General features: G+C 48.6%; 3 protein-coding genes across 3 annotated transcripts in view; 1 reads left to right on the forward strand and 2 right to left on the reverse strand.

The window, feature by feature from the left end:
* Positions 1 to 3,558: 3,558 nt before the first annotated feature.
* Pml (PML nuclear body scaffold) lies at positions 3,559 to 35,644 on the reverse strand. The gene is made up of 9 exons (XM_048423554.3): positions 35,408 to 35,644; positions 33,200 to 33,660; positions 20,797 to 21,377; positions 19,693 to 19,763; positions 16,664 to 16,801; positions 15,989 to 16,250; positions 15,529 to 15,581; positions 7,221 to 7,371; positions 3,559 to 6,253 (listed from the first exon to the last, which is right to left on the reverse strand). The coding sequence occupies exons 1-9, from the start codon at positions 35,534 to 35,536 to the stop codon at positions 5,466 to 5,468; spliced, it is 2,634 nt and encodes an 877-aa protein (XP_048279511.1). The 5' UTR covers positions 35,537 to 35,644; the 3' UTR covers positions 3,559 to 5,465.
* Positions 35,645 to 39,131: 3,487 nt separating this feature from the next.
* Stoml1 (stomatin like 1) lies at positions 39,132 to 50,261 on the forward strand. The gene is made up of 7 exons (XM_048423557.3): positions 39,132 to 39,329; positions 40,638 to 40,744; positions 42,323 to 42,472; positions 42,706 to 42,909; positions 46,005 to 46,200; positions 46,543 to 46,761; positions 47,235 to 50,261. The coding sequence occupies exons 1-7, from the start codon at positions 39,197 to 39,199 to the stop codon at positions 47,426 to 47,428; spliced, it is 1,203 nt and encodes a 400-aa protein (XP_048279514.3). The 5' UTR covers positions 39,132 to 39,196; the 3' UTR covers positions 47,429 to 50,261.
* Positions 50,262 to 68,164: 17,903 nt separating this feature from the next.
* Loxl1 (lysyl oxidase like 1) overlaps positions 68,165 to 70,742 on the reverse strand; it is a 23,097-nt gene continuing 20,519 nt past the window's right edge. The window contains exons 6-7 of the mRNA XM_048423807.3: positions 69,702 to 69,817; positions 68,165 to 68,480 (exon numbers count right to left, since the gene is read on the reverse strand). Of these exons, the coding sequence (XP_048279764.1) occupies positions 68,474 to 68,480; positions 69,702 to 69,817 (123 nt within the window). The 3' untranslated portion in view covers positions 68,165 to 68,473. The remainder of the gene's footprint in view (positions 68,481 to 69,701; positions 69,818 to 70,742) is intronic.

Below are 70,742 nucleotides of genomic sequence, written 5' to 3' on the forward strand. Positions count from 1 at the left end.
CACACCTTCTTTCCCTTCTCTCCGGATGTTCCCACCCCCACAGAAGGCTCAGCACCCCACGACCACTTCTCACTTCCGCTGTAACTGGGAAGGGGGTCTTTCCAGAAACTGCACATCCCTGACAAGGGTGAACAGCTAGCTGCCCCCTGTAGGCCCAGCCGCTATGAAAGGAAACACTCCTGTCAGAGGCCACAAATCTGCAAGGTCCTGGAGAAGGCACAGCACATCGTGCATGGAAGCTTCAGCTGGAATGGGAAATAGGACACAAATCATCCTAGAAGATTCCTTAGGGGGCGGTAATGAAGCAAAGAGAGGATGAGAGACACTGCCCTAAATTTTAAAAAATTAGAATTAGGATAGACTTGAGCAGTGGGACCAGAAGTTTGAGGGAGATGGTAGCTTCAGAGGCCCGGCATTTCCTGTCACCTGAGACTGGACAGCCAGAAGCCACTGAAGGAGACAGGAAACCTACTCCCAAGCTCAGGCCAGGTGCAGTGGGGAAGGTGTGTGTGTGTGTGTGTGTGTGTGTGTGTGTGTGTGTATGTGGTTACAAATGATACTAGACGTGGACTCCCTGTAGGAATCAATTCTACTTCTACCACAGGCAGGAGAGCTGACCTTGAACAAGACATGGCCTTGCTGTTCATTGGAAGGATGAAGGCAAAGGTGTAATGAAATAATATGGCAGGGAGGTGGTGAAGCTGTGCGTGCCACTGGCTAAGGCGCATCCGGCACACAGTCTCCCTCCCAGTGTGAGAGCTGGGAGTACTGCTCTCCTGGACGTCCTGGGCTCCTGTCCAGTGAGATCTGCACGTGCCTCAGTCCCTCCCATGATGAGTGGGCTTGGCCCCACTGGGGTTCAGTGAGATGCAATAGAGGCCCATCTAATCGCTTCTAAAAGACCATCCCAGAAAGGGATCCAGCATGCACTGGGGTGCCATGTTGACTCAGAAGCTTCAAGAACTTCTCGGTTGCTAAAGTCACAAGGACCTGGAGACTAAAGAGTGATCTACTTGGCTTCTAACTGGACTTCCAACCTTCCATCCAAGTGTGACCCTGAGTCTGTTCTAAGCTCCCACTTTACCGTCTATTCTCAGCTTGACTGTAGGTCAAGCTCCCCACCCCCCACCCCCAGACAGCTAGCTTAACACATGCCCCCTAACCCTGCTCGGTTCTCCACGCTCCCCTAGCCTTCATCCTAATTTCACAGATTACCCAACAGTTCCCCAAACTGAGATCATATGCTTCCACATTCACAGGCTTGCTGTGCCTGTGTCCCTGCTGGGCTTGTAGTTGCTTAATATTGATGATAAGTAGACCTTTAAAGAATTCCATGACAGTGCCATTCTGAGAGACAGTACCTCAGAAATATATGTTCTGAAATATGTGTTCATCAAATAAATATAAAAAGCTCAACATTGGAAAATTGTTCTCCATGGGTCAGGTGCCTAAAGCTGTCTTCTGGAGTCCCAGAAGAATACACAGCACTCTACCAACGGTCGGCATAATTTAAGCTTAGGATACCAACCTCTCGGGAGTGCTGTGCACACTGGTCTCCAAACAGCAACCCCTGGGCAGACATGTGGGCTGTGGCGCCCTCTGCTGACAGAATTTGGGAGTAATGTGAGCTTGGTTTCTCTTCTCCCTGGGCTTGTTCAGTGTCCTGACTTAATGTTTAGGGCATCACAGCTAGGAACCATACACAAACTAGCTGTGCCATTTTCTTAACGCAGAATAAGGGTACAATGTGAGACAGAGACCCTGAATTCAGAGAAGTTGGACAAACCTGATGTGCGGTGGGCGGGGTGTCTCAGAAGATCTGGGGGTTCTGCTGAGATGTTAGGCTTTGAAGGCGGGATGGTGGGGTCCAGGGTGGCAGAACAGCAGCACCTGGGTAGCATATGGGTGTTGTGCAGACTGGAGAAACATGGCTGGGGCTGGGCTAAGCAGACTTTCAAGGAACATTCACAAGAACTTGAACGAGCTAGCTTTTGGTTCCCCAAAGAGGGGCGGGACAGAGATAAACCAAGTGGCTCCAGGAAACCTGTTCTCTATTTCAGGTCCTTCTCCCATTGGGTGTGTTAGGAACACGGAGCCAACTACTGCTCAGGGGCTACAAGGTGGCACCTGACTCTTTGGCTCCTACAGACCTAGACCACTCTCCCCCAACACAGTGTGTATTAATATTACTATTTTGCTAAGATTTGCTGTTGGTTTTCTTATAAAATGGTAGCTTTTATCTTACGTGTTAGTGAAATAAGACCTTAAGATCAGAAAACTGATTTTCTCATTGATTCTAGCAAAGATCTCATAAAGTAAAAATGATGTGGGAAGTCCTGTATGTGTGTTGGTTTTATGGGTTAGTGAATAAAGAAACTGCTTTGGCCTGTGATAGGGCAGAATCACAGAGCTAGGTAAGAAAACTAAACTGAATGCTGGAAGAAAGAAGGTGGAGTTAGGAAGACACCATGTAGCCGCCAGAGGAGAAAGATGCAAGCCACCAGCTAAACTTTGCTGGTAGGCCACGAGCCTCATGGTAAAATATAAAATAATGGAAATGGGTTAATTTAAGACATAAGAGCTAGCTAAAAATATGCTTAAATTATGGGCCAAGCAGTGTTTTAATTAATACATATTTCTGTGTGATTATTTCGAGAATCTGGGCAGCTGGGAAACGAGCAAGCAGCCTCCATCAACATAAAAATACAACACATATCATCTCATTTACAAAGGAGCTGCCTGGGAACCAGCGAGTTAACAGTGCCAGATCAGGGCCACAAGCTCCCAGGAACTGAATTCCAGTGTCCTAACTTGTAGTCCAATAAGGTCTTGGTTGTTGTTGGTAGTGGTGGTAGGGTAAATCTTGACAGAATTTTAAAATGTAGTATACACAGTATATTTAAACTGTGATAATTTTTGGTCAAAGGGTCAAACAGAGCTCCAGGAATGAAACTTAGGCACCTGGGACAGGAAGTGGGTATAATAATGATGCTGGTGAACAAGGTATCACCTGGCTCTTCACCCAGCCAAGGAGCACTAGAATGCTGTGCACTGAAGCCTTGAACGTTGTAAGTTAAGTTCCACCCAGGATATCAAAGACACTGCACGAACACACTGTCAACGTCCTGCACTGCCCCTCAATTTCAGTTTATAGGATTTTATTGCCCGCTCTAGAAACTTGAAAGCAGGAGAGGCCCCAGAAGCAAAGGGCCTGCAGGTCCTGGTCTCTGGCCCCCACCTCACCTTAGGAGGGAATACTCAAAGTTGGTGCCTCTCCCCTTTGGGAATGACCCTGTGTAAAGTCTGCTTGGGTTTTCCTACTTGAAATAGAGGATTCATAACCTTAATGCCTTTATCTCTGAACAAGGGCATGCTCAGCTCTGCCAGACTCAGAAAGATTTCCCCGAGTCAAGTTGGGGAATTACCTGCTCACCCATGCCTGGGAGAGCCTCTTGTCCCCATGGAAGAGCAGGCTTGATGGATCTAGGAAAGGAAGGCTGGGTGCAGTTTGTGATTGGAACATTAGGCTTTTGAGATGCATATATTTGCCAGGCAATATGTGGTGATGCATACCTTTAATCGCAGAATTGTGGGGCAGGAGCAGGTAGAGCTCTGAGTTCGAGGCCAGCCTGGTCTACAGAGTGAGTTCCAGAAAAGCAAGGGCCACACTGAGAAACCCTGCCTCCGAAAACCAAGGGGGGAAAAAGATTCACATATTAGTAACGGCTGCAATGGCAGATAGGACAAGGTGTTACCTTCTTCCCTATGTTCTAAATCCATGATCAGCCGCAAGTGAAGACAGCCGTCCTGGTGCAGCTGGGACTCAGTGGGCCCTTTTAGTTCAGGAATAGGTTGAGGGTGAGGTATAAGGCATGGCCCCAGCGCCACCTCGCCTCTACATCCAGGCTAGAGGCTCAGCCTCTCTTCCTCTCCCATTCTCAGCCCCACCTAGAACCAGCACTCTAGTGGATTGCCGTCAGAGTTCAGCCTCACCTGGTATGGATGAGCTTTTACAGAATTCCTTAAAACACTGGGACACCCATAGGATGGGTCAGAGGTGTGGGGATGCAGGCATCACCCACATGAAAGTGGAGACTCCCGGCCAGTCAAGACTGGACCTCTGGGCTATCTGGGAAATACCCTAGGAGCAGGAAGCAGGGAATGGGTCCAGGGTGAGGAGGCAGACAACGCTAGCAGCAGTTCAATTAACCATAGGGAAAGGCTGACCTTCAAGATGACCATAAGGTTGGGGACCAAAGGCTTGGCATGAGAGTTGGATCCAAGGGTGAGGATGCTTCTTATCTGCGGCCCCAGCAAGCTGCTGCCCATGCCTGAGAGCCCAGGATGACAGAGCTGGCTGGGGATTCTGAGATAATAACACGGGTCAGCCAGCCCATTTCACAGAACACTGGAGCGGAGCTCTGACCTTTTCCTAACCATAGTCAATGTACACAGCCAGGGACTCTCTCTACTTCCCTTTGAGGGGAGGTGGCCTGTGACAGCAGTGACCCTCAGAATTGAGCATATAGTGCCACCCGGAGAACCTGCTAATGCTGCAGGCTCTACTCCAGAGAATCTGATTCTGGGGACCTTGAGTAAGGCCCATAGATTCACCTTCCTCTAGATGTAAGTGCCCCACTGGGTGTCCCTTGGAAGAACTGAATGCAAGGAGGGGCTACACGGCCTGATGAACACAGAATAAATCGTCTGTAGAAACAGGGATATGGATGGATGGGGCAACAGCTTCTAGTTCTCTCTGCTGCTAGAAGACCCCTTTGGAATGAAAGTGTTAAAAATAAATAAAAGTGAACACAGTTGGGCCTTTGGCCAGTGGGAGCTGGGAGAACCCAAATTCAAGAAGGGCAGTTTGGTTTGAAAGGCACTTTGGGTGCCCATAGGGCTGGCTGCTGGTATAGTGGCAAGCAATGCTTAGAGCAGGGGTTCTCAAGCCGTGGGTCGCGACCACGGGAAAACACGTCTTTTCGATGGTCTTAGAAACGGAGACACCGCTCAGTAGCAAAACTGCGGTTACTACTGGGTGTTTTCCAGTAGTTGCAACCCACAGGTTGAGAACTTCTTTCTTAAGGTGTTATTCGTGGGGACTTATCAGGAGATCACTTGGGACATTGAGCATCAGGGAAGAGCTGCAAGGCCACCTATGGCCGTGGTAGGTGAGGTGACTGGGGCCATATGAGGGCCAACCAGAGAGCCCAGAGGCCATGCCATCTTTACTCAAGTCTTCCTGAGTCTGGCTTCTCAGGGAGGGGCTAGGTCTGGGGTGCCCTTGGCGACTGCTGCAGGAATTTCAGAGGAAGAGTGTTTGGTCCCAGATAAAGGGCAGCTATCCTGAACTAAACAGCAGGTCTGTATGGAAGACTAAGACCTGGGAATGCGGTGAAGGGCAGGCCTGGCTCAGGGACGCTGCTCGCTCTGTGGCCACCTGCTAAGACAGGCATCCCTTCCTTTCAGGTCTGCTGGGAGGCCTTTTTGGCCAAGCTCTGGCCAGAGAAAGGAGCAGAGTTGCCTTCTGCCACGGCTGGGGCACAGCCTTCCAACAGTCCTTCCATATAGGTGCTCAGAGCCTGGAGGTACTGAGCAAGCTGGGAGGAAGCCGACGACGAGAAGGTCTGCAGGCTCAGATAGCGGCCATACCGCTTCAAGCCCTCTTGTCGGTTGTTGCGGTATGCGGTCAGCAACTCCAGGAAGCTCACATTGTGGAGGGCCAAGAGGCGGGCCTCAGGCCGGGGCAGGACACTCGCCTGAACTAGGGGTTGCAGGGAGGCAAAGCACTGCAAGTTGCTGAAGGGGTAGACATGCTGGTCCAGCTGCGGCCCTGGAGAGACCTCCAGGAGGCAGCACAAGTCTCGCATGGCCAGCACCGCAGCCAGGGCGCTCCGCTCACTCATGTTTCTCGCCAGGTAGGTCTTGGCCAGGTTCCTGAGTTTGAGGCTGCTGGCGCCTGGGATGCGCTCCTGGATGAGAGGCAACACAGCCAAGAAGCCGGAGATGGAGACCTGGAATTCCCACTGCTTGTTAATACCATTCAGGGCCTGGAAGAAGATGGGGAGTCCAGGCCCCCACAGCTTGGAGCAGGCCAAGATGGGGCGGTGCATGGAGGTGAGGAAGCTGAGGAAGTGCTGCAGTCCAACCTCCAGGGAGACGGCCTTCGAGTAGACACTGAAGGCCTCGGGCTGAATGAGTACTCGGAACTTGCTTTCCTGGTTCACGGCTGCCAGTTGGCTAATTTTCTGGGCTAGGCAGGAAAGAGGGGCAGGGTGAGGTTCCAGGGCTCAAGAGGCACTGGGGTGGGTGCGAGAGGTCAGGCTGCTGACCCGCTACCTCGGGAGCCCACCTTGAGGTCTACCAGCAGGAAGCAAATATCCTCTGTATATAATTCTTGCCTGGCTCTGATGGGAGAGAGGGGGTCCGGGGACTCACCTGTCAGAAAGTCACCTGTCACCTATGCTTCCTGCCCTAAAGTTGGCCCAACCCTGAGAACTCCTCCCCTTCTGTATTTTCTCAGCCTCCACCTCCACCAGAGACACCAGAGTGGTTCTGTTCTCCTGCTCCTACCTCCAACCCCAGCAGTCCCAGTTGGACCAAAGCCCAGGGCTGCAGACAGCAGAAACAGCCTGTGTACCCGCTAAGAGCATGGCCTGGAATCTCCTCCTGAAGCCTACAGAAGGCTTTTTTGTGCTATGCAAATACTTAATGCTTCTGGCTGGTAGGCTAGCCACAGTGACAGGGCCCATAACTGTTGGCCAGGGCAAAGGGTCAGAGCTGAGGGGCCAGGCAAGGAGGACAGCGAGGAAGACAAGGGGCTCCCAGGAGGAGGAGGAGTCAGAGCTCCCTGTGGCCTAGGTTCTGCAGGCCTCCCTGTGCATCCATTTGTTGGATAGGGCCTGCTCTGGGAAAGGTGTGATCACAGCCAAAGGTCAAGGGCGGATTACTTGTCAGCAATGAGCTCACCGTTCCCTGCCTCTTCGTACAGAGGTCTTGTCAGAAGTGAACCTATGGCCTTACATGTCTCCCTCCCACAGCCAAGTTCCACTGCAGGTAGACACAGGAACTTCAGGCATCCAATGGTGGGGGGCGGTCAGAGTCCTCTGTCCACCTGGCTGTCATGGCCCGCCAGTGCTAAGGGCGGCTGGAACCTGCACTTTTCCTGGGTACTCAGAGACTAAGACAGAAAGAAGTGGCACAGCTCATGGAGAACCCACTTTCATTGTCGATCTTGAGGTCAAAGAATACCAGAGGCCTGTCTTCTGCTTGGGGGTCAGCGAGACTCTCATTCGATGCCTTGAGGAAATTGGGGCCCTCCAGCTGGAGGCCACTGGACTCACTGCCGCTATCATCCAGCTCGTTGGGGGACTGCAACACAAAAGAGCCAACAGGTCAGGGGTTCAGAGGCCCGAAGGTCCGGGCAAGATGAACCTGTGCTCACATACAGGACGGTGTAAGCATGTGTGCACCAGAGGGCAGAACAGAGGGGATGCACAAAGGCGTGTGTAGGTGTGAACTGGGTCACACATGTGAGCCTGGGCACACAGCTTAAGCAGGGAGGTGTGAGAGGGTAGGACCATACAAGTGAACGTGAGTACACATGAGTGCGTACAGGTACGGATGTGGGGATACATGTGTGAGGGTTATGGATCTATGAACAATGCTGACACAAGCGTGTGAAAGTTTGAGATGGGGTGGGGGTGGGGCAAGTTGCTCCTGCTTGTGGCAGATCAGGGAGGTGGGTCAACGGCTCAGGCCTGAGATAAATCTGTTCCTAATTTCACCTCTCTAAGCAGACTGAGAAGAAACAAATGGGAACAAATTCACAACCCCAGGCAATTCTTTGGAAGCGGGAGGGGTCTGGCTATCCTAGCCCTCAGGATCACAATGACCCACAGTGTCTTGCAGTTTAGGGAAAGAAAGAAATGCATGGCCTTTTGAAGACCACATCTAGGTGGACAGACACACGTTCCCTGGCTGGGAGAGGGTCTGATAGGGAGCAGCTCAGAGCCTCAGATCCTGGAGACCTCAATTCTCCACACCCACACCTCAGCTGCACAGAGAAGCCTTGGAACTCTGGTACCCACCGCAGGCTGACACCATTTCAAGGGCCCCAGGGAAGGGAAGGACTCTTTCTACTCCTGAGATTTTCCCCAGGAGCTGGGGCTACAGACAGGTTAGAATGTCTGAGGACAAAACACCAAGTTATTTAACAGCACAGCTGCTGAATGTCCTGCGAATGCCTCTTTTGGACATTAGACAGGGCAAAGTGGAACAGATGGGGAACAGCTGGGACAGAGCCCAGATAAGGCCCCAAGTCTGTCTTCTTACACACTGCTCTGGTAGTCAATGGAGTTATCTCCTGGGGCTGAGGCCTCTGTCCACTGTGGTCTCCAGTTAATGTCTCAGGCTTGAGACAGAGTTAGCATAACTGCGGTCCTGGTTGTTGTTTTTTGTTAATTTGACACAAGATTACCTGAGAAGGGGGAACTACAATCAGAGAAATGCCTCCAAAAGACTGTGCTTAGGCAACCTGCAGGGCATTTTCTTAATTAGTGATTGATATGAGAGGGCAAAGCCCACTGTGGGTGGTGTCATTCCCTAGGCAGATGGCCCTGGGGTGTATAAGAAAGCCGGCTGAGCAAGTCAAGAGGAGTAAGCCAATAAGCAGCACCCCTCCATTGATTCCCCCGTCAGCTCCTGCCTTGAGTTCCTGCCCTGACTTCCCTGGATGAGAGACCACAAGCTGTAGCCTGAAATAAGCCCTTTCCTGCACAAGCTGCTTTAGGCCATGCTGTTTATCACCCAGCCTTCCAAAACCACTTGCTTTCCACAAACCTTCAGCCAAGAGAAGTCGTATTGCTCCCTAGAAGGCTAACCAGAGCTGGGCTTTCCTATAGGACTTCTTCCCAGTCTCCTTGCACCCAGAGACCCCCACGTTGCTTGCCTTCCCCATGAGGGCCTTCCTGGAGGGTCCTCCTCGTTGTTAGGCATGAGCAATAGACTCAGTTCTGTGCTCCACACAAGAATCCGGTCATTTTCTGTCTGAAGCTTCCAGTGTCTTCCTCTACTCAGGGCTTCTGTCTGTAAGACCCAGTCAGTGTCTATCCTCACACATGGACTGGGGGCAGAGCTGAGTCACCACGGTTATGTCCTTCCCTGGTCGGGGAATGTTCACTCTCGCCAACTGTTGAAGAGCCGGCTCACCAGCCTGGTTGATTCTGCTCCCACTGCAATGACACATGGGCTTCATCTTCCCTGTCTCAAAAGAACCCTTTGTAGCCCCAGATGCTTCCATCTGACTCCTGGCAATGACTTCCATCTCCTGGCGATATCTCTTCAGGCCTTGAAGGCAGTCTTCCAGAGCAGGATACCTGGAGTGCCACACAGCTGGACCTTCTGGTTAGCGCCTTCATCTTCACACCACATAGCAGGAAGCCTCCTTTCTAAATCGGCGTTCTCTGAGGGAAACTGTGGGTGTCTCAGTAAGATGCCTCTTTCCCTTCCTCTGAGCTGCGACTGTCGGAAAGGCTGGATCTTTCTTTTAGCCTAGACACAGCCCTCCCTCCCCCCATCTCTGAGAACTGCCATGCACGATGGCAGAGGCTGGTCTCTCTGGAACACCATGTACTTAACTTAGAAGCTGTAAACTCCTTATTCGCCTCTCCTCTTAAATCCCAAGCCAGCCTGGCAGAAGTGGACCATTTAAGCAAGATATCTCTAAAGAGGAGCACCTACAGGGAGGGCACACAGAGCAGCCTTCCCTCCTAGCTCAGCAAGGGAGCCTCTGGTCACACCTGCAGCCCTCACTCCTCCATCTTATTCCAAAAACCAGAACAGGGCCGAGAAAAGAAAGGTTGGTCCAGGAATGAGAACAGCAAAGGGAACAGAAAAACACTTTAAGAAACTGTGGCGTGATGATGAGAGCCCAAGGCACAGGATGGGGGACTTAAGTGTCACTGTGGGCTGTAAGTTTCCCTTCCCAGTTCCCGGACAGAGGCAAGAGCCAGCCTTTCTTGTCCCTCCTATATCACACCCACGATGTAAATGTCACTTTCCTTAAAACAAGCAAACATTCCTCTCACCCAGGTGCTCAAGTGAATCCCCCAATGCAGTGGTGCTTGATTTCGGCCAGGCCTTAGTGGCATAAAAAGCTCTGGAAGGCCAGGCTGCACAGGGAACAATTCAACTAGAATCTGTAGGAGCGGAACCCAGCAATCTGCAATCGCTTCAACTCCTCGGTGCACAGCCAGGCTTGAGAACCCCTGGCCTACAAAGCGGTTCATTCCATGTTTGATCATCAACTGAACAGACACAAGCCAAATCCTTTAGGAGGCCAGCATTCCACTTCGAGGAGCCTTCCAGTGTCTTCCGTTAGTGTTTAGTGAGAGCTGTGTTTCCGGGGAATCTTACTCAGCACTTAAGCTTCAGCCACAGCCGGCCTCAGTTTAGCAAGACACACGCATCTCTGGGGTTTAGAGACACAAACTCCTAGTTCTTGCAGTCGGGAGGTCTTGGAGGCACAACAGAGATATTAGGAAACCAGGCCGTCTAATTGACTGCTATGACCCTTCTGCCTGCTGCTCCAGCCCTTCCGCGGGCAGTTCTGCTCTTGGGCAAACAGCTCCACTTTCTCAGCCAAGTGCCCGACTCACATTCTCTGATATGCATACTCAACGATATCGTGACTGCATAGCACCAGCTGCTGCCCGTGGACTTCTCTTCCTCGGCCAGCCATTGTTGCTAGATCTATCACAGGCTGCCCCCTAGCTGAACCCCTTCCAGTTGGTCCTTCTGCTACCAAGGTGTCTGGTCATCTGTCACAAACAGGGCTGAGAATACCTGTCTCTTCTGCTGTGACTCCCCAGACAGTGGCCCTGGCTAGGTGCAGGGCTCACTCACCCTTCCAGGGTTTAGGCAACAATTCTCATCCCATGGACTCTACAAGAGACCGAGACTTGCCTCCTGCTCCAAATCTGTGACCCTGCTGTAAGGGCGAGCTCTTCCAATGGATTTCTCCTTGCTCAGTCTCTCCTCTCAGACAAAGCTAGCTGCAAGCCAAGCTGGGGCCTACCTCCACTGCTTCACTAGGAAAAGGCGGCACCTGAGCAGGCCAATACTATATAGAAAAGCCCCTCGTGGCAAGGCAGAACATAGGCCTCATAGTGAGGATATGTAGCTGGATAGCCTAGGGCACTGTCCCTCCCTCCAAGCTGCAGAGTGGGGATATATAGGGAGGTATGCTGTAGTGTCTCAGGGGCTTGGGAGGGTCCTTGGAGTTGAGAATGAGATGCGCAAGAGGACCTAGTAATGGTTAGTTTTTACGTAGACTCACAAAAGCAGTGGGCTTTTCTCTTCTGCTCCCCAGGTTTGCTCTGCACAGCGAGCAATGCCTTCTAGCACCTCTTCCTAGCCTAAAAAACCTCTTCCTCCCTCCTCCTTTGATGACCCTGATACCCATTAAGATGGTGGAACTCAACCCTGCACAATGTCCAGGAAAACTGCTGGAACCCTTTTCTCCATCGCTCCTTCCTAGGCGTCCTTCCCCCTCCACCCACAGGTAGTAGCTTGAACTTTATCAAAGGTGATGAGCTAGAAAGAAATGTCCAGGTATTGGAAGAATATAAGCCATAGGAAGGCAAGGATTACATTTTGGACAGAGGTGAGACACAATTAAAAGGGGTCTCCTGGGCTCTCACATTGTGTGCCTTGGCAGATAGTAGGGTGCTAACATGAGAGGAGAGAGAGAGAATGTGTGAGGTATACATGGGGCATCTAGGCAGAGGTAGAAGGCCCTGACATGCTAGTCTGGCAGTCAGGAGCAAGCATGGGCAACAACAGTTCTCTCCGGGTAACAACTACTCGGAGTGGGCTGCACAGAGTATAGGGAAAAGAAGGTCCAGAGCCAATGCCAGAACACCAGCCTTTATAAGAGCAAGGAGACTTGGAATGAAGCACCCAGAGATGCAAAGAGAAGACAGATTTCTGGGAAGAGGCCAACCCAGTCAAGAATGCCGTGGACTATCTAGGACCACTGTGCAGAAAAGCCTGGAGCTTCCCTGGGACTGATGGATAGGGTTTGTAGGCAGGGTGGGAGGTGCAGGAAGTGAGATGAGCAACGTGAAGCACAGGCCAAGGGAGAAGCAGGGAGTGGGCGGCGACTGGCAAGAAGACAGTGGAAGAATCAAAAGACGCAGGCTGATGAGCATGAGACAGTGAGGCTTCCCACAGGGCCATGGCTGGGCTAGCGGGGCCAGGACACAGGTGTGGGTCTTAGAGGCAGGCAGACTTCCAGGCAGAAGGGTAGATGAAGGGAAGGGATAGCAACAGGCAGATCTGTAATTAGGTAGCAGATGCCCATGATTCTCACAGTCAAAAGGGTTTCTGTTTCCTCCCAGGGTGAAACATACAGTCAAGAGGTAAGAGTTGAGGACCAGGATGAAGCCCAGAGACATATCCCTGGAGAGCCAAATGAGAGTAGACAAGTGTGACCAGAAGCCCTTTGCTCTTTGCCTTCCTGTGTAGCTTTTCTCCAGCTTGCCTCCAGGGGGCAGCAGAGAGTCAACAGGGCTCTGAATCTTCCTGAGGTTGTTTCTGCCAGCAGGTGTCCACCTCAGCTGGAGGGAGGTGATGGTAGGTTTGAGGGCTCAAGGAACAAGAGGCTGTGGTCATCAGAGCAGTCCATTTAGAGATGGTGTCAAGGAACACAGTATGGTCATATCACTGCTTGGCAACTGAAGTGACAGGCTGAAGGTCCTTCAGACATCAAGGAGTGTAGGACAGATGGTGGGTGTTAAAATCAACCAGGAAGAAAGCAAGGCATGAGGGGGAGAGGAAATCTAGGGGGCAGATGGTCCTATCTTCCCTTCCATGAGAGGGGAGGTGGGCAGGGGTCTAAGACAAACTGGGGAAATAAAGCTAGCTACACCCTAAAAGCTGGACCTCAAAACTACTAACAGATGGACTGTACAGGCCTTGTGCTGCTTCTCACTTTGGATGCTCCTAAGTGTGGAAGGAGGACAGCCATGGCTTCCCCCAGAGAAGGACCAGGTTCCAGGCAGGGGGAAGACAAACGCCCCCACAGGGAATATCCTACACAGGATCTGATGGCCATGGAATAAGGGTTCACAACGGAGATCATTTAACAAGTATTTATTGAGCAGTCATACCAGCAGGTCTTGGGATGGATAGAGTCTCTGCATTCATGGGCAGGGATATCTGGTCACAAGACTGCAGACAGTGAGATGGGGTGGCAAGCAACCACAGAGGAGGGAAGAACTCAGGTTCTCACGGGCCCATCTGATAGAGGGCCCAGGCCTGGACTGGTAGGGATGAGACCTCTTGAGTGGGTAGGATGGTGGTAATGAGATTTCAAAAACTTCAAGGTGGGCCTTGAACTTGGGTTTCTCCATGGGGACTGTATTAGAATCTTTGAGGGGACCGGCTAGTATGGGAGGTCCTTCTGTATATGTGTTGTTTTTATTGGTTAATGAATAAAGAATCTGCCTTGGCCTGTGATAGGGTAGAATAGGGCTAGACAGGGAAAAATAAACTGAATGCTGGGAAAAAAGAAGGGAGAGTCAGTGAGAAGCCATGTAGCTCCACCAGAAACAGATGCAGGACAAAACCTTGCCAGTAAGCTACAGCCACATGGTTATACACAGATTAATAGAAATGGGTTAAATTAAGATGTAAGAGCTAGCCAATAAGAAGCTAGAGCTAATAGGCCAAGCAGTGATTTAATTAATATAGTTTCTGAGTGATTATTTCGTGGTCTTGGCAGCCAGGAATGAACAAGCGGACTCCTATTACAACCTGTGCACCACCCATGGAAGAAGCATTAGGTAGAGAAGTCATAAAGGAGCAAGGGAGAGAAGTAAGTTGCAAAGCCACTGGTGAAAATCAAGGGAGGCCTGGGAGAGCCCTGAAGGCTCTGCACATCCATCAGAGTGTGCTGATGGTATGCAGGCATCAGCAGGATGCCCGGGATGCCCTTTGGTGGTAGGGGTGGTGGCCTGAGCTACAAGAGGAGGCCTGTGTTGGGGCACAATATCCCTGGGGGATAAAGGTCACTGAGGCTGTGATGAAGGCAGGTGGCTTTCCTTGCTTTGTATGAGAAAATGTAGATCTGACAGAGGACAGCAGCAAACTTCTGGCAAGTGGTAGGTTGGTCGGAAGACTCAGGTCAGGGCTGGCAGCTTGCTCAGTGGGATGATGGGAAGACCAAGCTGGTGGCTGGGAGGCGCCTTGAGGTAGACTGCAGACCCTGTTGGAGTGGGAGGTCCCGTGTGGGTGGGAGGCTCTTTGGGTTCTCAGCAGGAAGGAGTGGGTTGGTGAAAAGGGTGCGGCAGTCATGTTCAGTGGTTTTGTATAATTTCCAAAATGGAATCCCAGATTGTAGGCTGGAAAGAACCTTGGGGGCCCTGATCTAATCTTTCTCTCTACTCAGGTTCTGTTTTTCCCTGGACACTTAACAGCCTCACCTCTAATAACATACCTCCAGGTACAGAAGAGTCACTGGTTTTATTATAATACGCCTTTAAAGACATTTTCTAATACAAAATAAATTCTTGCATGTAGTTCTTGTGGTGGTTTGAATGAGAATGTTACCCATAAGCTCAAATGTTTGAATACTTGGATCCCAGACGGTGGAACTGTTTGGGAAGGATAGGAGGTGTGGCCTTGTTAGAGAAGGTCTGTCACTGGGAGTGGGCTTTGAGGTTGCAAAAGCCTATACCATTCCTAGTTAGCAGCTCTTATTCTTGTGGACCAGAGGTGAGCTCCCAGCTACTGCTCTAGCACCAACCCTGCCTGCTGCCATCTCTGCCATGATGGTCATGGAATTACCTTCTGAAACTGTAAGTCCAATAACCTCTTTCTACTATAAGATACCTTTGTCATGGTGTCACAGAAAAGTAAATAAGGCATCTCCTGTCCATTATTTATTACCCATGGACACAATCTTTCCATCACTAGCCTTCATTGACTGATTTTGTTATTGTTGTTTTATTTGTTTGTCTGTTTTTCAGGCAGGATCTCCCTACATAGTCCTGGGTGTTCTGGAACTCTCTCTGTAGACCAGGCTGGCCTCAAACTCACAGAGATCCACCTGCCTCTGCCTCCCAAATGCTGGGATTAAAGGCGTGCACCACTACACCCAGCTCTTTGATTAACCAGGGAACGAACTCTTGTCCAGCTTTCCTCAGGGAGAATTTAGCAGATAGGAACTATATAAGGAAGCTCTAGACAAGATCTTTGGGTATTCCAGAGGACAGCCAGGCCCTGGAGGAAGCAGTCTGGCAAACATTTCAGGGGAATTTTTGCTTGGTGCCGTAAGAAGGCTAGGGTGCAATAAGCACGCAGCTGGTACTTGCAGACTCTCCTTGATACAGTTTAAGCTTCTATTGCCTTGCTGGAAAATTTCCCAGGCGCCAGATGAGCCTGAGAGTCCCCTGCTGTGGCTCAGCCTTTGGGACCTTAAATGAGAGAAGGCAGGAGTCCTAGGTTGAACTCTGAGTGACTTACCAGATTCTCGGTATCTGAGTCTTCTGAGCTGCTGATCACCACAATTCGCTCTTCTGAAATGGAGAGAGGGTAGAGGCATTAGGTCCTTCCTGATGTGTCCACTGGCTGGGGTGAGAGACACCGGCCACCCAGGAGAGTCCTTGTAAGCCAATGGGCTGGGGGTGACAGATGCCCTGTCCTGTGTGCATCAGGAGGAGATGGAGTATATATATATACTGGCACTGGCACTGGCAGTTTCAGGGGAAAGGAGTCAGAATTGGGGCATGGTCCCTCAGGTGTCCCACACTGGAATCACAGCGTAAACTACTCCTATCATACTCAATGGCAGCTCAGAGCAAGGTGTGCGTGGGAATCCTGGTAGCTTTGAGTGCCCAGGTAGGATCAGGCTGGGGGGGGTATTCCAGATATCTGAGGACAGCATAGGGTCCTACCCAGGGGCCAGCCTCGTTGATCTCCCTACCTGTTTCCCTTGTGTCGCTGGTAACATGATTGCTGGTGAGCAGGAGGGTTTCTTCTTCTAGGATGGGGCTCTCAGGGTTGGAAGGCCCATCCAGATGGGGAGGTGAGACGGCCTTGGAAGTGCTGGGCCTGGGCTGCTCAGGGGAGCTAGTGGTCAACCTGTCCTCATCCTCCTCTGTGGACTCCATCTTGACCATCTTCCTGGAGCAATCACTGTGACAGCAGCACTTCCTCTTCTTGGACATGACTGTCTGAGAGGCTTCCTGCACAGTGGTTACAGGGGCGACTCAGGAGCCTCCAAGGGTTGCTGGGCTGAGGACCCTGAGCTGAGTGCCATGGGCTTGTGGCATGGTTTTGCTCCTGTTCCTTTAGCCATGCTGACCATATCTCTGCAATCAGGAAGCTCTCTTGGGTGGCCATGCACATTGGTCATGGCCGCTGGCCAGTCATCTCTGTTGGCCTCATAGCTTTGGCTGTCTCAGCATCTCAGCTGGGCTGAGAGTGGTTCAAGCTTATTGGGGGCTTCCTAGTGGAGCATCCCTGAGTAATGGAGAATATGGGGGTACATGCTGAGCAAATAAGACCTCAGGAAGGTCTAGATTGTCATCTGGCTATACCTCACTGTTGACTGGAGTCTGAGCCCTTCAGAGAGGCAGGGTTGAGTAGCGGAACTTACCTCTCGATAGGTGGGGGCTTTCATAGAGAAGGCATACACTGGCACAGGGTGCGCTCCGGGCACTGACTGTACCATGGCCACAGGCTGGGTCTTAGACATATTCAGGGCTTCAACCTGTGCCCTCTGCACTTCATTGGGCTAGAAAAAACAGGTAACATGAAAGTCAGAAAGGGCCAGGAACCCTGGGTCTAACAACCTGCCTCAGTTGTAAGTTTCTTGGTCCCAGTCAAAGAGCTCACAGGACAAGTAGTTCTTCCCAAACCCTCTATGACGTCACCTCCTTCTGACCTTGGGTTGCCAATACCCAGCTGGCATCAGCAATTTCCTGATAGGGCAGGAAGATACCTCAGGGACCACAGGGCCTAACTCCTCAGAACATGCCTGACAACTGGCCTAGCGTGCACGCCTCTAGAGTCAAGCTGCTCGCCATTGAGAGCAGCACCTCCCTCAGCAATGGTAGAGGTGCAGCAGTGAGAAAATCCAAGCATAGCCTCCCGTGAGCTTGCCCCTACCCCCGAGTCTTAACTGTCCAGCAGCCGCTACACAATGGAATTACTTAAAACTCACTGGGCCTCAGTCTCCTCTCCAATAATGGCATAATAACATTTGCTTCATAAGGCAATATGGATGAAAGGTGCCAAACACCTTCAACATATCTAAAAGAGTATGTAGCCCCTACAGAGCTCCGGTAGTGGGTAGATGAGGATTAGATTAGCCAGAATGGATATAATACTGGCTTTATTACTATTCCATGTCAGATTTGGTGCTCAGGGGTTTGTGTATCTATATCAAAATGAAGCAGGGGTTGTTCCTCAAGAAGTGAAAAAGGAGCTGGAGAGATGGCTCAGAGGTTAAGAGCATTGGCTGCTCTTGCAAAGGTCCTGGGTTCAGTTCCCAGCACCCACATAGCAGCTCACACCCATCTGCCAGCCCAGTTTTAGGGGATCTGATACTCTCTTTTGGCCTCTTCAGGCACTGCACACATATGGTACATGCATATGCAGGCAAAACACTCATACACAAAAAATAAAAAGAAATAAATTGCCACATGGCTTCCCAGTTCTGCTCCTAGGTACCACCCCAAAAGTACTTAAGGTAAATGTTTAAATGCAAGCTTACACATGGGACTGGGCAGGCAGTTCAATGGTAAAGAACCTGCCTACCATGTACCAAGCCCCAGATTCGGTCCTCAGAACAGGAGCAAAGCGTTTAAACGCCTTATCTTTGCTTTTGTAACTCTGCAGCTGCTGGCATATAAAAGGGTCTCGTTCTACTTAGACCGGAACTCCCTATCGGCAAGGCTGGGCACCTCCGCCTCTGTTCCCTCAACTCTCCACCCACCAGTACTAAAGAAGAAGACAGTGAGGGAGAAAGTCACAACTGGCTTATAGTTGTCTTAGAGCAGCAGTTCTCAACCTGTGGGTCGTGACCGCTTTCTCCTTTGGGGTTGAATGGCCCTTCCACAGGGGTCGCCTGAGACCCATTGCAAAACACAGATATTTACATTACAATTCCTAACAGTAGCAAAATTACAGTTATGAAGTAGTAACAAAAGTAATTTTATAGTTGGGGTTACCACAACCTGAGAAACCATATTTTTAAGATGATTTGTTTAGTATACAGTGGGGTTCTGGCTGTGTATATGTCTGCTGACGGTCAGATCCTCTGAAACTGGAGTTACAGGCAGTTATGAGCTGCCATGTGGGTGCTGGGAACTGAACCCGGGTCCTTTGGAAGAGCAGTCAGTGTTCCTAACCACTGGGCCATCTCTCCAGCCCCCAGGGGTCACAGTGTTAGAAAGGTTGAGAACCACTGGGTTAGAGCTTTAAAATCATAAATACTTTCCCTTCTGAGGCAGTTCTGTGAGGGCCAGAGCCACCTCTCTTGACAGGACCGACAAGGCAGTCATATTACCCTGAGACAGGTCTGTGCCTACCTGACCTTTGCACCCATGCACTGCTGCCCACCCCTTTCTGAGTACTATGCTCAGTACCCAGGTTACGACTGACCGTGGTGTAAAGCAGGAATAATGTAAAGCAGATCCCTGCCAAAGTTCAAGCTCAAACTGCTTCACAGCCAAGTCTCTTCGGGTCTGCAACTCTGCAGGAGGCCTTAGACGCCAGGCTTTCTAGGAGCTCGAAAATTCTCCAAGCCCTGCCTCCCCCAGGAAGCCTTTCCCAACTGCTGTAGCCCACAGCAATCTCTTGCCCGTGGGTCACCCCAAGGCAAAGCTAGAGAGGCCTAATACTCTTGTTGCCCATCAGAAGTCCCGGGCCCACATCCTGACATGCAGACACACACATTGGAATGACCAAGCTAAGGAGGGTGTAAGATGTCAGGTGCAGGAAGGAAGTGGGAGGACTCATCCTGCCTAAGAGGAGTGCTGGTGGAGGAGAATGGGAAGGATGCCCTTGTACTTCTACCCTGGGAAGCACTAAGTCAGAGCAATCAGAGGAGGGAGCACCACCTCAAGAATGAATGGATTTCCTGTCCCCAAAGGCATGTGTGTGTATGCAGCCAAGGGTGCAGCAGAGGGAATACCAACATGAGAAGACCTAAGGATGTCTTCCCACCCCGAGAAACGAGAGCTTTTAGTTATATGATGGCCCTGGAATCTGTGGGATTGAGCTCTTGACTCCTAGCCTTAAATCCAAGAACCATGTGGGTAGGGGAGGAGGTCCACCTATGCCAGCCTTAGGAAATGTCTCGTACATTCCGTATGAGCTTCAGGGATGTCCTGTGCCACATCCAACAGAGCCATTGTTTACATTTACTTCCTCCACTTCCTGTCCACCTCTGGGTCTGATCTCTCCTGAAGTAGCTCATGGCCCATCAAGAGCTACTCAGGCATTCAGGAACCCTCACCAACCAGCAAGCCCTTCCTTAACCTTTCCTTAACACTCTCCTCCCGAGAGCTCCAGTCCAGTCATTGGCTGTCCCCTCTCAGGCACTCTCCCCGTTGTCACAGGACATCAGGACTCCCAACCACTGGTCTACCACCTCTCCTCACACGTCAAACCCCCTCTCACCTGCTCGAGGTCAAAAGAGTCCTTGGGAGTGCTGGCTGCCTTTGGGCTGGCTCTCCCGGCTACAGCTGCATCTAGAAAACAAAACAAAACAAAGAAAGCATGGGGGCAGTCTAGTAAGCAGAATTCTGGGCTGGGACAGTGACAGGGCGGAGGTCCTTGCTGCTTTTCCGGGGGTATTCACCACTGGGCATGTCTCTACAGAGAGACTGGAGCTGACTGCTGTAGGCATGAATCCAGCGAGAACAGAAGGGAAGGTAGCACTTTGACTCTAAATCCCCAGGGCATCTCCATTCTAGGACCGCACCTTTACGAGCCCATAGCCACCAGCGCCAGGAGGAAGCCTTTATTCTTGGAACCTGCCGGGAGCCAGTACAGGTAGCCCTCATAGCTGCTCCAAGTTGAACTTCTAAAAGCTTTCAATAAAAACCCTGCTGGTGTACATGTGCACCCGTGGTCTTTGCTGTGAAAACCCCTTGATGCCACGAGCTCAGAGAGGACACAGCTCCGGGATGCTGATTCAGAGCCAAGCTTGTGTCTAAGCTACATGGCCCAGGATCCTCTCCCAATTGGACGGGACAACTTTTGAGGGATGAGCTGGTCTTCCACTTCTGTATCATAACGGTCTAGTACCAGTAAGAACCTAGAGACCGGCAGTTGGCTGCTTCTTTTTAGGAGAGTTCTTTCTTTTGGTCAGACTAAGTACCTCACTGCTAGGTTTTCTGAGCCCCCTTCTCTCCTAACCTTACACCCCAGTTGATTACTCTTTTCCTGGGTGAGGGGACTTAGGAGACCCCTAGAGTGTGCTGCAATGATACCACATCCGGTTCTCAGCTCAGCAGCTTCTCAATTTCCACGTTTCCCAAGGTTGACAAAGTCACATCTATTCCACAGAGTTGTATAAGTTAGCAAAGTGCCTCCTCTGGGTGCCTGCCACAGGAAGTCATCCTGTTCTTTTATCCTGTCCTCTGGAACCTAAGGCTTGATAGTTCTCTTTCATCTACCAGAGATCATCATTTCTGTCTTGCTGTCCCCTAGGGGCAGCAGTGAAGCATGGGACCTTTAAATGTCAAACCAGCTGTCCATAAGTGTGGTCTCAGCACTTACCTGTCCTTGGGGTGACGCAGGAGATGAGGTCCTGCAGACACATCTTGAACTCCTCGAAGCCGCTGGTGCGCAGCTGGACTTGCTGGTTCTGGGGCTCCTCCTGGCGCAGGCGGCAGAGTGCCCTGCGCAGAAAGGCGTGCATGTCCAGCACCTCCTGGTCGGAGGCATAGAGCTTCATCCTCTTGACCAGCGCCTCACCAGTGCGGATGCGCTGCAGCACAGCTTCCAGGTGGCCCAGCTGACCAGCTATTTCCTGGTAGTCACGCTGGTAGCGTGCATTCACTGCCTCGAGCAGTTCCCGCTCCTGCGCCTGCACATGCTCTACCACTTGGCGAACACGGGAGCGGATTTGCTCCTCAGCGTCTGTGCGTGCCTGCTTCAGCTGGCCTATGGCCGAGCGCATCTGCGAGTGAGCACTGTCGAAGGTCCTTTCCTGCTCCTGCAGCGCCTGCGTCATGGTGCCCAGTTCCTCATGCCACTGCTGGATCTCCTCGCCAATGTCGCACTGGAGAGTGCCATGGCTGCGGTCCAGGATTGCACATGCGCAACACAGAGGCTTGGCGCAGCCTCGGCAGTAGATGCTGCGGATACATGAGACCCACTTAGGACATGCTATTTCTCAGCTTATGTTTTTTCCTACTCAGTGTCTATGGCTATGGTTATGATACCGAATCTATCCATAAAATACAAGACAATAAAAAAGCTACTACAGGGCCAGCAAGTTCAGGGAGTAAAGGCGCTCACAGGCAAGCCTGACAACCGAGTTTGATTCCCCAGAACTTATATGGTGGAAAGACACAACCAACGTGTGCAAACTGTCCTCTGGCTTCTACATGCATGCCATAGCACATGTGCACCCACACACACATACACACATTTTTTAAAAAGTTAAAAAAATGACCACAGTACCACAGTAACAATTCCTCTACCTATGCAGCAATGCAGACATACACAAAAAAAAAAAAAAACCAAAAACCACTTTCTGTCATTCCTTCCTCTTTCTTCCTTCCTTCCTTCCTTTCTTTCTTTTTATTTTTTTTCTTTTTGGTTTTTCAAAATAGTGTTTCTCTCACTGTGCAACAGTGCTGGCTGTCCTGGAACTCACTTTGTAGACAAGGCTGGCCTCAAACTCATTGAGATTTGCCTGCCTCTGCCTCCCAAACGCTGGAGTACCACCACCGAACGGCCTGCCCGGCCCTCCTGGCCTGCCTGGCCCTCCTGGCCCGCCATTTCTTAGCATCCCCTAACAACATGCCCTAACTCTAGCTCTGACCCCGGCCTGCCCACTCAGGCGTCAGCTGAGTATGGGATGGTTTCTTCCTCCTACCTCTCCACATCCCATCTCTGAAGCACCTGCTGTGCCTGTCACTCCACCTTTGGAAGCACTGGCCGGGTACTTTTACTATTCTCTTTTCACAGATGAAGGAACCAAGACTTACAGCTAAGCAAAGTGCTGGGTTAATGTTTGTACTTAAAAAATAAAACCATACTACAAGTACCTGGTAACTTCCTTCTCTACTCTTTCATTCGGGACATTCCTTTAGGTCCATAGGGACAAACTTAATGTTTTTTTAAGAGCTCCTTTATAGCTACATGTACAATTGTTTGATTCAACAGGCTCCCTTTTCACAAACACTCATGTGATTTCCTGTTTGTGCATTTTCTTTCTGTTTTTCTTCTCTCTCCCTTCTATTTTTGACTGGTGTGAATGGTGATTTAATAGCATAACATCATGTTAGGCAGCCTAATATATGGGTTCCTTTCTCTCTATGAAATAGAGTCCAAAAAATAGATTGCTAGATCAAAGAATGTATATCTCTATCTTAATATTTTATGCATGTAAACATATTAATTAATGGTAAGTATGTGATGTCATGGATATTCTAATTAGTTGAATTTTCCCAGTTCTACAAGGTATATCACAGTATCATGGTGTATATGATAAATATACATATAGTTTTTATTAGTCAATTTAATATATAGGCTAACAGAAACTTTCACAGCATTTTCTGTAGCCATTCTACCTAATTTTTGAATATGTTACAAAGTGAGAAGACTTTAAATGTGTGATTAAACCGGGTGGTGGTGGTGCACGCCTTTAATCCCGGCACTTGGGAGGCAGAAGCAGGCAAATCTCTGTGAGTTCAAGGCCAATCTGGTCTACTGCGTGAGTTCCAGGACAGGCACCAAAGCTCACAGAGAAACCCTGTCTCAAAAACCAAAACGTGTGTTTAAATTAAGAAACTTGAGGTTATAGGAGCTGCAGAGAAGGCTCAGAAGTTTAGAGTACTTGGTACTCTTCCAGAGTTCCCCAGTTTGATTCCCAGCACCCACACGGTGACTCACGACATCTGTAAGCCCTGTTCCAGATCGATGCTCTCTTCTTACTTCTGTGGGCCAAGCACACATGGGCACGCATACATGCAGTCAAAACACACAAATAAATACACCTTTAAAAAAGATGTTTAAAAGGAATTTTAAGATTGAGAGATTATCCTAAGTTATCTGGGTGTAATCAAGAGTTGTCATAAAAGAAAGAAGGGCAGCGGAGGAGCGAGAGAGAAGCTGATGGGAGCAGAGGCTGGAGCGACGCTCTCCTGTTGGCTTTGGAGATGGACGGGAACACGAGCCAAGGAACATGGGCAGCACAGAAACCAGAACGGATTATCCCAAGTCTGCCAAGGGGGTCAAGCTCTGGTGGCACTTTGATTTTGTCTCAGACCCATTTAAAACATTTGAAGTCCAGAGGGACAAGACAAGGGATCTGTTATTGTTGTAAACCTCTGAGCATGTGGCGATTCATTATAGCGGCAACAGGAAATTAACGCAGGAGCCAGGTCCACGCTCTTAACCATCATAATGCTCTTGCTTCAAAAGTTCCTAGGAAAGATACTTTCAGCTACTTCTCCAAAGATATTCCAGAATTTACTCTCACCCCTGACGTTAAGAAAAAGCTCATTTGAGTTCTGGGGAAAGGTCTTACCTGGGGTCAATTTGGCTTCTGTTACCAAGATCAACATGACGCGGAACTATCAATAGAGCTGCTGGTTAGACCCTGGTCCTCACTCTCCCCAGACCACTCAAAGAGATAATTGCTTCTGCCCTCGATGGAGGCTTATTCCAAGACAGCAAAGGATTCCCAGAGAGCCCAGAGTGTGGGAAGAGAACCGGCTGCAAGCATGCAGCTCTTCCATGCATGGAGTCTCCTGCTACCTAGCGAGAGCCAGACTGGAGCAGCAATGGAGCGGAGGGCTGTACCTCAGGCTGATGCCGCTCGCAGGTCACAACTTCCAAAGCCCCTAACTCTCTGAGAAGGTGAAGGGCCGACCCCGAATCAGGGTAACTCCATCATGCAGGAATAATCATCTTAGCCAGGTGGTCCCTTCCCCCACGTCTGAGGGACACTCACTGAGTCCGTACTGTGTGCTTGGCACTATGAAACAGTCGGAGGTGAGATGGGCATCTACACAGGGTTCTGTGCCAAGAACAGATCTAGTCAAGACAGAGAGTTGTGTCTCCAGAAGGGCAAAAGACCAGTTGTTTCCTCCCAGAATATACAAAAGAATTAACTAAAAAACTACTGAGTCAACAAGAAATTACTCAGCAAAATGGCTGTATTCCACCAGAATTGAAAGAGAGAGAGAGAAAGGAGATGGAGAGGGAGAAGGTGGAAGAGGAAGAGAGGGGGAGAAGACAGAAAAAAGGGAGAGAGAGGGAGAGAGAGAGAACACTTAATTCTGCTTCATCAAAGGAAATAAAAACAAATCAGGGTGGGTGGGGGTTCCATTCACAACAATAGTCCAAATTGTTACAAAATACTTAGGCATACTAGCAAGAAATATGTATGCTTTATATGAAGAAAATAACAAAAACACATTAGAAGTTAGTCTTTAAAGCAGAAAAGTGGGGCCAATGAGATGGCTCAGCAGGTAAAGGTGGGAGCTATCAAACCTGACCACCAAATTAGAGCTCTGTGGCAAAGAAAAACCCCAACCTCTTTGGGCTGACCTTTGACCTCCACATCTGTGCTGTGGCAAGTGCACACAGGCACAAGTACACAATCAATCAGTCAATGTCCTGGCATGGGGAGCAGGAAGAAGGCACCAAGCCTGGTGGCTCACAACTATCTGTAATATGATCTGGTGCCCTCTTCTGGCCTGCAGGGATACATGCAGGCAGAACACCGAATACATAATATATAAATAAATCTTTAAAAATGTTGCAAGAAAGATGAATTTGGGGGCTGGGAAGACTGCTTAGTAGGTACAGTGCTCACTGCTCAAGCAAGGGGCCTGAGTTTGGATTCTGAGCACTCACATAAAAAGCAAGGCAAGGTGGGGGCAGACACAGGTGGATCCCTGGAGTTTGCAGCCTGTCAGTCTGGCTGAATTAGGGAGCCCCAGAATCCATGACTCTGTCTCAAAAAGTAAGGTGGAAAACAATCAAAGAAGACACTAACATCAACTTCCAGTCACAGTCACAAACACACACACAGTCATGCACACACACACATACACACACACACAGCCAAAGACACATACACACAAGCATGCACAGTCATGTATACATACACACAGGCATGCACACATAGGCATGTACACATACACACAAGTTCAAGGCCAGCCTGAAGAACTAGTCCCAGGACAGGCTCCGAAGCTACAGAGAAACTTTGTCTCAAAAAACCAAAAAAAGAAAAAAGAAGAAAAAAAATATCCAAAATAATTGGTTAAGGCCATGAGCTAAAAAAGGATATTCAGTAAGAGAGAAAGATAACAGCATGCCACTCTATTGTATACATATATAAAAATAGCCAACTCTGCCATTTACTTATGCCCATCTTGAATGCCACACTAACCTTAACAGTTTTGGCAGAATATTTCCAAAGTGTAAGATACGCCATGGCAGAAATTTGTTACAAAATTCAATGACCAAAATTCATCATTAAACATTAACAGAATCTGGTGTTATACAAAATAGACAATGATTCCCTATGTAACACGAACAATTCTGGAGTTATCAAGTAAGCTATAAAAATGACTATCATGTGGTTTTGCCTGTATATGGTAGTTCTAATGTTGGTTACCCACTCAAATGATGTTAAGTAAGTTTCCTTTCAAGTGTAGTGATACTTTTAGGTTATTAATTAAAAAACACTGGAAAAATAAACTAAAAGGCATGAGATTTATGGTAGCAAAGCAAGAAAAAGGTAAGAAGGCAGAAAGTGAGGAGAAAGCAGAGCAATGTAGGAAAATGTCCCTGAAGTTTGAGACTGATGGAGTCTGACAAGTTCCCGAATAACCTGATACGAAATGTTCACTGTCAAGACAGCTTGGGTGTCTCAGGTTTCTATTGCTGTGGTGAAACACCATGACCAAAGCAACCCGGGGCGGACAGGGCTTGTTCTGCTCACACTTCCACAGCACTGTTCATCACAGGAGGACGTCAGGACAGGAACTCACACAGGGCGGGAACCCGGAGGCAGGAGCTGATGCAGAGGCCATGGAGGATGCTGCTTACTGGCTTGCTTCCTCTGGCTTGCTCAACCTGCCTTCTTATAGAACTCAGGGTCCTCACACATCAACCACTAATTAAGAAAATGTCCTGGAACACAGAAGTCCTCCTTGAAGGAAAATATTTACTGGCAATGTTTCTTCAGTCAAGAGCGCAACCAAAACACAGAATCTGGGTGTTGGCAGCATGTAGTTTAGAGGCGGTAAACACTTATCCCAGATTCCATCGTCATTGTGGCAAAAAGAAAACACAACAATGTGGGGATCATGGTGCTAATGTAAAATGGCCTATGTTGATGTGGAAACAAAGCTGCTAGGACGGGAACAGAGCATTGGAGTCCATTGATACCAAGAGGGAGTACTTTAGTACAAACAGACTTCGATAGCTTTTGTTAAAGGTGTGTGTGTGTATGTGTGTGTGTGTGTGTAGGTCAGAGGAGATAGCTTATGTGTGGAGATCAGACAACTTTCCAACTTGCAAGAATCATTTCTCTCTTCCTACCATGTGGCTTGTTGGATCAAACTTAGGTCAACAGGCTTGGGAGCAAGTGCTCTTATCCACTGGGTCATCTTCTCAGCCCCTCTGATAATTTTTTAAAGTCTAGGCATTGAGGTTTAAAAAAAGATGATCTTAGAGGAATCTTTTTGGAAGGGTGGTGCTTCTTTCTCTTTCTCTCTCTGTCTCTCTCTCTCTCTCTGTCTCTCCCCCCACCCCGTCTTTTTTCTTCCCTTTATGGTGACTGGGGATCAAACCCAGGACCTCACAGAACTTAGCAGATACTCTACCACTGAGCTGTATCCCCAGGCCCTAAACATACTTTGAACTTGGCAAGTCTAATTTGTTTTTCTGTTAAATTCAAGGAAAATGAAACTTTACATTGCTTTAACAGCATGCTTCCTTTTAACAGTACAGTTCTAAAGGAAAGCACACTCTGTACTCTAAATAAGCAACCTGCAGGGTCCTTCTGCTAACGACAGGCAGTGGGAAGGGGAAGGCCAGCAGGGCAGGAGAGGCAGACTGCAGCCAGGAGTCCTTCATCCAGTTCTGTCCCTGGGTGCGCTGAGCCCTCCTTCTGGGTTAGTTCCTACGAACTTCTTCACCTTCCATTTCCATCTCCTTTGGGCAGTGGAAACAGTCTTAGCAGGCGGTTCAGGATTAAGACACAACAGGAGAACATCTCAGAAGATGGACTGGTGCTCTACCACAGCAGGAAGGAAGGTGGAATTAGCTCAGAACACTCAGTTCTGTGGCTTTGCATGATACTGGCTACAAATCTGTCCTTTGCCCTCGTTTCTGTCCATACCTGACATTTTATTTTCTTTGATTCCTTTGCAGTAGCCATTTTTCTGAGACACATTGAAGGTATTTCCCCTCTAACACCAGCATGGAATCAGACTTCCTTTTAAGGAGGATACACCCATGAACTTTGAGAAAGTGTGACTTTGGCATAGGCCAAGCTGCATGGCCCCTAGCATTCCGAGAAGCTTTTCAAGCATAGTACTCGACCCACCGGTGATAATTCTGAAACCAGCTGTGAATATGCTGTCTCTCAGGACTCAAGGTTCACTGTATGTGACCTCTCTAGCTCTTGAAATACTCTGGCAACCCTGGGGAAAGAGCCCTTTGTAAATGGAGTGGCCTTGGCAGACAACCAGGCCACAGAAACACAGAGACCTTCCTGGTGGCACAATCTGCTATCTAATCTGGCTGGGGGTCAGGCGCCAGACCACTTTTCCGGGTTTAGAATATGAGCTCCTCCAGAAGATTCTCTTGTCTCACTCATTATTACAAACTCTTTCTCCTGGAACTCATGGAACTCTCCAAGTATGATTTAAAAACTGCCTCTCAATCTCCTCACAGTCAAAACAAGGTCTTCCTCCTTCAACCTGCCTGGTCCTGTATCTGACACCGTCTCCTGGGGCCTATGCCTCCTCACCAGGGAGCACTCTGCGGTGTGTGCTCAGCACAGCCTTCAGGCCTCAAAGACACCGATTCTCATTTGCTCAGCAACAGCTGCTTCAAGGCCCAGCATGAAGTAGACTGCTGCCTCACTAAATGATTATTCAGTGGCGGAGGGACAGACAGACAGACGTGGTTCCAGTTAGCTCCGTTTTATGAGTTAGGAATCAATGAGAAAAGCCTGTCACCATTAAGTCTCACGATTAACCATTCTTCCACACTGTCCAGAGTCTCCATGCCCCATCTCCGAGCAGCTAAGCCCAATGCCACCGCTGCAGCAGAGAATTCAGCCTTTCCAGGGACTAACACCCTGACCCTGATCTTACCTTGAGTTATTTTAAATTCTTTTTTTTTTTTCCTCTGATACATCACAATGGCCGGATGTGTGGAAGAATCTCTTTTATACCCATAGCATCCTACCAAATGGAGTATGGTTATTACTGGGTCTGAAGCCAAGTTTCCTGGGTAAGTATATTTTAAAAACTGAGGAAGGAGTCATTTACTATTCTTTCTGCCATGTTGGCCACCTGCTGGCAGCAGTCTTTCTTCTGCCATCCGGCAGTGCTCCTCCCCCATGCGGCGGTGCTCCTCCCCCATGCGATGATGCTCCCCCCATCCGGTGGTGCTCCTCCCTGGCCAGACATCAATCTCAGTAACATCATGAGCCCCAAGAAGACACAATGCACTAAAAGCTTAGGTAGCTTCTTCTCCCAGAGGGTTAACGAGAGCCAGGAGAAGGCACCTGGCTTGCTCACTGCCGTCCCACTGCTAAGCGCAACCATCAGCCTGGCCCCTCAGCAGCAGTCCAGCTCTCGCTGCTCTGTCACAGCTTTGCTACTGGATGTCAATAGTTCCGGCCCGGAGCTGCCTTTCTGTCACCCGTCACCTGTTGCCAACCACTCCAGCTCCTTGCCTTGGAGACTTTCTGCAGGGCTTCTGATCCCATCACATTTTTTAAATTTATTTTTTATTTTTTTCAAAACAGGGTTTCTCTGTGTAGCCCCGGCTGTCCTGGAACTTACTCCATAGACCAGGCTGACCTCGAACTCACAGAGATCTGCTTGCCTCTGCCTCCTGAGTGCTGGGATTAAAGATATGGACCGCCATTGCCTTGCCCTCATCACACTTCTTTGATTTGATTAGTAAGTATTCCATTTTTTTTCCCATACAACTATTGTACCTGCCTACAGACTTTAATGCCCTGGATGAATTCCCTCACCCTGATCCATCAAACTTTAGGCTCAAACATTCAGACACAGAGAGTCCTAGATCCTTATCACTTATAGGTGGAAGACCTCCCAGGTGAGCCTCCAGGTCTCCCAGGCTCTGACAGTGTGAGATCCAGTCTTTCCCTTCCCTCCCCCTTCTCATAGATCTCAATTTCCTAAGGGAGCTTCCTTTTCCCTCCAGATTCTATACTTCAGTTTCTGAACACACCCAACACATGGTAAGAAGTCCTGTCAAAATCCTTATGAACAGGAGTGAAATAGAAATAAGAATGCAGTCGAACGGGGGCATTAGAGCAGAACACTGGACAGGAGATCCAGACATTGCAAAAGGCAGTGGTAAACAGATCTGAAAAGACTGAGGAAATTATTGATCAGGAACAAAAGTTCCAAAGACAAAATTTAACCTTGTCGGTACGTAAAAATCTCTGGGATAGCTTCCCCAGAGTTCTGCCTGCCTTTCCAGTAATAACAACAGAAAAAGTATCTGGCTCCAAGGTAGAAAAAGTATCTACCCTAAGGTTGTCAAAGAATATACATGGGAGCCCATAAGTATGACTGATCTAAAGAAAATTAAACGAGCAATTGTAGCTTACGGACTCCATTCATCCTTCGTTGGGGAAATGGTGAAAACCTGGCCTTTCAGTAGCAGAGGCTATTGGTCGAACGGCTGCCAAAGCTGCCCACTTGAGACACAACCAGAGTGCAGGGAGAGAATCTAGCCATGACTTCAAGCAGCAAGCTTCCAACCGCATACTCCTTTGTCTCGCTAACACTCTACAGGGAACTCAGCGACATGACAAGAGGGTGCGCATGGAAAAAAAGGAGGAAGATGAGCAGGTTGAACGTTCTGGAAAGTGTGGACTAAAATCATAACTTCTCCCAAGCTCCATGTGTCTGACGCCAGCTCATCTTCCCTATCCCTGTATAGGGCAATTTCTAAGACTCGCAGATTCTCCCGTACTCTCTCCTGCACCTCCTGGCCTTTCTTTCCTTCCAGCAGGGGCACTGCTACCCTAAGTCACCCTCTTATGACGCCCTCTCAGACACTGCCCCTCTGTCCACCCAGGCCCAGCAGGTAGCTTTCTGTAATCTAGACCTTTAAGCCTTTCTTCCTTCTGCCCACATACTAGATATCAGTGTCCTGAGCAGGTAATACTGTCAAGGGGACATCACAGAAGAGCAGTGTAATCAGAGTCACTGAGAAAACACAGGCGTGAGTGAAGGGCAGGTAGTGAGACAGCCAGACCTTTGCTCACCAGCCTTTGCTGCTCACAGCTGTTTCTGTTTGTCCACCATGGATACTCAAGAATGCAAGGCCGGGTCTGTTTGTACTCAGACAACAACACTTAACAGAGAACATGGCCCACTACAGGCTTAACATGATGGCGGACCGGAACAATCCACTCCACAGGCATGCCAACGACCTGAGGCAGACCCTAACTCCAGTTTAAAGCCACCTCTTGGGCTGCTCCCCAGCATGAACTACAGTTCAGCTCAATGACAAAGTCCAGGATGGTTTATTTTGGCTTGTGGTCAAAGGGAAATTGTGGGTTATTCATAGCAGTGAGGTTGGTGAAAACACAAAACAAAACAAACAAAAAGCAATTTTTTCCATAACTACTAGTTAAAAAAAAAGAACAAAATTATCCCCTGGTCTCTACATACGTGAGCACACACATGCACCTGTATGTGCATGTGAGTCCACATATACACATACATACACACACACATAAAATTCATGTTGTACTTTTATAGACTTTTAAAAATCATTATTCCCAAATATTAAAGTATAAAAACCATTTACATGGCATTTATAACTTTTAGCATTATAAGTAATTTTTGTTGTTGTTTTTTTGTTTGTTTGTTTTTCAAGACAGGGTATCTTTGTAGCTTTGGAGTCTGTCCTGGAACTATCTCTTATAGACCAGGCTGATCTCGAATTCACAGAGATCTGCCTGCTTCTGCCTCTCAAGGGCTGGGATTAAAGGTATGCATCACCATTACCCGGCTATAAGTAAATTTTTAAGAGTCAAGGTCTCACTATGTAGCACTGGCTAGCCTGGAACTTGCTATGTGGACTAAACTGTCCTCAAACTCACCAAGATCTGCCTGCCTCTGCTACCCTAGTGCTGGTATTAAAGATAGCCTGGCTCATGAGCAATCTTGCAGTGGCTTAGAGTTTGCAGAAAAATAAGCACTTCTCTGGGGAACTGGGGGATCAATCATCCCCTCTATTATGAAGGACTGCATTATCATGCTCAAAGAAATGAAAGATGACAAGAGATTAGTATAAAACAGACAAAAAAAAAACCTAACACAGAAACCATACATACATCAGACTAAGCTGATTATACTTATGGTTACAGAGAATAGCCTAATTAAAATAATTCAAAATATAACCTAGCTAGGAATGAAATTAATAGTATATCAAGATCTAAGTTGAGTTATTCCTCCCAAGAACCAAAATTCAGTTCAAAAGAAAAGACGTTCATTTAACTTCTCATATCAAAAGACCATAGAGCATATAGAGGTCATAGGCATGAGCTCTTCCTTGGTCTGCATCAGAGCCGTATGCCATCAGAAAGAGGGACTGATGATTGATTGCCTAAAACTAAAGAGGTGTTCTTAAATACAATACCACCTACTAAGTGAAATAAAACCACAACAGAGGGACAAACTCCTCAATGGCAAAGCGAACAGGACTCCAAACTGGCAATTCACAAAGGAAGAAATACCAGGGCCAATAAACAGACAGAAAAGACTTTTGATCTTTTTTTTTTTTTTTTTTTTTTTAAGCCTTTTGATCTTAACACTCACAGTGAAACACAAATTAAGTGGCAGGGTACTCTAAGGAACCCAGCAGGGGGCAGCACTCCTCTGAGATTCTGGGCAGGAAGTGAGCTCCTGCAGAGTCCATAGGTTAAGGGGTGTCCCAAATGAGGAAATACTTTCTGTTGCCTATTGATTTTCCAAGAACTACCAGCCCTATTAGGCAGAACCGTATGCAAGCAATCTACTTCTGAGTGTCAAAAGTTCATTTATCATATACTACCTTATTGGCTAAAAAAGCAGAAACAAGCCCTTATAAAGTTACCCTACCTGCATGAATATTCACAAAGAAGCTTACAAGCATTCAAAATCAGTAATGGCAGCTGCTCTGTGGAGGAGGGGAAGTGTTGAAAACTAAGCAGATGGGAATGGACTAGAGATGGCACTTTTATTTAGTACACATTTTGTTTGTAAGTCATATAAATATATTTCTATGTAAACATAAAATTAAAATACGCTGTTTAACGAAAAATAATTGTAAGTGAATTTCTCTTTTCTTTTTCTTTGTTCTTTCCATATAGACATTTTTAGACAGCGCTCCCAGATGATACAGTTTCAAATTTCCAGACACCATTTACCTGCCCCTAATCTTAACATCCAGTCTTACTGAGATTCCCTGGGACCCCGAAGAAGAGTCCACTCTTAAGACATTTAAAATTCGGTGGCATGTACTAAAACGTACTGTTTTTACACCTCACTTGCAAAGGCGCTCTGAAAAATTTTGTCCTAAAGACATACTAGATAAGGGCGAAAGGATGACTGCAGCATTATATATTTCAGACGGACATTAGGAGAGACCACAAGCCAGCGGACCCCATTTTGAGTGACGAGGCTCCCTTAAATTCCCACCCCTGGCTTCAGGATGCTCCACTCACTTGGTTTGCGCAGGGGTGCGATGGTTGGTATTGGAGCAGAAGATGTTGGACTTGCGCGTACCGTCGAGGAATTCGCGAACTGAGTTGTCGCGGAGCTCGGCCAGGGGACGGGCCTCGTGTTTGAGGTACCACTGGTGCGCCTCGAAGCACTTGTTGCACATGAGCTGCTCGCATTCGAAACACCAGAAGTCAGCCGACTCTTTGCAGCGGGTGCACGCAGCCTGCACATCCACGATCTGCCGGAACACCGCCAGGCGCCGCTGCAGGCTCTCGAAGAACACGTTATCCAGGGCTTCCGCAGGAGGGTCGGCCCCCGGTGCCTGGCAGATAGGGCACTGAAAACCCCGCGCCTCCAGGCATCCAGAGCACAGCGTGTGCAGGCAAGGAAGCAGCTTGGGGCACTTGGCTTGCGCCTGGCAGCCCAGGCAGCGCAGAAACTGGAATTCCTCCTTCAAGGTTTGCTGATGAACCAAAGAGAGAAATGAGGCCTACAGAAAGCCCAGAATTCCCCCACTGCTCGCCCATCCCATCCCTTGAGCTGGAAGCTGGAATGGAAAGGACCTCGCATTCCATTCTAGGGAGTCATTGGATCATGCTCTGGCTTATCGGCACCCCATTTCTTCATTTACTCAGGCCTTGCTCTCACTGGACAATTTACCCGGCACCTATCTACATACCACTAAACTCACTAGTAGGCCCTGAGATAGAAGTCTGGATATATCTTTGCATTCAAAGAACTCAAGTTTGGAAATCAGATACACTAACGTGCCAAACTCCCACAACTGCTGGGGCTGGTCGTCAAAAGTTAGACATAGAATTACTATAGGATCAGAACTTCCACCTTTCATATACACCCAGAAGAACTGGGCGAAAATTCCAAGCAGGTATTTATATACGAATGTGTCCAGCGGCATTAGCCACAAGAGTCACAGCGACCCAAGTACTGTTTAGCACATGAATTCATGAACAAAACGTGTCTGCACATATAATGGAATATTATTCAACCTTTAAAAGAAATGAAATTCTGATTACATGCAACAACATGGATGAACATTATGGTAAGTGAAATATGCCATGAAGTGAGAAATACTGTGCAATTCCATTTATATAAAATATTAGAATAGTTAAGTTCATAGAAACAGAAATTATAGCTATTGTTTAAAGGACACAAAGTGCTCAGTACAGTGCCTGGCACATGAGAAATACCCATAAATGCTAAATAGTATTGTTAATCCTTAGCTATAGGATGCCAATAATTAAAAAGTTATGGCAATATGGCCTTATTTGAGCTTTTGTGAAGGGGAAAAGGAAAAGAACAAAGAGATAGAGGCTTTTCTTTGGGGTTAAGTATGACAAGTCGAGGTAAAACTTCAGGGAGAACCAAGAACTAGGCTTCCTTAGGACACGCCACACGAGCAGGGCATGGTGGCACACACCTTTGCTCCTTGTTCTCTCAAGATAAGACAGGTGGTCTCTGAGTTTGAGGCCAGCCTGGTTTACACAGTGAGCTCCAGCCCTGCCAAGACTGTCTAGTGAGGCCCTGCCTGAGGGAAATAAAAATAAAACATCCCTAAACTTCATATGCATAAAATAAATCTATGAAAATCAAAAGAGAGAGAAGCCAAATGAATTGCCTTGGTTTTAGCCAAGACAGCGCTTTGGTCGGGGCCAAGTTTTGTCTATTTCTGTTGTATTGTTTTGAAATAGGGTCTTGCTGTGTCGCCTCTAGCAGTCTTGAACTCTCTTTGTAGACCAGGCTGGCCTGGAACTTATCACCTCACTCCAGCACCTATATCTCAAGTACTGTTGCTCCTGGCATACGCTACCACAGCTGGGGGGAGGGGGTGTAAATGATTTTGTCATGTTTGGGGCATGCCTTTAGCTTCAGGCTACGGCAAAGGAGACTCCTGCCCTGACTGTCTCCCTGAACGATTTTCATCTGAGGTAGGAACTAAAAGACAAGGCTCCTGGGGGGTAGAAGTGGCCCATCTCATTACAATCCAACTATACCCACGGCTCTCCTAACTTATCCTGGTTCCTCTTTTTAGTCTATGCTATCCGTCCTACCACTGCCCAGACAGGAGGGTCAGGACCTTGGAATCTCTCTAGGACACTAAGTTACCTTCTTTATAAAAACCTTCATTCTCAACTCCACGATTAAATAAACAAAAAATCCTAACAATCCTTCATCTCCTAACCCAGTAGTACCTCCGCGGGGCTTTGGTTGTGTTCATGGTCTTCGGAGGGGTCCTCCGGAGGAGGCATGGTGGGCGTGGGGGCCAGGGCCGGGTCTTGTTGGAGACCGGGAGATCCAGAGGACTCGGGCGCCTTCTGCATGGAAACCAGTGCAGTTTCGATTTCTGGAATGGGTTTGTGAGGGCGGGAGAGGAGTCCCAGACTTGAGGCAAAAAACTGAATAGCCTGAGCTGTCCAGCGGGGAGGTACCCGCTGAGGGCCCGCCTCCCGAGAGGAAGTGAGACATGACTGGGGCGTGTCTAGGGGCGGAGGGACTGGTTTTTGAACTCCCTTCGGGAGTTAGAAGAGAAAGAGTAGGGAGCTCTGGAGCCACCTCGGGTAGAACCAGAAAGGTTAACCAAATACGCAAACAAACAAGCCCAGCGTGATGGCATGGCTCTGTAGCAGAAAGATCGCGAGTTTGACTGCTCAACAACGGAAGATCCTGCCACACACGTTATGCACGCCAGGAGTGGTGCAGAGCTGCCTGGCTGGCTATAGAGGCACTTCTCTGTTCCAGATCTGTCTGTGAGCTATTCAGCTCGCCACACAGTTCTGTGCCTCCCTAGTTAAGAACCCCTCTTTGAGAGACTCTTTCTTTATTAAGAAATAAACCCCTCTTTGAGAGAACCACCAAGTCACCCCAAATGGAGACTTCGACCCAGTATTGGGATGGGTCTGCCTGGAAAGGCATCCCTCAGCTGAGAATGGAACACGTAGTGGAAAGTGCCGGGATTCAGGGTTGCGGAGACACTCTAAAGAGAGACGAGAATCTGGAAAGGAGGGCCATTTTCAGATCTGAGCTGGAACTCCTAAAAAACGATCCCCGAGAGGAGGAGATTAATCCATAGGGCGGAAGATTGACCAGTTCTATATATGATCGGAGTGTTGGTGAAGGGTTTGGGACATGGTGTCAGCAGTGTCGCTCTGATGACCTGAGGAGTCAGGAGGCTTATGAGAAGCGGCTGTGGGATGCAGAGGAGGACCTGAGGCAGGTGAGAGGACACCAGTGAAGGACAGAACAGGATGAAGCCTTCAGAGACGCGGGTTTAGTGAACAGTGGAGAGCAGGGAGGCAGGGGGAAGAACTGGCCAGACGCAGGGGAGAAAGCAAGGAGACAGAAAGCTAGCTCTGAGGGAAAAGGAATTCAGAACCCACTGGGCGTGGAAAAGGCACACCTGTAGGTAGTCTCACTGGCCGGTGCCTTTGGCTTCCAACTTCAATCTATTCCCACCCATTTTTCTGGCTCTGTGTTCATCCATCCTACGCTGTGATCCTATATGAAAGAGAGCAAACGGGATGATGACAGGTCCCTGCTTTTGTATACTTAAGAGTTGAGATGAGGGAGAGGCTAAAGGGAGACACAACATCCTAGAGACTATGAGAAGCCTTGCAAAAGGCCCATACCTCCAGGCTGACCTGTATTTCTTGGCCTTTAAAGTTAGGCCATCAAACCAAGAACTGTCAAGTATAATGGACAGTTGTTTCTGTCATATTTTGTTAAGAATATATTTATACAAATATTTGTGTTTTCTTTCCTCAATTTCTTTATCATGTGATTATGTTAACATCAATTAAGAGAATATCAATGATTATATTTAAGTTCTAAATACTAAAAGAATGTCCCTCAGGGACATTGTCACCTAAATTTATAATGCATTTGCACTTGTATGAGAAATAGTTATGATAGGTGTAATTATTACATTGTTAAATATGTAATGTGTTTGCAGTTGTACATGGGATAGTTATGTTTAGGTATTATTATGACTTGTTATTGTTTTCATTTGGGAATTAATCACAACATAAGGAGACATGATTGTATCTCAAGTTGACAAGGGGTGGAATTGTGATGGTTATTCTTGGTCATCAACTTGACTACATCTGGAATTAATTAAAACTCCACTCCTGGTACCAACTTGTCCTTTTATTGTTGTGACGAAACACCATGAGGAAAAAGTAAGTTGGAGAGGAAAGGAGTCTAATCTGCTTACATTGTCACATTGTAGTCCATTAATGAAGGAAGCCAGGACAGAGACTCAAACAGGGTGAGATCCTAGAGGCAGGACCTGATGCAGAGTCCATGGAGGGGTTTTGTTTATTGATTTGCTCCCAATGGCTTGCTCAGCCTACTTTCTTATAGAATGTACAATGGAATGGGCCCTTCTACATCATTAATTAAGAATATGTCTACGGTTTGCCTACAGCCCAATCTTATGGAATCATTTTCTCAAATGGAGTTCCTTCCTGTTCGATGACTCTAGCCTGTATCAAGTTGACATTAAATTAGCCAGTACAGCTGTCATAGCAGAGGGACTTAGAAATGGGCTATGGCAGGGATCTCAGGAGGCACAATTGAGAAAGCTTCATTTTTGGCTGGTTTTATAAAATGGCCTCCTGACAGTCTCCCCAACATCCCATTGGAGTATATTTGCTCCTTTCATTTGGGCTTTCTAAAGCCATGGAAAGACAAGTTAATTCAAATACCTGAATCAAGGTGTCTGATACGATGCTGTGATAGCTCTGCCGTCTTATACCTCTGTGCTACATCCACCCCTACCACCACCATCATCACCTCCACCACTACCACCACCACCATCACCTCCACCACTACCACCACCACCATCACCACCACTACCACCACCTCCACCACAAGCACCTCCACCACAAGCACCTCCACCACCAGCACCAATGCCACCACCACCACCACCATCACCATCACCTCCACCACCACAACTGCCACTGCCTCTGACACCGCTACTGCCACCACAGCCACCACCATCACCACCACCATCACCACCATCACCTCCACCACCACCACCATCACCACCATCACCACCACCATCACCTCCACCACTACCGCAACTGCCACTGCCTCTCCCACTGCTACTGCCACCACAGCCACCATCGTCACCAGCACTACCCCCACCCCCACCACCAGCACCAGCAGCAATAGCAGTACCACCACCACCTCCACCACCACCACCATCACCATCACCTCCACCACCACCACCACACCACTGCAACTGTCACTGCCTCTGCCACTGCTACTAAGACCACACCCACCATCATCACCACTGGCACCAGGAGCAACAACAGCAGCACCAACATCACCATCACCACCAGTACCACACACTGCCATGCTTCCTGAGGTGTCTGAACATGGAATTTCTCTTTCATACCAAAGTTCAGGCCTTTTGACCTCACCTTGTCCACATGACTCAGATCTGCCATCATTAAACAAATAAGTACAGCACTCTGTATGACAGGCTCTGTTTTTTGGGCTGTGGGGAAACAAAAAAAAAGATCATTTTGCCAATTATGCCCAGGAAAAAGCCCAAATCGGGGTAAAAATACATTTGTCAGTGTGTTGTGTTCAGAGGAGTATTGTGAGACAGATGACATTTCCTTGATTCTGGAGAAAAGGCTCCTGTAAAGCTTTTTTAAGCCAAGCTTCCTCTCCTCCTCTCTTAAGACCAGGTAAAAGATCAGAAAAGAGGTGGCTGGGACCCTTCAAGAAGCTCTCTAGTTAGCACCAAGGCCATGTCCCCAAACAGCGACCGCAGTTCGGTCCTCCCAGCGCAGGGGGCGCCGTGGTATGGCGGGTGCGGACCCGGTCAGCTTCCTGTTCCTGCGCAACCACTGTCCTTGGAGACGCAAGTGAAGCCGGAAGCGGCAGGGCCGAGGCGAGGTGGGGCGGGGCTGAGCGGGCTGGGTAGGGCCGGCGCCCGGTGGAGGCACCGGGCGTGTACCCGGTCAGAAGTCATGTTCGGCAGGTCCGGCTACCGGGCGCTGCCCTTAGGGGATTTTGATCGTTTCCAGCAGTCGAGTTTCGGCTTTCTGGGTTCACAGAAGGGGTGCTTGTCCCCAGAACCGGGCGGCGTGGGGCCGGGGGCCGGTGAGTGGCTGCCCGGACCGCAGAGGGACTGGCCGGTACCCCCAGACCTGTCCTCCCTGCCTATAGGAGGAGGGAGCATGAAGGGAATAGGATGCGGAGAGGGTGTCAGACTAGGCGTTGGGATGCTGCTGCTTTGTCCTCTCTAGGGCCACCAGCTGCAGCTTCGGAACCAGCGTAGCCCCATCTTCCCGAATCTCAGCTTTTCACGTTCATATTTTCAGGATAGCCCATCATGCATAGGAAGAAAACAGAATTCTGGGCAGAGGAGGCCACAGGCAACCTAAAAACACCTGCAGAGAAATGGAAAAAGAATCACCCAAGGGTAGCAGCGCAGGGACCAGGTGTCTCCTGTGTACTGGTGAAGATGCACAGAACAAAAAGGCAGGCTTGCAAGCTTTGCCTCTTTCTTGCTCCAGAGCCTTCTGTGGCTTCTTTGGCCTGACCTTGAGAATTTGGGCCCCCAGTGGTTCTCCTGTATTGATAACACATTGAACGATTTGTCACTGATGCATGAAATTCCAGTATTCTGCCTCCTGATCTTAGGATTGCTGCTGACCAAAGAGTCGATTCCTGAAGAGGCCAGAGTTCAGAATTTAGAAAGCCCTGCAGGCAGGGGCTCCCTGAAGGATAGAATAGTCTTTTTTTCACCTTGTCTAGGGCTGGAGGAGAGCAGACAGCAAGCTCACCCTAGATTCTGTGGCTGTCTGCTCAACACCTATTCTCGATTCTTGGTTCTCCAGGGGTTAGACTCTTTGTCTTTAGCCTCTTCTTCCCAGTTCATCCCTCCAAACAGCTTGAATTGAAATATACGTTAATCTTAGGGTATTAAAGAGGGAGTGAGATACTTCATTCTCACTGTGACTCTTGTTAATGAACAATTATGGTTTCATCCTTTTTAGCTGAGGCCTTTTCCCCATAAGGACCTCACGAAAGCATGCTTCTGGTAGAAGAACAATGTGTTAGCACCCGCAGCGTTAGTTCCACCAGCCTGGGTGTTCTCTTCCAGGTTTGGGTGGGCAATACACATTAGACAAGGAGTGGCTGATTCCTGCTCTGTCCAGCAAAGAGAGCATCACACGGATTGTGTTCCCAGCTTCACTGGCTCTTACCTAGGAGAGTAAAGTCTTGTGTGGGGTATTGCACTTGAGACCAGTTAGTTATGATGTGTGGTCCCTAACTAGCTTCGGGAAGCCTCTGAAGCAGAAGGCAGGCAAAACGTACACATGACTTCAGACTCTTGAAGTACTTGAAGTGGCCCTGCCAGGCCCAACTGGTAGTCTGTGGTTGCTTCTGCTCTTTTGTCCCCAGATGCACCTGAGAGCTGGCCCTCCTGTCTCTGCCACGGCCTCATCAGTTTCCTGGGGTTCTTGCTGCTGCTGCTTACCTTCCCCATTTCTGGCTGGTTTGCTCTGAAGGTAAGGCTAACCGAATGCTGTTGGGGAGTAGGGAGACACAGTGAAAGCTTTGGGTTTTGATGACTGAGTTACCCATATTTGGCCCCTTGCCTCTAAATGTTATATCACACCTCTATAAAACAAGCAAGGCTGGGTTGTTCAGTCTCTGAAGACTGGTCAGACTATGACGAGGAAACCTCGATTGAGGGATTATTACCTCCACCAAATGGGTCAGTGGCCTTGTCTTTGGGGGTATTTTGATTGCTGAGTGGTTAGGAGGGCCCAGTCCCCCGTGATACCATCCCTAGACAGTTGGGCCTGAGCCAGTAGAGCAAGCAGGGGAGGCGGGGCAAGCCAGTAACCGTCATTCCGTTATTCCCCCCAAGGTCTCGGCTTCAGTTCTGCCCCCAGTTTCTTGCTTTAGCTTCCCTCAGTGATGGTCTGTAGCCTGTATGCCAAATAAACTCTTCTCCCCACATTTCTTTTGATCAGTGTTTATGACAGCTACAGGAGAAATCAGGACAGTTCCCATCCTCCAGATTAAGATTAAGATTAAGTCTGAGGGCCAGACTTAACCAGAATCATCTTGGGAGTCAGTAAGGAGGAGAAATGAATTTTCTGAGGCCTGGAATCTAGACACATGACTTTGCCAAGTCATCCTCCCTTTCTCTCGGGTCCATTTGAAAGAAAAGCACACAGCTTGCCCCGCGGAACTCAGGCCCCATTTTCCAGAAGTGGTGGTACTTGTGGGAAAGGATGAGAGACACAGCTGTAATTGAGTTCCAGCCCTGGCAGCTCCTGCTGAAGCCCAGGCACGCCTTTCTCTTTGCATGGCCTTGGCAGTGATGTCTCTAGAAAGCCTCTGTGTTTGTGTGGGAGCACCGAGTTGAACCCAGATCCTACGTTCTACAGTGCCGCTGAAATAAATGCCCTATGACCGCAGATGCATGGCGCGGGCTCTCTAGCGTTTAGTTCTCAATTTAGATTTAACTATTTCTTGAGGGTCTCCGGGGATCTGAAGGTGGTGAAGCTGTTTGCTCAGGGCATTTGTTGGAGCAACCAAGCCTCTTCCCCAACTAGTCCAAGAGCAAACAGTTCCCTGAGTGACTCATGATTAGCTTCAGGCCACAGAGGTAAAGTTTCTCTGGGTCAAGTCAGTACTTGTGGTGATTAAGACATGGCCCGTTACTGAGAACAGCGTTCAGACCATGGCCCTTTCGCTCGAGGGACTGTGTGATCACCAAGCATGTCTGCAAGCCTCGGCTCTCTCGTCTAAGCACAGCTAAGTGTCACTGTGGTAGAACAGCCACTGGAGACAGTTGAGAGGTGGGCTCAGTTTGGCCCTCAGCTTCAGGAGTGTCCGCCCTTGCTATCTTGACCCAGTGTGTTTGAGCAGAGCATTACCACAGGAAGTCCTTCACCTCATGACAGAGAAAAAGGAAAATAGGAAGTGGTCCAGGTTTGCTTCTGGCCTTCACACATACCCTACACACCAAAGGATATTTGACTGGCAGGGTGAAGTGAGGAGGGCAGAGGGGGATCTGGCAATTGACATTGGTCAGCCTGCTTCCAAACCCTTTCTTTTGCCATCATGAGCAGATCGTACCCACCTATGAGAGGATGATCGTGTTTCGACTGGGCCGGATCCGAACCCCCCAGGGCCCTGGCATGGTTCTTCTCCTGCCCTTCATTGACTCCTTCCAGAGAGTGGATCTGAGGACCCGAGCCTTCAATGTTCCTCCTTGCAAGGTGAGGGGCTTCTCAGATGCCCTGCACAGAGTGAATGTGGTCATGCATGGTGAATTTTGGGTATACCTGGGATTTGAGCCACACTTGACTCCACTTTCTTGGAGATACCATTTTGTCCTTGAGGAGTTAGCTGCCAGGCAGGTGGGTCAAGCTGGGTAGTCTCAGTGAGTTTGACCCCCTCCAGTAGCCCCTGGCCCTTTTAATGTTATCTCTATTATGATCTTCTGAAACAGTTGGCCTCTAAGGATGGGGCTGTGTTATCTGTGGGAGCTGATGTCCAGTTTCGCATCTGGGACCCAGTGCTCTCCGTGATGGCTGTGAAGGACTTAAACACAGCTACTCGAATGACAGCCCACAACGCCATGACCAAGGCCCTACTCAGGAGGCCACTGCAGGAGATCCAGATGGAGAGGCTCAAGATCGGTGACCAACTCCTGGTACGTGGCTTCTCACAAGGTGCGGCTCTGTGTCTGGCAGTGGGGCCTGGCCTTCTCTGCCAGCTCACTTTGAACAAGGGCTTGTTCTTGTACTCTGGGTCTTGGCTCACTATATGTCCCAACATTATTACCACCTGAAAAGAATCTGGGTGAGGCCCCACGTGGAGGGGCAGAGGTGACCCGGGTCACATACTTGAGCACATGTGTCCTGAACTGAAGTGCTCTAGTGGAAATCCTTGGCCCTGCTTCTGGCTGCTGAGACTTTCCCCTCCACTGCTTCTATGACCACAGCCCTGGGCCTTGGGCCCTCTGCAGTTTCTGATCTGGAGGGTGAGAGGATCAGGGCCCTCTGGGTGCAGCCACGTGCCTGGGACTCCGGCATGAGCATTTTCATTTAGAGCTTATCTTTTTGTTTAGAACAGAACAGAGACTCGGGGCTCCTGAGTCTTTCTCCCGTCCCCAGCTCTACATGTATGAAAAATTAGGTGCACTAGATCTTGTCTTCTTTCCTGTCTCTTACATATGCAGTGGTCTGTCCCTCCCGTACCCAACTTGTGCTTCCTCTCCTCCTGTGTGGCCTAACGTTTACCCAACGTCACCATGACCCCCCAATGGGGCAGAATGAAATTCCCACCAAACAGCGGCCCTCATGGCACAGTGGTTGTTTGGTTGTTTTGTGGCAATGCCAGTTGAGGAGGAAACCCAGGGCTATGGGCATGCTAGACAAACATTCTAACACTGAGCCCCCAGCCCCAGGCGCAGCATTTTATGGCTTACAGAGTACTTGTACCTGCCCAACAACATCAACATCTCAGCTTCCCATTTTCACTGTGAGAGGCCAGTATTTGCCCTTTTAATAGAGGAGAGGAATCAAGGCCCAGAAATTATTCCAGTTGGTTCTGAGAACCATTCATGGTAAAGGGCAGTTCTGAGCCAGAACTAGACCATCTACTCCTACCCACAATGTGGTGTTCAATCTATATAACTCAGGTAGTATGCTGCTACCAGACATTCTTCATGCAAGCATATCCTGTTATAATTCACCTTTGGGAAGATAAAATTGATCTTAAAAGTTGTACTGCTTTGACGTGAGAGGGGCAGTTTGGAAGAAGTAGGATGTGAGAGTCCCTTACGGTCCATTGCCCAGAGCCCATCTACATCTCCTGGTAGAGTTGAGCTGAAAAGAACTCTCAGGAGCTGCCTTATGTGTCTCTCCAGTCCTGTTCAAACAAGTGTGCATTTTCCACTTCCCTTTCACCTCTGCAGGGTTGTGAACTCCCCTCCCACCTCTTCCTTAACTGCTACTTCTTGGCCTCTTCCCCAGTTGCATTTTGGCCAACAGCTTCTTAACCCTCCACTGCCCTCCTGGGTCTCCCCCCACCCCTTGCTCTCTGCCCTGCTGCCCTCCTGCGGCCCCCACCCCTTGCTCTCTGCCCACCCTGTCTCTTTACTCTCAGGGGAGACTGTAGGCAGAACCTTCATACCCTCTGCATCTCTGCTTCACTGTGCTTCCTGCTTCCCTGCTGGAGGCTCTTCCCTGTACTGGGCCCTGCCTGATCCCATCTCTCCCAAGGATCCCAGGGGTTCCTTTCTCAAGCTCTCATCCCCTCTTCACTTCCTTCCAGAAGGTTCTGTTCCTCTCCCTCCATCCTTAGTCTGAACTTTGCTCAGATTTAGTCGATAGCTCTGGCTGTCACCAGTGACCTCCTCTGGTCTGACCAGTAGGTGTTTGTCAGCCCTTCCCCTCTTGCACCTAGTAGCTACAGTCTCCTTTGGATCCCCTGCCCCGACCCTCACAGCCCCCAGCCCTGCGTGGTTTCCTGCCCTACAGAGTCCAGGATTCTTTCGTAGGTCTTTTCATTTCTTTCTGCCTCCCGCCCCCGGGCAGAGCTCCAGGGCTTACTGCAGTATGTTCCAGTCTTATGTTTGTGCACCTTGCTCGCCTTTATCCTTTGGAAACTCACAAAACCATCCTCAGACACCTAGAGCTAACAGTATGAGAATAGTTGTTATCCCTCCCCTTCGCCTCTTATGTGTCCTCTCCATGTGAATGCCATCATGACCCCAGGAGCCTTCCCCACCCCTGTGCCATCCGTATCCATTGCACAGCCTGTTTCCCTCTCCTGTGCCTGCTGTGACCCGGCAGAGTTTGCAAGGCAGGCCTCCCTTCTGCTTCTGTCTTACCACTGCCCCCCAGCCCTCCTCGTCCCCTAACCACACCCCTGCCCAGACCCCTAATCCCCTCACCACACCCCTGCCCAGCCCTCCTAATCCCCTCACCACACCCCCTGCCCAACCCTCCTAATCCCCTAATCACACCCCCTGCCCAGCCCCCCTCACCTCACCACACCCCTGCCCAGACCCCTAATCCCTTCACCATACCCCTGCCCAGCCCTCCTAATCCCCTCACCACACCCCCTGCCCAGCCCTCCTAATCCCCTCACCACACCTAATCCCCTCACCACACCCATCCCAGCCCTCCTAATCTCACCACACCCCTATCCAGCCCTCCTAATCTCTCGCCACACCCCTGCCCAGCCCTTCTAATCCCCCTCACCATACCCCCTGCCTTGACCCCTCACCTCACCACACCCCTGGCCAGCCCCCTCGTCTCTCGCCTGCAGTATGAAAGCACTCCACTCCCAACCCTCAGCACAGTGCCTACACAGCACCAGGAGTATCTTCTCCAAAAGGGAGTCTGCTTGGTTGGCCTCCTCCTGTCTATAAATTCCTCTCTGGGGTTCCTTGTCACCTCTGAGCAAATCCAACAGAGCAGGAAGAGGCTGCCTGGAACCCTGAGTTCTCACCAGTGCCCACTCCATACTTGAGAATCTAAGTGGAACTTTCTAGACTCTTCCATTTGGGATTTGCTGAGAAGGTCTCCTCTGCTTCTACTTGGAGTTCCCACCTCCCTCCCCAACTCAGCTCTTGTCTAGCTAAGCAGCTGGCTTTTCTTGCTGGATTTCCATCTGGGAGCTTCTCCGGTATAGATATGGGACCTCCATCCATGTCCATATGTGGCTATAGTGAGTTGTCCAGAGATGCTCAGGGAAGCCTTATCAAATGACTCCCATCTCTTCCCTCACCGCCCTCAGCTGGAGATCAATGATGTGACAAGAGCTTGGGGCCTGGAGGTAGACCGTGTAGAGCTGGCAGTGGAAGCTGTGCTGCAGCCACCCCAAGACAGCCCAGCTGTGCCCAACCTGGACAGCACCCTCCAGCAGCTGGCCTTCCACTTGCTGGGGGGAAGCCTGAGCTCAGTGGTAGGAGGTGCTCCACCCCCAGGGCCAGGTAAGGAGTCTGGAGTGCTCACCGGCTCATCTTAATAGCAGTTTTTCTTCTAGTCCCTTTTGCTTAGCTGGTTCATTCTGCCCCATTTCTAGAACTGACTAGAGTAAGGGCCTGGAGAAGTGTGAAGAGGTCCTAGTACCTCTGGGAAGAAGCTGTAGTCCTACATGGAGCTGGAAAGAGGGCGGTGCTGCGGGACAGATCGCATTGACCTGGTTGGGGATGTTGGCTGGGACCCTAGAGGCAGCTTAGGAGAGGATATAAGTGTACAGAGCATGGGGGACTTCACGAAAGGATGCCGACCTTCGCAGTATACTGACCTGTTCTCTCTCCCTCCCAACCCAGTAGACACCTTGGAAATGATAAGTGAAGTGGAGCCGCCTGCCTCTCCTGCTGCGGCTAGGGATGAGCCCAGCTCAAAGCAGCCCGTGGCTGAGGGACTTCTCACTGCCCTGCAGCCCTTCCTGTCAGAGGCACTGGTTAGCCAGGTTGGGGCCTGCTATCAGTTCAACGTCATCTTGCCTAGTGGCACCCAGAGTATCTACTTCCTGGACCTCTCTGCAGGTATGGCCGTCCCCTCCATCCTTCCCTTCCCACTCAGGTTGCTTGTGCCCTCTCCCTTGGTCCTTTAAAGAGCATCCGCTGCTCCTCCCACCTGATTGGAATGAATCCACAATGACAACGGGAGCTTTGGCTTCCCTGTGATTGGCAGGACAGCTCAGTCAGGTAGCCAGGAGCCTCATACACAGCAGCCTGCTGCATACCAGGCTCTGCACTGAGCGCCCTACTTGTGAAGATTATCATTCTCTTCATAAATTTGCAAACAGAAGCAACAAGCAGTTACAGTCAGTAAAGTGTGAAGCCACTGTATTAGAGCCTGCCTGTTCCCGCTGTATTTGTGGGGGTGGGGTTAAGTCTAGGCCACACCCCCAGCTCTAGAACTTGAGCTAACCAGTGCTTGCTGTTCCCAGTGGGATGTGGTACCTCTCCTCCCCACATAGTAGCCTCTTACTGATGCCAGTGCTACCTCCCCACAGGACAAGGCAGAGTGGGACATGGAGCACCTGATGGCATCCCTGATGTGGTGGTGGAGATGGCTGAGGCAGACCTGCAGGCCTTGCTGTGCAGGGAGCTGCGGCCCCTGGGGGCCTACATGAGTGGGCGGCTGAAGGTGAAGGGTGACCTAGCTGTGGTCATGAAGCTGGAGGCTGTCCTTAGGGCCTTGAAGTAGCAGTGTTGGTTGCCCACCCATGACCTAACCGTGAACCTGGTGCCAAGTCAGAGAAGCCTCTTGGGCTAGGAGGCATTGGTCTGGGCTGCAGCAAATTGAAGCCTGGAGGTGTTTCCGGCCCAACCAGGAGCCCAGAAGGCTGGGAGACAACTGTTGCTGGTCAGTGCTGAGTCAGGTGTCCTACACTTGAACCTGTGGTGGTTCTCTGGATAGGCCTGTGCTCCCTCGATCCCCAACAAAGTGCCTCGTCCTGAGCTGCTACGGAGTGAAGACAGACAGAGCCCGGCCTGCCCTACCCTGCTGGTAACTTGACCGGATAGACAAAAGGCACAGAAGCAGCCTGTATGTCACCCATGTGAAGGACCAGAGCACATGGATCATGGCTCTGACATCCAGGGAGATGAGAGAGTAGGGAAAAGCTGGGAGGGCAGCCCCCCAAGAAGGGGTTGCTGCAGTGGAGCCAGGCTGCCCCTCTTTTCTATTGACAAGCCAGAACAGGCTAGGAGGGGAGGGCATGGATAGAGGAGAGTTGTTTCTTGTCCACCAGCTTCATCGTGCATGCTTGAGGAGCTGGCTCAGGGCAGCATGTGGGAGAGCCCTGCTATTCTGTGCTTACTAGAGGCTTGAGAGCCTCTGACAAATAAATGTGGCATTTACAGTGTGCATTGGAGATGCACAGATGGCTGTGGGGCGCGTTGGGCCATGCAAGGTCTATAATGCCCTATGCCCCGCCAAGAGCCAAGGCTAGAGGCTGACACAGGCTCTTGGAGCAATTGAAGCTTTTCCTTCTGGGAAGAGCCCTGAACGTCAGGAGGAGGTGACTGTGGGTTGCTCTCCGTCTCTTTTTATAGTGAGGGAACAGATTTACCAGGGAAGTAGGGCATGAGTACAAATACTAACTTACGGGAGAGCAAGATGAGGGGCTCTTAACCTGTTCAGGTGCGGAGCCAGAGCCACTGTGAGCAACCCTCTTCCTGCTCTCAGACGTGGTTGCTTCCCTGGATGATGAGAGAGATACAGCTTGAGGCCTGGCTGTTGGCTCATCTGGCTTCTGCTCCACTGGTCGAGCCTCAGCTCACGACTAAGAAGTGAATGTAACGTTCTGGAGGGGCTTGTAGAGAAAACCAAATCACACACCAAGCCCACAGCCCTCAGCTTGTCTTCTGCCAGTGCCAGTCTTTTCTCCTGGGCCCTTGTACTGATACCAGGCCCTACAGTGTGTCCCTCTCTGTCTTTTCTGGTGCCAGACGCTGTCTTGTATTGCTATAGGCTCTCCACCTGGCCTGGGCACTCCCTCAGAGCTAGCGTGGGCCCCACAGACAGTAGGGACCATCTTGAGGCTTCTTCCCTGAGGCTGTGTTCCAAAGCCCCTCTCTAGGCCCTACTAGCTACTCAGTGCCCCTTAGAGTCTTTCCCTCCTGCCTGAGCTCCAAGAAGGCAGCTAATGTCACTGTATGTTTTTTAACTGTTTAGAATTTATTTTTAACAAAATAAAATACATTAAGGTAAAACCAAAAACATCATATCTAAGTTGGACAAGCCAAACCAATAGAAAAAAAAGTGAAAGAACCCTAAGAGAAGGCAAAAGAATCGGAGACCCAGTTGTTCTCACACTCGGGAGCCCTCTGCAGGTCCCAGACTGAAAGCTGTAGCATAAACAGGCCCCGTGTGCCTCCTGCTTCAGCCTGAGTTCCTGTGAGCTTTGCTCAGTTGTTTTCGAGGGCCTTGTTCTCCTGGTGTCCTCTGTCTCCCGCACTCCTGCCCTTTCTGTAGGGTCCCCTTAGCTCTGAGAGGGATGATTTGATGGAGACATCTCCTTTAGAGCTGTGTGTTCCAAGGTCTGTCTCTGCACACGATGTCTGGCTGTGGGTCTCTGTACCCCCATCTGCTACAGGAGGCAGCGTCTCTGATGATGGCTGAATAAGGCACTGATATGTGAGTGCCATAGGAGTTATTTTTTTAGACCAGTAGCATTTGGTATTACCATAGGTCTCTAAGTTATCTGGGCTCTGGTTCCTGGCCACGCAAGCAGTGTTCCATCTCATGGAGTAGGCCTTGAGTCACGTCAGACGTCAGCTGTTAGACCCACAGTTTGTGTCACCGTTGCCCTGTATATGCGACATTTGTAGATCAGGGTTTTGTAGTTGGGTTGGTACCTTTCTATGTCGTAGACCTCAGAACTTCGGGAATTGTAGGCACTAGCTCAACCCCTCCTTGCTCAGTGAGTTGTGTTGTCTTTAGCAGTGGGGCCTTGCTGCCAGTTTATGGAGAGCAACCTATTGTCTGGACAATAGCCTGGATTGCTTGGGGATTTCCATGGGACCCTCTTGGTCAACAACTCAGTTGAATGCAGCCCAGTCCTGGCACTGCAAGCTTCATTTGATGACAGGAGATGGCCAATGGGAGTTCCATATCCCTCGCTATTTAGACTTCCTTAGGGTGTCCTTCATATAGTATAGGAAGTTCCCCCGCACTGTTTCCATACCACCCCTCAAATGCCCTTCAGTTCTAGCTGTCTTTCCCCTCGTTCCCTCTCTCAGTCCCATCCCCCCTTCCTTCACCTGATCCTCCCATTCTATCCTCCCCCACCTCCTGCTTCAGTCCCCCCTACCGGGGAGACCCATATATTCCCACCCCAAGTCCCTGTATGCCTTACCTCTCTGGGTTGTAGCTTGGTTATTATTTATTTAAACTAATGTCCAGATATAAGTGAGTACATGCCATATTTATCTTTCTGGATCTGGGTTACTTTACTCAGAACTATTTATTTTTTTCTAGTTCCATCTATTTGCCTGCAAATTTCTTGATGTCATTAAAAAAACACTGAGTAATACTCCATTGTATAAATGTACCATGTTTTCTTTATCCATTCCTCTGTTGAGGGACATCTAGGTTGTTTCCAATTCATGGCTATTATGAATAGAGCAGCAGTGAACGAGAGAACCCTTCTTTTCCATTCCACTATGCCCACTGGGCCTTTAGCTACCTGTGAGCATTCACCTGCCAGAGCCCTGAAGGGCTGCTCACACGGGAACCCAGGCCACCCTCCATGCTCCCTCATCCACAGAACCTTGGCAGCCAGCCCTGCATCCCAGGAAGGAGCAGTCAGTTCCAGGAAAGATGATCATGGCTTAAGGAGAACTGAAACTGAAACGCCTTTTTTTTTTTTTTTAAATGAACTTCTGATTAACATTCCCTTTCCAGGAAATGGGAACTTCTGTGGATGTCTTTGTGTATCCTGAGTGTGTGTCCAGCACCCCAGAGATGTAGCCCACAGGCTCAAATGCCCCCTGGGCCGGAAGACAGGGCAAACTGGACAGTCCACAGGGAAGGGGATACAGAAACACCTAAAGGGTCTGTCAGAATCTTCCCTGAGACTGCCACTGGGTAGACCACTAAAAGAGGGAGAGACAGGACAAGGGGACACCCCTGTTAGAGCACAAAAGGAAGAGACAGGCTGACGCCTCCAATCTGAGGAGGTGGAACTGACATAGGAGGGCTCTGTGAGGGATTTTCGAGGAGCCAGAAAAAGTAGCTTTTATGTGCCTACTGTATCCCTGTGCTGAGCTAGAAAGAGTAGCTATTGTGTGCCTAATGTGGTGTTTGGGTGTCATTTTAAATCTCTCTCTCTCTCTCTCTCTCTCTCTCTCTCTCTCTCTCTCTCTGTGTGTGTGTGTGTGTGTGTGTTGTGTGATGTTACAAGACTGGGCTCATAGCCCCACCTGGCTTATAACTCAATATGCATCCCAGCAGTTGAGCATCTTATCAGCAAGTAGGAGGCAGAGAGAGACATGGGGCGTGAGGGCCTGCCCACAGTGGCACACCTTCTCCACCAAGGCCACACATCCTAACCCTTCCCAAACAGTTCCACCAACTGGGGGCTAAGTAGTCAAATATATGAGCCTATGGGGGTGTTCTCATTCAAACCATCACGATAGCTGATATATCCACATGGTTCAAAACAAAACAAAACAAAATACAGAGGGGCTGGAGAGAAGGCCCAGAGCTTAAGAGCCATGGTTGCTCTTCCAGAGGACCAAGGTTAATACTCAGCACCTACATGGCCGCTCACAACTGTAACTCCGGGCTTGTGAATCTGACACTCTCTTCTGGCCTCAGGCACCAAGCATGCATATGACACACATACATACTTGCAAGCAAAGCAAAAAGCCTATACATTTAAAGTAATATAATAATAAATTTGTTAAGGATTAAGGAGAAATGCTGTGAAGATTGTCCCTAATGTGCTCCAACCCCATTGAAGTGTCTCCCTCATCTTCCTCCACACAGCCTTATCATATTCCCAGAAGGGTTGTTATATGGTGGTGGTGGTTATTATTGTTGTAGGTCTTGCCCTGTAGCCTAAACTACCTCAAGTTTTTAGGTTTATTCCCACTGCAGAGTACTGCAGGCATTCCCCACCATGCCCAAGTTGTTACCTCTGCCCTGAAGTAGGAGGCTGCTAGTTCATTACTAGCCACCCTGACCCAAATAATCACACCGAAACTATATTAATTACAACAGTGTTTGGCCTATTAGCTCAGACTTCTTATTAACTCTTGCATCTTAACCCATTTCTATTAATCTATGTATCACCACGAGGCTGTGGCCTACTGGTCAACTTCTGGCATTTGTCTCCTTCGTCAGCTACATGGCATCTTCTTGACTCTGGCTACTCTCTGTATCTTTTTTTTTTAAATTTATTTATTTATTTATCATGTATACAATATTCTGTCTATGTGTCTGCCTGCAGGCCAGAAGAGGGCATCAGATCTTATTTCAGATGGTTGTGAGCCACCATGTGGTTGCTGGGAATTGAACTCAGGACCTTTGGAAGAGCAGGCAGTGCTCTTAACCGCTGAGCCATCTCTCCAGCCCTACTCTCTGTATCTTTGTTCGGATTTCCCTTCTGGCTTTACTCTGCTAAGCCATTGGCTGAAACAGCTTTATCCAGCAACCAATAAAAGCAACACATTCAGAAGAACATCCCACATCACCCCCCAGCTTTGTTTGAGACAGGGTCTTCCTATGTAGCCCAAGCTGGCCTTGACCTCATGGATCTTCTGTCTCAACATCTCAAATGCTGGAAATATTGGCATGTGCCACCACACCTGACTGCCTGCTTTATTCCTAGTATTCCATTGCATTTCCAGCACTGGCCCGTGCCTGTCAGTTAATGAATACCAGCAGCTGGCTTTGAAAGTCAGCTGACTGAATAAAATGAAATCTTGTGACTGGAGAGATGGCCTAGTGGATAGTTTCTGCCAGACAATCATGAGGACTGGAATTTGAGTCTCCAGGGCTCATGAAGAAACTGGGAGTATGTGGGTGGAGCAGATCTGTTACTCCAGAAACGGGATCCCTAGGTGAGCCAAGACTGACGAACTCAGCTCAGTGAAATACCTGCCTCAGTAAATACAGTGGAGACCAATTTAGGAAGAGAGCTGGTGTCCACTTCACATGCACGTGCACCCCCACAAATGTGCCTCCCATGTGTACGCATATGCAAAAGATTGATTTGGTTTGTTGAGGAAGGAAGCAAGGGAGACAGAAATACTGAAGTAGTACAGAAGAACAATGGAGGAGGAAGATGACGGGAACAGAGAAGAGAAGAGAGTGTGCAAAGGAGCAGGGCCCCACAAGGAGGAGAGGAGGAGCCAGGTGCTCCCCGAGTTGCTCTAGAGCAGTGGTTCTCAACCTTCCCAGTGCTGCGACCCTTAATACAGTTCCTCATGTTGTGACCTCCAACCATAATAAGAAAACTGGCCTTGTAGCATCTAAGCTGATTTTAGACCCTGTAGTATCCAAACCACTAGGCTTGCTACCAAGATGCAGATAAAGCCTGCTAGTCACCCTAGCGGGGCCAGAGTCACCTAGAAGAGGAAAAACTAGGGAGGGACTCCCAGAGGCCTCCCTGCCTTCTGCCTCCTGGTCTGATGCCAAAGAAAACCTGAAGTAAGCAGTCTGCAGTGTGTGGCGCCATCTGGTGGTGCTTGGAGAACAAAAGGATTTTCTTCCAGACAAGGCTTGAGGCTTGCAGAGTGGGAAAGGTTCTGAGCATAGTGAGGGAAAACGTGGGTACCCAGGAGAGTTCACCTGGCCTGGCCACTCCCCATCTTCATAACGAACAAACATCCCTGCTGTACCTGGGCCTGGGTGGGTTTACTGGAGCTAAGGGCAGAAAGAGAAGCGAGAAGTGGGTTAGTCAGAGGAAACTGACTTTAGTTAGTCAGGTTTTTGGATTAAATCTGTGAGGCAGGCTAATTATATCAAAGACCATTTCCCCATGCTTTATGAACATTAAAAATGAGGATTTCTACATCAAGTGTAACACATTTTAAGATAATACAGTGTGAGTTTTGTAGGTTTTTCCATGGGAATGATCCAGCTAAGAGCAGGTCTCGGCCTCCTCAAATACTGCTTTCATCCTGATGAGTTAAATATCTTCTAACCCTACAAATCACTTTCAAATATAATGCAGCTCGTATGACTGCTACATTTAATAGTGAAAGAAGCTGACATGAAGTTAATGATATCCATTAATAACGGATGACATCTTATAAACATTTGATTAAATATTGATGAATTTGTGTTATTTAGTTTTTCCTTTTTACAACCAAGCATTTATCTTAGGTTTTAACCATTTATGTGGGTCCCTGAGACCGTCAAGGGCTCTTTGCATGCCCATGGAGGGGACCTCCTTATCTGTTGCATAAATATGTGGTCCTGATGCTTCCTCCCCATAGGAAAGCCATAAAAAATAAAAATGAGGCAGGTTATGGTGATACATGCCTTTAATTCCAACACTCTTGGGAGGCAGAGTCAGGTCAATCTCTGTGAGTTTGAGACCACCCTGGTCTACATAGCAAGTACCAGGCCAGTCATCGTTATATAGTGAAACCCTTTCTAAATAAACGGCCGGAATGAAAGTGACTCAGAAGTTAGAGAGTGCTTACTGCCCTTGTGAAGGGGCTGGGTTTGGTTCCCAGTGCCCACAACTGCGAATTACCTCATATTGCTAGGGTTCTGATGCCCTCTTCCGGCCTCTGTGGGCTCCTGCATGCACCTGGTACACACAGTCTCCCACACATGAGCATGAATGAAAATAAATCTATAAAAGGTAACAATAAAAAAGAATAAGACTGCATCACAGATGAAAGGGCAGCACAGGGCCTGGCACACTCTTAAGCACCCGTAAAAAGGAGTTGATGTTCTTAAACATATCCAGTGCACACACACGTTCATTCATTCATAAACTGCATTAGAAATTTGGGGAAACTACTGCTGTTTTGCTAATAGGACATGATGAGCCTGTCCAGTGCCCTCTAAATAACTGCTTATGCCCTCAGAATGGTGTTGCTGTCGACTTGGTCAGAAAACATGCTTTCTGTAGTGGTCAGGAATGACTGCAGAGACTCATGACTGGTCATGGAACGTCAGGGATCGTCGTGGAAGAAGGGGTGGGAATAATGTGACTGCTAGAGGAAGGGTAAAGTGAGGTGTGGAACGATCATTTCTAGGTATGGCGTGGCTTCTTGCATGCTTGAACACACAACACCTGCACAAAACCTGGGCAAAATTGGGCCTATCAACACCCAGTCATGCAAAGAAGCTAAAAATATCAAATGGAAAAAAGAAAGCATATTCAACAAGTGGTGCTGGCATAACTGGATATCAACATGTAGAAGAATGCAAATAGACCCATATTTATCACCATGCACAAAACTCCAGTCCAAATGGATCAAAGACCTCAACATAAAACTAACCACAATGAACCTCATAGGAGAGAAAGAGGGAAGTTTACTTGAAAGCATGGTCACAAGAGACCACTTCCTAAATAGAACCCCAGCAGCACAGACACTGAGAGAAACAATAAATGTGACTTCCTGAGACTGAGGAGCTTCTGTAAAGCAAAGGACACGGTCAACAAAACAAAACGACAGCCTAAAGAATGGGAAAAGATCTTCACCAACCCCACATTGGACAGAGGACTGATCTCCAAAATATACAAAGAACTCAAGAAACTTGACATCGAAAGAACAAATAATCCAATAAAAAAATGAGGTACAGACCTAAACAGAGAACTCTCAACAGACAAATTTCCAATGGCTGAAAGACACTTAAGGAAATGTTCAACATCTTTATCCATCAGAGAAATGCAAATCAAAATAACTCTGAGATTCCATCTTACATCTGTCAGAATGGCCAAGATCAAAAACATTGATAACAGCTTGTGCTGGAGAGGATGTGGTATAAGGGGAACACTCCTCCATTGCTGGTTGGAATTCAAACTTGTCCAGCCACTTTGGAAATCAGTATAATGATTTCTCAGAAAATTAGCAAACAATCTACCTCAAGACCCAGCAATATTACTTTGGGTGTATACCCATAAGATGCTCAATCATATCACAAGAACATGTGCTCAACTATGTTCATAGAAGCATTGTTTGTCATAGCCAGAACCTGCAAACAACCTAGATGCCCCTCAACCAAAGAATGGATAAAGAAAATGTGGTACATTTACACAATGGAGTACTACTTAGAGGTTAAAAAAAAAATGACATCTTGAAATTTGCAGGCAAATGGATGGATCTAGAAAAAACCATACTGAGTGAAGTAACCCAGACCCAGAAAGACAAATATAATATGTACTGACTCATAAGTGACATAAAACAGCAGCAACAACAAAAAACAGGTTACAGTCCACAACCCCAGAGAACCTAGACAACAAAGAGGACCCTAACCTAAGAGAGACATTCATGGTTCTACATAGGAAGGAAAAAAAGAAAAGATCTCCTGAGTAAATTGGGAGCATGGGGGTCACGGAAAAGGGTAGAAGGGGAGAGGGGAGGAAAGAAGGGGAACAGAAAAAAATGTATAGTGCAATAAAAATAATTTTAAAAACCTCGAGAATAGGTCCCATATCTGTAAAATAAAAGAAAAAGCAGGAACCATTTCCTCATGGTTCACTCAGCGACTGAGCCCCTCCCTCAGGACCCATGCTGGATGTCCTCTGTGAAAACAGCGCTGGTGGGAAGTGACTCTGGATGCTGCAAGGGGAAAAAGAACTTGAGTTGTTCAGAGCAGAGGGCGTTTCAGGTGAGAGTTACAGAAAAGAGAGAACGGAAAAAACCGAAGTCATACTGGTGCAGTTAGGGGTAAATGCAGACCACCTTTGTTCTGGGGTTTGTATGGATTCACAAACCTGCATTAATAAAATAATACTAGTTTCAGAAAATGCCCTGTCATGGTGGGAAAGGGACTTAAGAGACCCTACTTTTCACTCATATTCCTGTAAATAACTCCTATGTGACCCCCCCCCACACACACACCCCAAAGTAAAAAGGAGGTTAGTTGAGAAGACCAGGGAGATTGGTGGGAGTGGAAGGGAGACAAGAGGGCAATGGAGGGTGGCTGTGATTGAGATATATTATTTATATATATATGAAAGCGTCATTATGAAACTCACTATATATAATTGACATATATATTTTTAAAAATTAAACATTTTACTGGGTGCTGACTTTGTGCTGCGTAAGGCAGTGTTCTCGGTGGCACTGTTAAAACAGCGAACCAACTCAACTAAGGTGTAAATCCTGTGAAATTTTCATTCTAGTTGGGAAGACTAGACATGAGCAATAGTCCTAAAAGCTTAGTGTGTTAGAAGGACATACGTGCCTCGGGCAAGGGCCTGGCGCAGTCCAGAGCAGCAAGGAGTCCGTGCGGCTAGAATGGAAACAGGCAGAAAGTGACAGAGGAGGCCAGAGGGGAAAGGGACCAGGTCAGGTGGGGCGCCAGGGCCACAGTAAGGACCCAGTGTACACTGGGAGATTCTGGGCAGATGCTCCAGGGAGACTGAACAATGGAGCAATATGAAAAGTCAACTCTGACCCACAGCCTGAGCCATTGGCCCAGGAAACCACTCTCTTTACCAGAGTCAACAGCCAAGAAGCTAGCTTGCTGTCAGCCAGACTTTAGGAAGTCAGATTGTGAGTCCAAGCAAACACCCAGGAAGAAAAACAGCTTTTGCAGTGATCAGCCGCTTGGCTAGGACTGCTTTAGTGATTGACAGGGTCCCTCACATGTATCCTTGCCTCCAAGTTAGGACCAACTAGAGGAAGACCAATATGTCCCTGTTGTAGGTATGCTATATCAGAAACATAGATATGCTGTCTTTCCATGATGTCAGAATTTATTGAATAACCAATAAATTCACCAGTTACATGGTTTTATCGGTTACTACTAACAAAATAATTCCAGTTACTCTCTATAGCTAGCTAGCCACAGGCAAGCAGGGCTTCTCTTATTCCAAACTTGCTAATATTACATTTACTTACTTTATTTCTCTGTGTGTGCATGCACCAGCCACACTGTGTGTAGAAGTTGGAAGACAGCCTGTGGGAGTCCATTTGGGGGCTGGGGATCAAACGCGGGTCGTCATTCTTGACAGCAAGCACCTTTACCCACTGAGCCATCTCCCCGTCTCTTAGTTAATAATACTAACTCCCAGATCACACACTGACACGCCACACAATAATACACAGATTGCAGTTTACAGACTGGCTGAGAATGGGCTGAAAAGGCTGCAGAGTTCAAAGACGTTGTCTTCAGGTTGGAAGCAAAGAGCTAAGACAGGAAGCCAGAGAGATGGCTCAGCAGGTAAGAGTGCACACACAATCCTTCTGGAGGACAAGAAACATCTCTATATGTGGTCTTTGTTCCCAGATCCTGGGACAGAGCTCTTCAAACCCAGGAGTGGCTTTGAAATGAAGCTTCGTATTCATATGAAACTTCTTCACACTGGAGTTTAGCTTAATGAAGTGACTATTTAAGGAAATCTAGTGACAGGGTCACAGGATGCTCTCCAGGAAGAGGAGGTGATCAGAGTTAGAACGTTCACTATGACCTCTAGGGAAGGGAGAGGGACAAGTGACCAGTTCACTTGCCAATGACCAGTGCTTTATGTGACCATGCAAACAACATAGAATTCTCATTCTCTCTCTCTCTCTCTCTCTCTCTCTCTCTCTCTCTCTCTCTCTCTCTCTCTCTCCCCCCTCTCCCTCTCCCTCTCCCTCTCTCCCTCTCTCCCTCCCTCTCCCTCTCCCTCTCTCTCTCTCTCTCTCTCTCTCTCTCTCTCTCTCTCACACACACACACACACACACACACACACAAATGAATAAACAAAAAATCCCTCTAAATATGGAGGTCTGGAGAACTTCCGGATCAGTAGACACACGGTGGTACCGGGAGGGGCTGTGCATTGAACGGTGTGCGGGCTGCTTTTACGTCAACCTGACACAAGAGTCATCTGAGAGGAGCAAACCTAATTGAGAAAAAGCCTCCATCAGAAGACCAGGCTGTAGGCAAGCCTGTGGGTCATTTTCTTAATTAGTGATTGATGGGGAAGGGCCCTGCCCATTGTGGATGGAACAATTTCTGGGCTGATGGTCCTGAATGCGATAAGAAGATGGACGGAGCAAGCCAAGAGGAGCACTCCTCCGTGGCCTCCGCATCAATTCCCGCCTCCAGGTCCCTGCCCTGTTGGAGTTCCTGCCATGACTTCCTCGATGGCAGTGCTGTGGAAGTGTGAGTGAATAGGCCCTTTCCTCCCCAGGGGGCTTTGGGCACAGTGTCTGTCGCAGCGAGAGTACCCCTCAGGTGACAACTGAGACAATAGGCCAGGAAGCCTTCCCTGCTCATGTCCCCCGTTTGGGTGTCCTAAGTCATATCCTTTACACAAAGTGGTGAACAGTAAAGAACAGGTCTTGTTCTCCATTAATGGTTCTAACCAGTCACCATGTCGGAGCAGCATGGCAGGGTTTGGCCAGGCAGAGATGCAGTAGGAGCTGGTACTTGTGACTGGCCTTTGAAACAGGCGGTCTGGTGGCACAGCTCTTTAAGACCAGGAGGCTGGACGCTAACTCCAGGGCATTAGCATTAGAATGGAGCTGAGCAGGGGGAAGAGATGTCTGAGAATCAGGTCATTTGTTGGAAATGACAGTGCTCACGTGACCTGCTCAGTCAGGTCACACGTGCCACAAGGAGCTGCTAACACGCAGCTGTCAGCTCCCTCAGGCTGCCCCCCTTTAGGGTCACCACAGTCTCCCCCATTCCTAGAGGCTGAGAGCAACTCACCTGTGTCTGTGAGCCTGCCATTTCACCCCAGTGGTGTATAAACAGACTCTTGCTGACTGAATCCTGTTGGGATTGGCAATTTCACTCAATATTCTCTCAGAAGGTCCACTCACGCAAGTCAAGTTGCTGGATGTAGCTTTAGTCCAGTCTTTGGTATCAAGTAGCAACCTGGGATGTGGATGAGCCAGTGTGTTTAACTATTTATACTTGAGAAGATATCTAAGTATTTTATCTATTGGGGACTATTACAAATAAAGCTGCTATGAACATTTGTGTTCAGGTCCCAGTGGAAAAAGAAATGTCATTTTCCCTGGGTTAAATGCGAGATGCTGGAATTTCTGTTATTTTTAGTTTTAGAAAGAACTGGTTTTGTTCTGAAGCTCAAGCCAAACATGGCAGTTGGGATGAAGGCAGGATAGGCAGGAGAAAAGTTGGGGTGGTTACCAAGGACTAAGGGCACACCAAGATGGTACCGCAGCAGTGCATGGAGGTGGTGACAGCCGACCACACCAAAGACAGCAACTGCCAGTCAGGCTGCCGAGAAGTGAAAACCCACGAGGGGCACGTGGTGTGTGAAAACCCCTTTGATTATTTGCATATGTTAAAAATGGTTCTTCGCCTGTAGAAAACCACAGGAGACTTATCAGTTACGTCCGTTCTAACAGGAAGAGCCAGATAACATACGAAACCATAACTTACTAAAGCTGTCAGAGTTGAGGTCAGAGGCTCTGCCTGAGAAAGACAGAGCCAGTTGTTCTGCTGGGCAGGAAATGTGGGAGCGGAGCAGGACCGTGCTCTCCCTGCGAGGGCCTTTCCCGTATGAGAGGAGGAAGGCTGGCAGGCAGGGCGCAGCCCTTGGTGGCAGCTCACACACCGGACAGCTACTGCCTACTGCAGCACAGGTCGGCACCACACCTCACTGGCTCCCTAGCATAGTCGCCAACACAGTGTGCTCCCTGGCCCAGACTGCTGCAGAGGAGGCCGGAACCAAGACTCTCTGCTCTGGAGACAAGATCAAATTTTTAAGACCTTTGTCCTGTAGGGGAGGCAGGAATGCTGTTCCAGGCACACTGGAAATGGATGGGGCAGAAATACTGGGGACTCCACCTTCTGAGACCAAGGACACAATCTCTGAGGAGGCTGGGCCTGAAGAACCCAGCAGCATCCTACTGGCTCCAATCACACTGACCTACATCCACACTCTGCTTCTACATCCATTGCAGCGGGTAAGAGTTAACAACACTCACCACCAGTGGGAGAACAACAGGAGAGAGACAGAGAGACAGAGACAGACAGACAGACAGACAGACAGACACACACACACACACACAACAGATAGAGAGAATGAATGACTTCTCTAACCCAAAGTGACCTCAAAGTCCAGCAGGAAGATTGGAAATTTGAGGTCATTTTGGGTCGTGGGGAGATCCTGTCTTGAAAAATAAATTTATGATTATATGTAAACAAATAGTCAAAAGAAAAAATAGTTCGATGTCAGAGGAAGTAGACTTTGGAGAGAGATGGGAAAAACATAAACGAGCAGGCTAAGCAAGAGGTAATACCAGTTCCCGAGGGCTGTGCCCTGGAGAACAGGCTCCCAGGAAACAGGCAATGAAAATGTCCAGAGCTAAAGGAAGGAGTGGAGAGCCCCCTCTTCTCTCAGCACAGCACAGCACAGCACACAAAGGGTGAGTGGTTATGGGGAGTTTGAAGAACACTGACCAATTTATTTATGAGATGTTCCACCCAGTAACAGCAAAATCCACATTCTTTCCAAATGAATGTGTAACTTCCTGAAGACCATGTTCTGAGCCATAAATCAAATCTTGATAAATTAAAAAATAATTGAAATCATTCAAAATATGGTCTGTCATGATAGCTTAAGCTATAAATCAAAAACAGAAAAATATCTGAAAACTCTCCAAATATTTGGAAATCAAACAAGAGGCTTCTAAAATAACTGATGGTTCTAAGTAGAAATTAGGAGAATAATTAGAAATATTTTAATTAAGTGAAAATGAAAACACAGTTTGTCAAAAATGTGCAGAACACCATTTACAATAGTGCTCAAGAAAATGGTTTTTAAGTAAAGAAGGAGGCTGGAGAGATGGCTCAGCTCTTAAGATCACTTGTTCCTCTTGAGTTTGGTTTCTGGCACATGACCAGTCACAACCATCTCTAACTCGAGTTCCTGAGGCTCTGCTGCCCTCTTCTGGCCTCCTCAGGCACTGCACACACGTGGCACATTACATTCAGGCAAGACACACATGCACATAAAAAATTTATAAATAAAAGAACTTATCAGTGGTTTTGCTTAAATAAATATTTCCCTGATAGGACATAAAATGTAATTCGCATCAGAAAAAAATATCCTGTCATAACTCATTTTGCTAAAATTAAAACCATTGCTCTCCAAGAATTATAGTCAGAAAATGAAAAGACAACTCACAGAGGAATATACTAGCACAATACACAATACAATACACAAATAAACCAACTAAAATGAAATGGATTTACAGAGACTTCAATGAAGAAGAGATATGATGGCTCAAAAGAATACAAACAGATGCCTGACCATATCAGTCAGCAGGGATGCAGAAATGTAAAACTTCAGCGAGACACTGCGCTCTGCCTTCTAGAATGGCTTTAGAACAAAGAGGCAGCTTGCTAGAGAGCTGTGGTATAACAGTCTCTGGGGAGAGCTCAGCGGTTCTAGGATAGTGAAATCTATACTCGTCATGTGACTCAATGCTAACTATTTAACCAAGAAAAAGTGGGGGGAGAAGTGTGTCCACCACAGAAGCTTGTGTGAGAATATTTAGGGCAGTTTCCCCACAATGGCCCTAATCCACGGAGAAACAAAATCAAAAGACCAAAAGTGAATTCACTAGTAAACAGAAGAGCTTTTGCGGTATGTCCATGAAAATCATGGTCCGTCTCTGAAATAGAATATGACTAAAGTATTGGGCTGGGAGGAGAACCCAGCTAGCGTGGGGAAAGCCATGGGCCCCATTCCCAGGACTGCAAGCTACCTGTTCATCCTCACGGCAGTACGGATGAGTCTCAAAAGCATCATGTCAAGAAGGAATATGGTTTTACCTGTGATAATTACATGGCACAACAGATATAGTGAATAAAATAGACATTCCAAAATCATGAAGAACTGTGGCTCGGTTGGTGGAGCGCTTACCTAGCATCTACGAAGACCTAGGTTCAGTTCCCAGCATTGCGCAAACAGGGCGCGGTGGCACATGCCTACACTTCCAACACTTGGGAGGCGGAGGCAGGAGGAATAGGAGTTCTGTCGTCCTTGACTACATGGCAAGTTCAGAGCTACCCTAGGCTAGAGGCGTTGACTAAAAAAGCAAATAAAAATCACCAAGAAAGTGCATTTTGGGTGTTTTTTATCACAAAAGATTAGTATTCGAGATGATGGCTATCATTAATTAAATGAGCTTGATTTAATTGTTCTGTCGTGTTCATGAGTCATAACCTCACCTTATACCCCATAAATAAATACAGTAACACTTTAACTTATAATGCAAAAATAAAAATTAAACTACAAAACATACTTTGTGAAAGAAGCTAGAAACAAGAGGCTATATACTACATGATGCTACATACTACATACCTACATGACACTACACACTACATGATGTACATGATGCTACAACTATGTGACTACATGATGCTACATATTACATGACTGCCTGACGTTACATACTACATGACTGTATGATGCTGCATACTACATGATGCTACATACTACATGACTACATGATGCTACATATTACATGACTGCCTGACACTACATACTATATGACTGCCTGACGTTACATACTACATGACTACATGATCCTACATACTACATGATCACACGAAACCTTGTGAAAGGCAAAACTATAGGGACCGAAAACAACTTAGTAATTCCTGGGGTCTGTGGCTATGAAACTGACTACAATGAAGTACAATAGAATAAGGGTAGAAAAACCCAATTATTAGATACTGATTTATTGATTGAGTTAGTGACTCACTAAAATCACTGCCTGTACCACTTATCGCCAAACATGACTTCACTTCTTAACCTGGAACAGATGATCTGGAGAAGTCGCTGAAACAATGGGCTGTTACCCTTAACAACCTGCTGCCCGCCACATAGGCTTCTTGCTGACTGCCGTGTAAGCGGCTGTAAAGTCTTGCTTGCTCTCCCACTTTGTGGACTGACACCAAGGCATTCCAGGAGCTGTCCTGGTTTTGGTCCTGCAGTGATATTGCCTCTTTACCACTCTCATTCATGTTAGAGTGCTTGTTCCAGAAAGATTCCCACAATGGAAGCAAGAGGGGAGTGGATTTCTTGTTTGTATTTTATGTGTATAAGTGCCTTGCCTGAATGTACATGTGCCATGTCACAATATGTCTATGGAGGCCAAAAAGGGCCTTGGATCCCCTGGAACTGGAGTCACTAACGGATGCTGGGAATTGAACCTCTGAAAGAGTGGACAGTAGTTTTTAATTGCTGAGCTATGTCTCCAGCCCCAAGACAGAATTTTGAGGGCAACTAACTTTTTCCATATTTTTATTGTGGGACTATTTATATATTTATATTTTTTCAAAACTTATCAAAATCTACACATAAGGAGGTAGAATGTAGCTGTATGCAAATTATTCCTTAATATTCCTTAGTTGTAATGAAAAAATAAAAGAGACATTGGCTGTAACTAAGAAATGATGTCATACATCCAGGAAAACATCTCCCTGGACTAGCCGAGAAGAGACCGAGTTCTGCTCCCCCTGGTGGCCTCAACGTGCAATGACAGCCTGTTCCCGGACAGGCTGCTGGGACTCCAGCCCAGGCTGAGACCCTCTCTCGCCTGACTCTGGAACGCTGCCAGGATTGGAGCTCATGCATGCTGACACGGCGAAGACAGACCTTTGTCAGGAGTCTGAGTCTTAAAATCAGCTGTAATCAAACCCTGCAGGAAGAAAGCAGAAAGGGCAAGCTATTCAAAAACACACAGCCAGGCAGGCCTGGTGACATGTGCCTGTCATCCCAGCTGCTGAGGAGGCTGAGGCAGGAAGATGACAAATGCCAGACCTGTCTGGGCTGCAAGTGAGCTGAAAGTCAGACTGCGAAATTTAATCAGACCTTGTTCTCATGAAAAAAAAAAAAAAGGTAAAAGGACTTGAGAATAAGGCTCAGCAGTAGAATATACCCGAGACACTGGGTCTGCTGCACGTACCACAGCAAACACCCCAGAGCTTCTTCAGTCTAGTGCGGTAGCTTCGATCCTATAATCCCAGAATTTAGGAGCCTGAAGCAGGTCGAGGCCAGCCTGAACTACATGACAAGTTCAAGGCCAGTCTCAGCTACACATAAAACCCCTTTCTCAAAACAACAAAACTTCTCCAAACGGAAGAGAAATTTCTAGCTAGCGGGCTCTTCCAGCTAACCCCAAGTTGCCAGCAAACAGCAGGAATCAAAGTGGCGGTCCTTTATATCATATTTTTACAAGCTGTGCACACTGGCTTTGCTGGCTTTCTCTTCTTCCAGAAGGACCTTTAAGACCACACAAAGTAGATGCCGTGCTCAAATTGCTTGGACTCAGACCTTGGCTCACTGCATGGCCGTTGCACAGACCTGAGGTACAGGGGAGCAAGCCAAATACTGATCATGTCGGACCATGCTGTAGTTCTGACTTCCATCTGCTGGCATTTAACCCAGGACTCTGCTGTTCGCCAGAAGTAAGCCTGGCCTGTGGTTGTCACGTGAGCATGGGTGAGCAGGATGGCTGTCTCTCAGATTTTAGGGTCAGAAGTATGTTTACTTCATAAAATTGACAGTGTTTGCACAGTGTTCTGGACGAATTTAAGTGACATAGACATTACCTACCCATCCCTCCAATTTAAAAGAACTCTTTCTAGAATTCTCTTTAAGTCTGGCATTCTTTTTATATGATGACAACTTCTAAAATCTTTCAGAGGATTGTGCTTTGTACTCCTTGGTATTGATTTTGGCAATAAAATATATTCTAGTGAAGTATTGAGTCTTGAAACACTCTAACTTGTAAGCATGTATGGATTTTAACTTTTTAAAATTGTTTTTATTTGTGTGTGTGTGAGCTTCAGTAGCTTCCAGGTTGTGTGGCACCTCCCATTCTTTCTGGCCAGCTGGGGCCCAATCTCACCAGCCTACCCATCGGCACCACCTGCATCTGGGAGTTGCAGGGAAGTGTGGGTGCTTCCTAACATGCGCTGTGGCTGTGGGGTGCACCAGGATGTGACCATGGAGGGGGATGTAAGGAAGGAGAGCCTATCCCTGCAAGGGACCAGAGGAGGCTCAGCCATATGTGAACATATAAGGGGCATTCTATTCCCTGGTCCATGATGGGGGAGAGATGTGTGGCAGAGACTGGAAAGGGAGCCCTTACTCTGGATGGGTGGGTGTTACCAGGAGGCTCTGAGACACACCAACACCATCTGGCCCAAGGAGCAGGTGTCAAGAGTGAGCCACATCTGTGGGCTCTTAAAGAATGCTCTGGAGACAGAACCTTCCAAAGCAAAGGACAAGGGCCCTAGACCCCTCTTTCTTTAGGGTTAAACTTAAAAGCTTTGCCTGCATGTCCCTTCTTGTAACAGTCAGACAAGAAACAGACCAGCACCTCCCATCCATGCCCCTCACCGGCCACCTTCTACTCCAGTACCACGGGGTCCTTCATGGGGATTCCCGGTGAGTGGGTGAAGTCAGGAAAGGAAATGCTTTAGTAAATTGACCTGGCATCTTATAGAAAGAGTGCTATTCCCCTGGGTGGGGGCCACAGCCTGGAACTATCGATATCCTGGGACATAGAACAGGGGTAAGGTCAGGGTGTGGTCTGAATAGTTGGTCACAGAGGCACCCTGATCTGACTGAACTCATTGTGTTGGCTTCTGTAGCCTAACCAACTTGCTGGAGACACCTGGACACCTTGGTCTCAGTTGGAGTGCCTTCCTGAAGGTTCTATGCCCGGGTCCAAATTGGTGTCTAATGCCCCCACTACAGGCCTCTAGTTTTTTTTTAAAAAAAGATTTATTAATTTTGTATACAACATTCTGCCTCCATGTATGCTGACACACCAGGAGAGGGCGCCAGATCTCATTACAGATGGTTGTGACCCACCATGTGGTTGCTGGGAATTGAACTCACGACCTGTGGAAGAGCAGCCAGTCCTCTTAACCACTGAGCCATCTCTCCAGCCCCCCAGGGCTCATTTTTTTATTAAAGATTTATTAATTAATTATGTATACAGCATTCTACTTGCATGTGTCCCTGCAGGCCAGAAGAGGGCACCAGATCTTACAGATGGTAGTGAGCCACCATATGGTTGCTGGAAATGGAACTCAGAAGCTCTGGAAGAACAGTCAGTGCTCTTAACCTCTGAGCCATATCTCCAGCCCCCGCAGGCCTCTATTACAAGGTATCTTTGTTTGTTTGTTTTGTTTTTGGAGAAAGGATTTCTCTGGGACTCACTGGAGCAGGCTGGTCTCAGACTCAGAGATCTACCTGCCTCTGCCTCCCCAGTACCAGGATTAAAGGTGTGCACCACCACCACCCAGCTCTATTACAGTATCTTTTAAGGCAGGCAATGCAGACTACAGGCCCAGCAGTCTGGTCACTGTCCTGACCTGAGTCTCCCCACCAGGCTGTCCTCTCAACTCTCCCCTTTCCTCATTCCCTCCGTCTTCTCCTCCTCTCTTTTCTTCTCTGATCCCTCTTCTCTGTCAGACCAGGAATAGCACTGGGGCCCAAGAAGCAAGGCCCTCAGACACAGGTAGAGAGATGGAGGCCCACCACAGGGTAATTAAGGTCTCTTCTCTATTTTTCCTGAAGTCCTTCCATGTCTATGCCCATTGTACCAAATAAAGGACCCTGTGGGCCAGACCAAAGGGGCACTGCAGGACCCAGTGCAGGCCGAACTGTCCCAGCAGGCCTTGGGAGAGGTGGGGAACCCTCAGTACTAGGACTGAGTCAGGGGTGGACAGCGCAGGTGACTGGGCAGTGGACTTTGAGTCTCTCTATAACCAGTGATCCACTCCATCAGTGATGCACAGATGGCCCCGAGCAGAGATGATTGATATCTGTGTGCCCTCGGTGGCTGTGTCTGAGGGAGGCCCCAGAGCCCCCTCTTCCCCCAAGTCTGTCAATGCAGGATGGGAAGGCCCTGGGAGGGGCTGACCAGGGCTCCCCAGACTCAGAAGGAAGAAGGGAAAGCCTGGGCAGACTCCAAGGAATGGGATTTAGGCTGAGCCTTGAAGGGACATGTGGGAGACTGGTAGCTTTGCCAGGCAGGGGAGCAGTTCTATTTTGCTGATGATGAGTCTAAGGTACAGTATAGCATGCCTGGCTCAGAGCCAAACAGCTAGACTCAGCGCCTGGAGCCGCGTCTCCTTCCCTTTTCCACTGCTGTCTCTCTAGGGTGGTGTCCCGGAGGATTGCTGGCATCCTGGCAGGCCAAAGTCACCCTTTCCACATGTTCCTGCACAAAGACTGAAACCCTAGACCATCTCTCGGGCCGGCCCCAGCTGTGGTCCACCTAGCCACTAGGCCAACGCAGACTCCAGACTAGAAAACCCTTGTTTTATTCAGCACCCGGGCAATCTTGCTGTGTGGAATGGCCAAAATATAAAAATTAAAAACCAACAACAGACAAAATGATGTTGTAGAGGAGAATTAGGTACAAAATGGGGTCTGGCATCCAGAATCCCTGTGGTTTGGGTCCACGTTCACTCCCTGAGGCCGGCAGGGAGGGATGCCCCAGCCGCCAGCTGCCCTTGCCCTTGGGCTAGGGGGCTGGGCTTCTTAGGGGAGGCTGCCTGGGAACAGGGCCCGCTTTTTAAGGAGAGACAAGTGGGGGAGGCTGTCCACTCAGAGATCAGGACCTAAGGAAAGAAAGAGAATTGGTCAATGGCATGACATCTGTGAGGTGGCCCGCCTCGCCGACAGATTCCTTCTACAGATGGGGCAGACAGAGGGCTCCATCTCCCCGGGAGTGTGGGCTCAGGGCAGAGGGGCTGGGCACTCAGGCCCCCACCTTTGGGGGCACAGTCTCAGCATGCCTCCCAGCCTCCCACAGCTGCCCCAGGTCCTTGTCAGGAAAGGCCTCTCTGGTTGTTATTTTCTGCCCTCCCCCTTTTTCCTTTCCCCGCTTCAGAAACATGACGGAAAGCCACGTGTGTCGGTCCCGTGGCCTTTCTGGGAACACTCTGTACAGCTTCCTGTGCACGCTGGCCAGGCGGCCTGCCTGTGGTCAGGGTCACGGGGATCCTCTAATAAGATTCGAGGTTTTCCAAGCACTTATGTAGCGAGGTCTTGGAAGCAAGGGCCTTGTCCACAGCTCTAATCCTTGGGAGAGCACAGGGTACCCCAGATGCTTGTGTCTACCCTCTGAGGGCCCTGATGGGGCTTATGGGATCCCTGTGGCCTGAGACACATCCTCATGGGCCTTGAAGAGCAAGAAGGCACTGGAAACTCAGGCCTACGAAAGCCGAATGGCCTGTACGGAGCAAGACTTGGTCTTTTCACCCGTTTGTGGTGTCCTGGGTGATGGTAGCTGATTCTGCTCCTGAGTAACCTGAACTCTGTACTGAAGCAGAGGTAGCAGGACCCATTCTTTCATATGTGAGCCTATGGTTGGGAGTAATCATGGATAAAAAGAGCTGTCTCTAGATGTGCTCTGGCCCTGGTCACACACTCAGCCCTGACCCTGGTCACACACTTAGCCCTGACCCCACAGGCTTAACCTCCTTGTGTTGGAGACCTGGGCACACTGGCATCAGGCTGAAAGTCCGCATTCCCAGCTTGTACGGTAAGTGTGTGAGAAAGGTAGTCCTAAGAGCAAGGGAGTTATCAGAACACAGATCTGCAGACTAGGATTGCACTTCACCAAACCATTCTGACTTCTGCCAGTTTCGATCTGAAAATCCCAGGGCGTCACGGGATTGGACGTCAACACCCCATAGCCCGAGCCCCATCACAAGCACTCAGCTTAGGGCTGGTGCAGACAGGGGTCTTCCTTCTAGAAGACCATGGCTGTGTTTGGTCATCAATGACCCGGGCAGGAACGTGTTCAGGACAGGAGTCGGGGGTGAGCAAACACGTACTGGACAATTTTGCAGTTTGTTGTAGAAACATAGCGACCTGTGTAGTGAATGTTGCATCTCACTACGTTGTTGGTAAAGTCAGACTCCAAAACAATGTACTTGGGGTTCACGTGCACCTGGAGAATAAAAATGGAGAAAGGGGGCGTATCAGGAAGCTGCAGCCCACCTTGTCACTACCAAAGAAGGTAGTGGGGAGGCAGACAGACACAGAGGTGACAAAGAGGGAGACAAGGAGGTGGAGACAGACGTAAGGGACAAAGATCTGGGACAAAGAGACAAAGGTGGGAGAGAAGGAATAGTTATGGTTCAAGAAAACACCAACTGTCTACACAAGAGGAAATCAGAAACTTCCCCAGAGTCAGAGCCCATTCCACAAGGGCCCAGCAGAGGGCACTGTTGCCAGTTTCTGCTCCAGAGTGAGGGCTGGAACCTGGTCTACTTGACTCCAAACCTTACCATCCCTGTCCAGGTGACCAATATTGAGGTTATTTACCGTGCCCGGAAGCCAACTTTGTTGAGAAGATAGCCCAAGCCTGTCCTGTACTCTTTGTCTGAAAGAGAGACCAACCGTAACAGGTTGGGTGAGCAGGCACCAGCCACTGAGGTACATTTAAGAAGGTATACGGCTGAGCTAGGTGTTCAACTCTGTGATAGAGCACCTGCCTACCATGGATGAGCCCCATCTGCAGTCTCTTTCTCTCTCACACACACAACTAATTAATTAATTAGAAAAACAAAACTTAGAAAAGGACGGGCTGGAGAGATGACTCAGCTCTTAAGAACGCTGACAGCTCTTCCAGAGGATCCAGGTTCGGCCCCAGCACCCACATGGCAGCTTAGTTCCAGGGGATCCGGGGCCGTTTTCTGATCTCTGGAGGTGCTGTTCACACATGGTGCACAGATATACACATAGGTAAAACACCCATATAGAGGAAAAAGAATTTTTTTTTAAAAATCAGAAAATGTTAAAAAGGACAAGTGTGATTTGAAATCGTAGTGTACTCCTCACAGCTTCAACTGTGTACTGTTTGTGGGGTCAAT

The sequence above is a fragment of the Myodes glareolus genome, chromosome 4, assembly GCF_982192425.1.
Source record: "Myodes glareolus chromosome 4, mMyoGla1.1, whole genome shotgun sequence".
Classification (NCBI taxonomy): Eukaryota; Metazoa; Chordata; class Mammalia; order Rodentia; family Cricetidae; genus Myodes; species Myodes glareolus.

Coding starts and splice junctions, on each gene's coding strand:
- Stoml1 (XM_048423557.3), top strand. CDS start 39,197: ATGTTCGGCAGGTCCGGCTACCGGGCGCTGCCCTTAGGGGATTTTGAT. Junction 42,473..42,705: donor TCAATGTTCCTCCTTGCAAG/GTGAGGGGCTTC, acceptor CTTCTGAAACAG/TTGGCCTCTAAGGATGGGGC. Junction 42,910..46,004: donor AGATCGGTGACCAACTCCTG/GTACGTGGCTTC, acceptor CACCGCCCTCAG/CTGGAGATCAATGATGTGAC.
- Pml (XM_048423554.3), bottom strand. CDS start 35,536: ATGCAGAAGGCGCCCGAGTCCTCTGGATCTCCCGGTCTCCAACAAGAC. Junction 19,764..20,796: donor CTGCGTCACCCCAAGGACAG/GTAAGTGCTGAG, acceptor TTTGTTTTCTAG/ATGCAGCTGTAGCCGGGAGA. Junction 16,251..16,663: donor AAGCCCCCACCTATCGAGAG/GTAAGTTCCGCT, acceptor ACCACTGTGCAG/GAAGCCTCTCAGACAGTCAT.